The sequence below is a fragment of the Phyllostomus discolor genome, chromosome 2, assembly GCF_004126475.2.
Source record: "Phyllostomus discolor isolate MPI-MPIP mPhyDis1 chromosome 2, mPhyDis1.pri.v3, whole genome shotgun sequence".
Taxonomy (NCBI): Eukaryota; Metazoa; Chordata; class Mammalia; order Chiroptera; family Phyllostomidae; genus Phyllostomus; species Phyllostomus discolor.
The window spans coordinates 154574797-154640960 of NC_040904.2; the positions used below are offsets into that span (position 1 = coordinate 154574797).

Genomic DNA, 66164 nt, shown 5'->3' on the forward strand with positions numbered 1-66164 from the left:
AGCACAAAAGGGATACAATGACTTTTTGCTATTGCATATGTCCTCTTGTGCTTCATATTCAGAAAAGCCCACACAACCACATTCTCTGTTTTATTATAAAAATGTATACCCCTCATAGTAAAAGCCCTGTCTAAACCTATAGCTTTGGTTTCAGAATGGCAATCCAATTAGCTCAAATTAGCATTGACTGCATCAGCACTGTGCCCGCAAGCACGACTGTGGTCTTCCAGAGACAGGATAAAGATGCCGAGTCTGTTCTCACGATGGTGAGAGAAGGGGAGTGAGGGGTGAGCCTTCCATTTGGCCACATGACAACTTCATGCAGCAGTTTAAAAATGAACTATCTGTTGGGGTAAAAGGGGTCAAGCTGGCTTTGGGAAACACGGTCACAGGACTGTCAGGATGTGGAGAAAGTTCCCTCTAGTCAGGAGGGAGTGCAGTGAACAGTTCCCTGGTCTTGCTTGGCAGAACCTATGTAGCCAATGCACCTGTGTACAAAGAGCATTAACCCCGCCTATTGCCCTGGAGGAAATGTGGCTGAGTCGTGCTGAATACTGGCAGTATTTACCTTGAGTATCTGAAGTGCAACTTCACCTCTCTGAGGCTCAGTTCCCTTCTGCATAGTGGCCATAACAGGTCTGTCTCTGACCTGCTGGGACGTGGGGAGGATTGGGTGAAAGAGAGCTAGAAAGCAGTGGGGCCTTCTCCAGAGAAAGGCAGTGTTCAAGTAACAAGGTATTCAAAGTATTCCAATCCAAAAAAAAGCACAAAATTCAAGTAACAGAGTTGCAGGGGGTATGTCACGGCTTTTGAGCAGAGGCCTGGCTGCGTCTGCAGTGGTGAGCTGGGCGGTAAACGAGCTGCACAGCAGAGGAGACGGGACAAGCTGCGCATGGAGCCCATCACGTTATCCCCCACTGGGGCCCCACACGCCATTAAGAGGAAAAAATGAACCTTGGGGAAAGCTCAGTGGAATGAGGAAGCTGTTTCGAGCAGCTGCTAAGTGCATACCCCATTTGTGTTCTCTGCATAAGATCTTCAAGTCAGTGATCACACCTACATTTCCAGGGAAAGAGGTTTTCTTCCTTTTGCACGTAGAAATAGAAAGTGAGGGAAAGGCTATCTAGATTTTTCTCCTGCACTTTAGCATAAGGATAAAAAATAATTTGAGACTGGCTAGAAGAAACGACTGAAGGAAAACACACATACAAACATCCCCCCAACAGGGCATGGAGAGGAAAATTGGGAAGTTTTTTTGCAACTAACTACTTACTTTCTTTTCACAGTTTCTGTCTAGCAAAGTAGTGGTGCATGCTTGAGTGTGATAACACCCAAAAGACTGGAAGTTTTGGGGACCCCGAAGGCCCTCGAAACAGGAAGAAGGAAGAAGGGTTAACAGTCTAGATACACAAGTCTTTTCTAAACAGTTGACGATGAAAAATTGGAAAAACTTCACATTTTAAAACCACAATATTTATTTTGCCACAAGAATCCACCATATCAGTTACCAGTGGATAGGAAAATTCCCTACTCTACTCCCATGATAAAACTTCCAATTCCCGTTTGTATGAATGCGGTTCATCTCTGAAGCTAACTATTCGTTTTCACTGGACAACTGAAAACCTCCTGCAGCCATGTACCTGAAACCCTCGTACCACCGTGAAAAGCTGAATCTCAATAAAGCATTTCTGGGAATCATCGTTTCTTAGTGCTGCTGTTTCCGCCACCGGGTTTGCTGAAGCTCCGGCTCATGTGAGGGAAGTGCAGGGTTGGGGTTCGTTCTGTGGGACCATACAACCCCAAACTCCTGGCAGTGGCTGACTTCCGCAGCGGCTTGACGCTGGGGAAGGGGTTGAAGATGGGAGTCTTCGGGTGGCTGCCTTGTGGAGCTCTGCTGGTGGCTTTGTTTTCTCCAGGGATATCAGGCTGCTCCGGGAAGTGCTGCAGGCAGGGCGGGTGTCCCTGGGGCTCGGCGGCGGTGGCAGCAGCAGCAGCAGCCCCTGGGTTCAGTTCCAAGGCTCCTAATTTCACCTGGACCGCAGACACATCAGTGTCTCCAAACACCGGCTCCGGAGACTGCCCTTCGACAGTCCTTGCTGTGCTGACTTCTGCGCCGCCACCTCCTCTTCCTGCGGTCACTGCACAACTGGAAGAAAACGCCTCTGCTGCCCCCAGGCGGTTAGCCTTGCAGCCCTCATTCTGTTCTTCTATCAGCCCAACGGTGTCCCCGCAGCCTGGCTGACTCTTGGTCCTTGTCATGTTCTTCTTGTGGACTCGGATGTGAGTTCGCCATGGAGAGTTCAGCTTCGACCTAAGGTCTTCGTAGGGGATAGGAGACAGTTTGCCTCCTGAGTGACCAGGGATGTGAATGACAGCATTCCTGGCGGCTCTGTTTGACATTTTCATCTTCTTCCCTAAAAGAAGGTGGTTTATAACTGGAGAGTTGTTTACCTGAGACGGGAGAATGCTGGTCACTGGTCCTTTGTCTGAAAGAAGCATTGAAAGGGTGTGTGAAACGTTCCCCAGAGAAGCAAAACACACACCTCCCATAACCAGAATCACACAGAGATCATCCGCATACCCTCTCCCCAAAATTCCCCAGGTACTGGCGGAGTCATGTGACTGAAGGCAGCAAAAACTGAATTCCAACCCAGAGCCTGGGGCACCTATTCCCTCCTCTTCAAAGAGGCAGAGTCCAGGGGCTGAGGGTGCAAGAAGGAACTGGACTGTGACCCCTCATGACTCATCAGAGCCCTGATGATGTTCCCAGGAGATTTTGTCTCTGAGAAGCAACCTCAGAGGTCTTCTATCCAGAAAATTTTGAATATGTTTTAAAAGTAATAAGTCAAACACTACAACCATATGGATTATCGGCAGTTGGTTTCTGAGAGGTAGGAAAAGAATGCACTGCGTATTATGAAGCGAGAGACAGCAGAATGAGAGCAGTGATGAGAAGTTGGGGAAAATGTAGCAAAATTGCAGCTATCGAATGTCTGGTCCCAGGGATAAGAAAGCAGTGAGCCCTCCATGGACTTGGAAAGCCAGTCGAAAACTGGAAATCTTCAAAAGCTTTGTTCTCCTGAAGGGCACTGTTGGCAGGATTGTTGCCCTCCTCCTAAGGCCATGACGGGCCCCTACACAGTGAAGCTTAAACACACTTGGCCCCAGAGACAACAGCAGCAAGCAGAAGGAGCAGGGAGAAGGTTCTGCCCTCTCTGAGTAACCTTCCCTCCAACATCCACATCGCCCCGCTGAGCTTCCTTCTGTACTTCTCCACTATTGTCTTCTACCTCTGGTCACACACCAACCCTCAGTGAAAGAGCTGACAACCGTCTCCTCTCACCCCGTGTCCCACCACCTCCTTCGGTGACTACTGTCTCAGTGACCCAGCCTCATAGCTTCTCAGCCTCCCCAGTTCCATCCTAAACCTTATCACCTAGATCTACATGACACGGAAAACACTCAACTCTGATATTCTCCTCTTTGCTCTTCCAGCTCTCAGACTCTCATTTGAACTCTGCCGGGTGCTGGACTTCAATTCCTTGATTCTTGATCCTTGGAACTTGAGACTTTGTTTCCTTCATCCTTCCATCCTCTAGGGACTTCTTGTCTAGCTTTGGCCCACTGAAACCCCCACCCTGGTGGCTGCATGGCTGCTCATTTGGATGCTGCCTCCCCAGCGACCACACGTTCTGGCATCCCTCTCCCTCTGTCACACATGCCTGGCAAAACCCCAACCTGGATCCCCAATCCACGTTCTCTTTTCCAAAAGGGAGCTGCTAAAAGCTACAGGGCGAGAAAAATCACATGGCCACGTAGATTGATAGCCCTTTAAATTCAGAGCTTCCTATTTAGTTAGGTCCTTGATGCTGCTGAATGATCTTTTTCTCTCACTCTGCCATTCCTTTCAACAGCCCATCCAAATCTCCATTATTCTCTTTAAGCTCCTACTCAACCCTCAACTTACTCCCAAGAAAAGAACTTTTGCTCCAATTTCTCCATGAAAACAGAAGCTATCAGGTCTGAACAACCTCAACTTCCTGCCCTCTGTAAACTTCAACCAGCTTCCTTGCCACCTTCCTGTAAGTCTCAGAAGAGATGGTCTGTTTCATCTAGCTCAAGTTCAGTTTCCACCTGTGCTGCTAATCCTGTCCCATCCCACCTCCTCTAACACCTTTCAACTCACTGTGTGGTCCCCACCCAGCAGTGGTGACATCACCTAATGGCTTGTTGAAAATGCATAACCTCAGCCCCACCCTAAATCTACCAAAACAGGCTCTTCATTTTAACAGATTCTGAAGTGATTCCTATGTACAGGGAAGTTTGAGAAACAATGCTCTAGAATAATCTCTCCCTAAAAATGACCAAATAAACCATGATCTAGAGCAGGGGCTGGCAAACTTTTACCATAAAGGACCAGATTATAAATATTTTAGCCACTGTAGTATAAAACCCGTCATAAACAACATGTAAACAATGGTCATGCCTGTATTCCAATAAAACTTTATTTACAAAAACAGGCAGCAAGCAGCGTTTGGCCTGTAGACCACAGTTTGCTGACTCCTGACTAGAGAACCAAGCATTGAGCCAATTTAGCATCCAATGGTGACCGTTCACTATGTCACCGAAAGACTTACACAGTACAATTGAAAAGGGACTACACAAAGGATTAGAACACAAGGATTCTAGCGCTGGCCTGGCCACTCGCTATAGCTACACAGTCCTGGACAACTGCTAAGCCTTCCTGAATCACCCTTCCTCACCTTTTAAAAGGATGTGGGAGTACCTGTCCTTGCCTCCCTCACAGATTTGCTTTAAGGACCAAATGAGGACATGTACGTGCCAATGCTTTGTAAATTAAAGTGCTGTAGCTGTCAGTTTATTTTGTGGTTGCTTTCTTAATGATTCAGGATAAAGTACGCATCTTTAAGAAGCTGCCCTCCATCCCTGAGAAGTGGGACATAAAATCAGTTTTTGTGCAAGATCAGTCACATGCTCACAAGCCTCTTAAAGACATGTCCGATTTATATTTTGGGCAATTCTGAACAGGTATCATTTTCATTAGAATTTCACTTAGAACAAGACAAATCAATTCCAAAATCAGCATATATGAAACAACAAAGCAGATTGTTCACTGGAATTTTTGGAATTAAAAAGCAAAAAGAAGCTTGACAATCCTTGGAAAAGAGCATTTCCAGCTGCATTACAACCATCCTCAGCGAAGTCCTGAGACACTGCTCGCCCCGCAGCGAGGCGTAGTGATGGCTTTCTCCTTTTTCCGGGACCACAACATCTGTTACATTACCTCCTGGGAGACTAATGGATAGCTTAATTTCCTGATGTGCAGATCACTAAATGCTGTTTTCAAATGCCTGGAATTTCAGAGGCAATAGCTCCCAAACATCTCAAGTCCAAGGATTGTTTGGCTTTAATACCATTCTAATCATTTATAAAACCCATCTCCACAAGCACACACAGCAAAGATGTGTTTAATACCATCCATTGCCTGGTCCTTGGGACCTAAAAAGAACCCATGGTCTTCTTCTTCTTCGAAGCCTGATAAAATAAAATTAAAAGTGAGATGCTAAACCTGCTATCACCTCGTGCCAGCTGCCTTTGTGGATGCTGAGCTGCAGGGAGTGGTAATCCCGAGGCCATCCTAGGAATATCTGTTCTTCCTTTCGCAAGCTGAACACAGAGTTGAAATGGGTTCAAAGAATCACATTACCTGCTCTGATGTACACCTGATGCACCTGCTGCTGCTGCTTCTTTTTAATCCGAGAATACTGCCGCTTCAGCGCACTGATGTCTGTGGTCATGCGCTCCATCATCATACTGTTAAAGGCTGCGTGGTATTCGCTTCGACAGGAATTAATTGCTCCTGGGCTCAGCTCCGCAATGTTATTAGATCTCAGACTCTGCTCTTCATTTGGTTCTGTGCTCGAGGGAGGAGACGAGGAGACTGTGTCAGTGGAGGAGAACGGAACTAAAGGGGAACAGATTGCACTATAACCCAAAGTTGCATCATAATCTCCAGAAAATTCTAAACCACATAAAAAAATGTACACTAGAAATTGTCTAGTGCTTGTTTTAATTTAGTCCTGGAAGTATTTCTGCATTTTCTTATTAGCCTAACTGTGGGTCTGAAATAAGCAGTGTGGGCTCACTGTTTGATTTTATTACCATTTTCTTCATTATATAGACATAAGATTGTTTCTAGGAAAAAAATCACTGTTCTTTTCTTAAATGCCCTTGGAAAAATATTACTCTGGATGTCAAGTCATTGTTCAGGTTTCCATATAAATGCAGGAAGATTTATAAGGGATTGATAGTTTATAGAGTTTAATCTGTCATTAAAAGTGAGTTTTTAAGTTAAAAGCATCAACACATTCTATGAAATTATCAAAACTTCAAGACACTCTACCACTAGAAGTGAATGTTTTTATTCATTTAACACAACTTCCTGACCATATACTGTGTGTGTTACGCCTGGTGTGGTTTCTGTTCCTGTGACGCCTACGACTAGCGGATTTGCCCCTGAAATAAAACTGAGGTAGCGTGTAAGCAAGAGAAACGAGAGCTGTGTGAAAGGGCGCTCACAGGCTGCACAGGCTGCACAGGCAGGGGGCACCCGAGACTGCTCTGGCCCAGTGTGTGAAACTGGCCTGAGGCCCGGCTCAAAGAGAAAGATTATCAGGGATTCCAACTATTCTAATAACCGCTGAAAGTATTATTCAGAAGGCTAAACATCTGATAAGTTTACTCCCTTTTTTTTTTTTTGCTGAAAACACTTGTGCAAAGAGAAGAAAATTAAAAGGGGACCAGCACATCTGAACTTAAGTAAAACCAACTAAAAGACTGATGATGACAGTTCGGAGAAAGTGATCGTGTCGTCCTGCAGCACAGAACTCGTTCTGCAGCACAGAACTCCACAGAAAGAAGGACAGGGGAAATGGGGCGCAGGCTCAGGCTTCAGAAATGCAGGCTCAAAAATTTTAGAGTTAAAATCTACATCAATCCCATGGCTAGAAACCAAAAGCTGAAATCCAGGCAACAAGAGAGAGGGTGGACGGCACTAGGAAATCAGTAGGGCTCTTGTTGGGTTCACATTTTTAAAAGCCTTTTAAAAAGATGAGAGGAAAGTACTTACCGAGGACATGCACACAAGAGTATGAACGCAAACCACAAAACAGGTTAAAATGCAAAACAAGCTAAGGCTTAGGGAAAACACCTAACACAAAAAGATGAAGATAAAGGAGACAAAGAAAAAGTTGAAGAAAAAGACAGCAATAATGACAGCAACGAAGCAGAAGAGGAGGAGGAATTAAAACGAAGAAAGAAGATGGAGACAGAAAAAGACAGCAATGATGGCAATGATGACAATGATGAAGAAGCGGAGCAAAGGGAGGAGGAAAAAGAAGATGAAGATGAAGAAGAAAACTCCTAAGGAACGAAAATGAGAAGACAGCCCCATGACTTTGAGAAGGTAGTATAAAGTTAGCAGGTGATGGACAAGGCAAAGGTATCTGACATCTGTTTTATTTCTGTCCCCTTTTTAGCAAGGAGAATGGTCTACACACTGAAGACCTAAAATAAATTTCCCAAGGGAAGAACTGCCACTCAAGATGGGAAAGAACACAGTAACAGACCATCAAACTGCTGCAAAAGAGTTCGTTACCAACAATGTCTAGACCACAGGACATCTGTTCTGTGGGAGAAAAAAACAAAGATAACCTGGCATTTGATTCAGAGCACCACATTTCACAGGGGGCACTACCAAACTGCAGGACATTTAGAAGTGAGTTTATAGAATATTAACAGTTCTAAAAGTCATATCTTATGAGAAATGCTTAAAGAAAGTCTAAACTTGGGCTGTGGAAAAAGGTTTTGGGGACATTATGGCTGTCCTCAAAGATCTGAAAAGCAATCCAGCCGAAAGGGAAGTAGACTCATTCTGTTTTGTTCCAAAAACACAAACTGTTAATAGAACTGGAGGTGGAGGTTATCTCTTTGCAACTGGAAACCATAGGCTAAGTGGAGAAATCTAACAGGATGTTTTATGAGACAATGAATTTCTTGTCACTCAAATCCAAGCACAGGCCACCACAATGTTTTAGATTCAGAGGGTATTTCTATACTGCAAGAGAAACCAGTCTAGAGTGAATTCAATTAAACTCAAACAGAATACAGTAAGCATCTATTATATTCTAGGTTCTCCCCTAAGGAGCTGGGCATGCAAAGTTGAATCAGATGAGTGGGGCAAACTCACCATAAAAAATAACTGTATTCTGCATGCAACATACAACACAGAGAAATCCTACTAAATGATAAAGTGACAGAAAAGATTCTTTTAATAAAGACCTTTAATACAGGTAACCAGTTCAGGACACAATAGGAATTTATAGCACACAAGAATAACATCCCTGCTAGAGTGAACTAACACACTGCGACCATCTAAATAGACAGCCACCCTTTACCTTTAACTTGCTTTTGGTACTTCTGAAGTTCAGGTGCCAGGAGCCCACTGAAAGGTCCAAGACACCCCACAGCATTAGCAATAGCATCTTCATCATCTGGGTCATTCTCTTCATCACTGTCTCTGACCTTCCCATGTCGTCTTGGAAAACATAAAGAAAAATAAATATTCAAAGAAAATACTGGCATTAAAAAAAATAAGTCACATAGTCATGTGGTTTAAATGACATATATAATTTGTATATGTAAAAAATCTCTCTCTCATTGCTATCCAACTTCTGCCCAGCTGCCCCACCTAATACCCACATGTGAATACCACTAGCTTCTTACTTATTCTTCAGCTTCTTTATGCATGGGGAAAATATGACTATATAGTCTTACTTTTCTCCTTTTTTGTATAAATATTGTTAGCATGCTGTATACACCCATCTACACCTTGCTTTTGTTCACCTGAGAACTCTCTCCATATGTGTAGAGACCTTCCTCATCCATTCTTGTTCAGCTGTACTGTACTGTATGTTTGTGGCTCATTTTAGGGAACCACACACTCACGATGCACACTTGAGTGGTTTCGATATTACACCATTATAAACAAGGCTGCAATCAATAACCTATACATGCTGTGTTTTGCATGTGTACAACTATATCTGTGGAATAATTCATAAAGGCAGAATTGCTGGGTCAAAGAATATATGCATTACTAATTTTGGCAAATACTGCCAAATTGCCTGCCACAAATCCCGTAGTAACTAACTTCTCACCAGCAATGTCTTCGTTTCCCTATCACCTTATCAAGAGAGTGCACATCAACCTTTTGAATTTTTGTTAAGCTGATCAATAAAATAACAGAATCTCAATTGAGTTACATGCTAAATTTCTCTTAGTACAAGTGATGCTGCTTTTTACATAAACTACCTAGTCTCATCATTTTTCAGTTAGGTGGAACATTATCTATGAGAGAGCTCAGTTACAAATATTTTACTGTCTGCTTTGGATATTCTATTTTGTTCTGTTTTGTTTTCAGTCACACAGAAAATTATTTTTTAAGTACTTAATTTTTTTCCTTTATTTTTTTTATTTTGAGTCCACTATTAAGACCTTCCCAGTTCTGAAGAACTAAAGACATTCTTCCACATTTTCTTCTGCTAATTTTATTTCATTTTTTCTTTTTTATCTTTATTGTATTTTTTCCATTACCATTTAGTCCCCTTATGTGCCCCTCCCCCCAGCAATCACCACACTGTTGTCCACGTCCACGAGTCCTTTTTCCTTTTTGCTCAGTCCCTCCACCCGCTAACCTCCCCCACCATGAGCTGTCATCTGGTCTCCATCTGAGTCTGTCTCTGTTCTGCTTGTTACTTCAGTTTGTTCATTAGATTCCACATATGAGTGAAATCATATGGTATTTATCTTTCTCTGACTGGCTTATTTCACTTAGCATAACATTTTCCAGGTCCATCCATACTGTCACAAAGGGTAAAATTTTCTTTTTTATGGCCAAGTAGTATTCCATTGTGTAAATATCCCATAGTTGTTTTATCCACTCATCTACTGATGGACACATGGGCTGCTTCCATATCTTGATGATTGTAAATAACACTGCAATGAACATGGGGGTGCTTATATTCTTTCAAATTAGTGTTTTGGGTTCCTTAGGACACATTCCCAGAAATGGGATCATTGGGTGAAAAGATAGATCCATTTTTAATTTTTTGAGGTATCTCTATACTGCTTTCTATAGTGACTGCACCAGTTTGCATTCCCAACAACAGGGCAAAAGGGTTCCCATTTTTCCACATCCTCACCAGCACTTGTTTGTTAATTTATTGATGATAGCCATTCTGACAGGTGAGAGATGGTATCTCATTGTGGCTTAATTTGCATTTCTCTAATGATTAGTGGCACTGAGCATCTTTTCATGTCTATTAGTCATCTGTATGTCCTCTTTGGAGAAGTGTCTATTCAGGTTCTTTGCCCATTTTTCAATTGGGTTGTTTTCTTGGTTTTGAGTTTTGTCAGTATTTTATAAATTTTGGATATTAACCCCTTATCAGATGTATTGGCAAATATGTTCTCCCATTCTGTGGGCTGCCTTTTTATTTTGCTGATGATTTCCTTGGCTGTGCAAAAACTTTTTAGTTTGATGTAGTCCCATGTGTTTATTTTTTTCTTTTGTTTCCCTTGCCTTGGGAGATATAATCAATAGAAAATTGCTACGAGCAATGTCCTAGATTTTGCTGCCTACGTTTTCTTCTAGGATTTTTATGGTTTTGGGTCTAATACTTAAGTCTTCGATACATTTTGAATTTATTCTTGTATAGATGGTGGTCTGGTTTCATTTTTCTACACACATCTGTCCAATATTCCCAACACTATGTATTGAATAAACTATCTTTAGCCCATTGTATGCGCTTGCTTCCTCTGTCAAATATAAATTGACCATAAAGATGTGGGTTTATTTCTGGGTTCTCTGTTCTGTTCCATTAATTTACATGTCCATTTTTATGCCAGTACCAGGCTGTTTTGATTACTATGGCCTTAAACAGTATCGTCTGACATTAGATAGTATGATTCTTCCAACTTTGTTCTTCTTTCTCAGGATTGCTGTTGCTATGTGGGGCCTTTTGTGGTTCCATATAAATTTTTGAAATATTGGTTCTAGTTCTTTGAAATACATCACTGGAATATTATAGGAATTGTGTTGAATGTATAGATTGTTTGGAGTAGTATGGACATTTTAATAATGTTAATTCTTCCTATCCATGAACACAGTATGTGTTTCCAGTTATTTGTATCCTCTTCAATTTCTCTCTTCAGTGTCTTATAATTTTCCATACACAGGTCTTTTATATCCTTGGTTATGTTTATTCCTAGGTATTTTATTCTTTTTGAAACAATTATGAATAGGATTGTTTTCTTAATTTTTCTTTCCCTTAGTTTGTTATTGACATATAAAAATGCAACTGATTTCTGGTTATTAATTTTGTATCCTGCTACTTTGCTGAATTCATTTATCATTTCTAATAGTTTCTTGGTGGAGTCTTTGAGGTTATCTATGTACAGTATCATGTTATCTGCAAATAAAAACAGTTTTATTTCTTCCTTTCCAATTTGGATGCTTTTATTTCTTCTTCTTGTCTCATTGCCGTGGCTAAGACTCCCAATACTATATTGAATAAGAATGGTGAAAGTGGGTATATCCATTTCATGTTATCCAAAATATTTAAGGTCTTCTCACTTTTTAAATTTTTTTGCTTTTGCTGCTCTGCCTGATTGTTTTTTCTACCTTGTCTTCCAAATCACTGATTTGATCCTCTGTTCATCTAACCTATTGTTTATTCCTTCTGCTGTACTATTTATTTCAGGTATTGCATTCTTTATTTTGACTGGTCCTTTTCATGGTTTCTATGTCTTTTTCCATGCTGTTGAGAATCCTTATAATCATTACTATAAACTCTCTATATGATAAATTGCTTGCCTTCACTTCAACTAGTTCTTCTAGAGGATTCTCTTGTTCTTTCATTTGGTGTCTATTTCTTTGTCTTCCCTATTTGGCTGCTTCTTTGTATTTTCCAACTTAGCTGTTAAACCAATCAAGCTGTGATCAGCTTAAGCACCACATTTTGGGGCAGAATAATTCCTGCGCACAGGACTATTGCTTCTCCTCAGGCCGATGCCACTTGGAGAGGAGTGCTCTCTGCCTGAGAGAGACGGCTTCTGCAGTATGGGGAATGAGTCAGCACAAAGATCCTGGTGGCTGTTCCTTCAGTTCTCTCCCCAGAGCCACCAAGCCCAGACTCTCCTCAACTGTCTCTAGTCCCTTGTGTCCTCGCTTTGCCAGAGCCCAGAGTAAGTGGCTGCAAACGAAATTTTGTGTGTTGGCCCTTTAAAAGGCTCTCTGAGTCTCTAGCCATCTTTCACTGGCAGAGAGAAACATTGCTGCTTTTCATTGCTGGATGTTATCTGGGTTCCTTTATGGCTCTGGTGCTGTAGGCTGGGGGGCCCAGCTTGGGATTTAGACCCCACATTTCTCAAGGGGAACCCCCTAGCTGCTGAAATATCTGGAACTTCAGCTGCTGCCTATCAGAGCCCAGCCAGCCCTCTTGCGCCTCCTCCGCACTCCCTGCCAGCCTAGCTGTGGTGAAGTGGTTTCTTCTGTCTGTCTGTGGTTGTCAGGCTCTCTCCAGCTAGTGCTCAGTTCATTATTCAGAATGATTTCTCTACAACTTAACTGTAATTCCAGACTGGTCCTGGGAGGAGGTTCATGTGGTTTTCACCTACTCCTCTGCCATCTTGGAACTTTGTATGTTCATTTTTTTCCATTTAGTTCTTTCATCTATATAAAATGTATCCTGATATATGATGTGAAAGAAGACTCTAATTTATTTCTTTCCAGATTAGGTCTCATTAACACCATTTACTAAATAATATATCTTTTCACTATTGATTTGATATGCCAAGTTTTCATATTCTAAATTCCTATATGTATATTTGTCAATTTCTGGTCTTTACAGTAATTTAAATTAGCTCATCTGTTTCTTTATGTACCAGTTCTACACTATTTTAATTATTGGGATTTTTAATATTTGATATTTTAAAATAAGTTGCAGGGTTGTTAAATGTGCTTCAATTTACATTCTAATTTTCCTTAGAAAGTATACTTTTAAAAATCACTCTCTTGAGTTTAAATCAACACCTTAAAAACATACAGGTTTTAAGTACCAAACTACTTTGAATATATTTCTAAGGCATAACAACTATTAAGTTACAATAATAAATTAAGGTATTAAGTCTTCTATTATGAAAACAAGAGGGGAAAAAAAGTGACTTTACCCAGAAATGGAGGTGGGTTTAACTGTAGCTGGGAATGGTGTAATGTTGTAGGTGTATTTTTCCCTCAACTCTGCCAACTGTGGGAAAGGGAATGGAGCCATCGAATAAACAGTCTGAAAAACAAAAGCAAAAACGCCAAGCCTGAAATGGAGGGCTTAAATAGCTCTTATCAATCCTGGAAAGACATTACAATTTCAGTGTGAAAAGGGGAAATACTGCTTCCTACACAGAGAGTGGAAAGATTGTACTTTCTTATCTGTTTTAGGAGAAACACAGAGAATACTGATAAACACAATAATGAGTTCTCAAATCGACCCGGGTGGGACTGGGCATTTCAGCTGGTGAGCACGGGTGGGCAAATGGGGCAGTGTGACTTCTTGCTGCCCGTTTCCGGGGTGGCTGATTCAGAAACCCACAGCTCCCTTCTTTAATAAAGAACCCATCGATGTTCTTCATATAGAGCACTTGTTTTTCAAAGTTTTGTTTGATCACTTTTACAGAGATTTAATGTCAGCCTGCTGGATAAAATTAAATCTCGTGGTTGATCCGGTGATCAACAGCACATTTTCTCCAAAAACACCACCTTTTCAAATGTCTGTAAATTGGTGCTAGGTGAAAATTGTTAGCTGTTATTTTTTTTTAAGTGACAGTGTAAAGCACAGGCTGTTAAACATCTATAAATAAAAATGAGAAAAACACCTGCACTTCCTCTAGAATTTCACAATTATATGTCATTCTATCAGCAGGAAGAAAGTAATCTTATTTGCTCTCTTAATTTTATTAAAATTTAATTGCTCCAAAATTATATTTTTTCTTCAATCCTTACAGTTCTTTTTTTTAAGATTTGTCCCTTTTCCCTTTTTATTTTTAAAATATTTTATTGTTTATACTATTACAATCATCCCAATTCCCCCCCCCCCCTTAGCGTTCTCTCACCCAGGCCCCTCCCCTGCTCCCTCAGGCAACCCCCACACCATTGTCCATGTCCACAGGTCATGTATGTATGTTCTTTGGCTAATCCTTCTTTTTCTTTCGTCCAGTCCCCACCTTCTCCCTCTAATAGCATCTGCTTTAAAACTATGAAAGTACTTCTTTTTTTTAATTGTTGTTGAAGAACAGTTGTCCCTATTTTCCCACCACCATTGTCCCCTGCCCCACCCTGTTGGGAGATCAGGACAGCTACACGCAAAAGAATGAAACTCGACCACCAACTTACACCATACACAAAAATAAACTCAAGATGGATAAAAGACTTAAATATAAGTCATGACACCATAAAAGTCCTAGAGGAGAACATAAGCAGGAAAGCCTCAGATATTCCACACAGCAATATTTTCACTGATATGTCCCCTAGAGCAAGGGACATAAAGGAAAGAATAAACAAATGGGACTACATCAATCCTGAAGGTTCTCATTCATCAGAAAACATATGTTTATCACACTAACTTTCATTTCTCCCAGGAAGCTTTTAAATACCCTGACATTTTCCAGGGGAATATTTTAAAATGGTATTTTTCATTCCAGCAGGAGAGTGTTCCTAAAGACTTAGAGGAGACATTGAATGTTTGCATGGGTACATATGGAGAGGAGGCTTCTGAAAGGGGCTCGACCGTGCTGCTGGTTTACTTCATAGACCAGAGCCACCTCTGGGACCACCCGCTGCAGTTTGATTCTAAACAGCCTGCACACTGACTGTCCCCAAACAGATATAAAGTATCCACTTATAAATCTTACTGTACCATCCCAAGATTCTGAACAAGTAAGTGTTGGCTAAAATTCCTTCCCTTCAATTTTCCATTGCTCACTTTGTGGAGCTAACCAGCTTATAGGAAACACAAGAGTCAGCTCTAAGCCGACTCTTTATACACTCCATATTTGACTATACCCTAAAGGCTGAGAAGCAATACACATTTACTGACAGTGAACTGTTCCCCCATGGAAAGAAGCAGAAGGCATTTTTGTGGTTCCCACTAGTCTGAAATTGGCTGGTTCCCAACCTCTCTGGGCCTTATTTTCCTCACCCCAAAAATGAAGGGTATGGAAGTTGGGATTGTGATTTCCTTGAAAAGGAGAGGGAGGGGAAGGGATGAGAGGGGATGGGGAGGGGAGGGGAGAGGAGGGGGTGGTCAGATCATAGAGGAACATATGAGGGTGTTCAAGTGTTTGTTAATGTTTTATTTCTTAAGTTGGGTGGTAGGTACGTGAGTTTTGCTACTTTATTTTTAATGCATTTCAGTATGCCCAAAATACTTCATAGAAGTTCATTAATAACAGGGTCAGAGTGAAGTCCCACATTCTTTGCTCTCACAGAGGATGCCAACAGCTCATCATCACCCAAGAAGCTGCCTTATTGCCAATACAGAATTCTGTTCTTCTTGCTCGTATGACCTGCCTTAGCTCCACATACCCTTTGGAGGGAAATGGAGAGATGGGAAGTCCTCTCCTCAGTGCCCCACCTGGAAGTCCAGGGCACCGCACCTCAGCCCAGGCCTTAGCCCAGCAGCATCAGCCTCTGACCAGCACACGCCAAATGTCGTCCCACCGCTGAATCAGGAGTTGGCCTGCCTCTCCCTCACAGGACCTTTTCCTTCAACATTTTGGAAACTTGCTTCAGACATTTAAGAAGCCTGTGCCATTTGGATTCAAGTTTAAAAAATGAAATCATTAATGCTAGAAATTCTAAAATTCCTTCCAAATGAAGTAAGATATCTCACAGAAGGTAGTTAGTAGGGCAACTAGTTAAAAATTCACTGTATTTTACTTTTGCCAGTCTTATAAAAAATTATCAGAACATTCCCTTGTATAGCCTCACGAAGGGCGTTTATGAGAAAGAAATGGAGCTTTTCCCAAGTTCACGTGTCCCACGGGCCCAACTGCTGGTCTCTCCTCACGGCCACAGCCCGAGAGCAAAGTACAAACTCTGGCAGCCAGAGTCATGGCAGGCAAGCATTTAGAAAGTTTCTGCCCCTCTTTGACCATGTGTTGGTTGAAAGGTGTGCTGCAGAAACTGTAACCAAAGGAGGCATTATGCTTCCAGGAAAATCTCAAGGAAAAGTACTGCAAGCAACTGTAGTAGCTGTTGGATGGGGCTCCAAAGGAAGGGGTGGGGAGATTCAACCAGTTAGCGTGCAAGTTGAAGATAAAGTTCTTCCAGAATATGGAGGAACCAAAGTAGTTCTAGAGGACAAGGATTATTTCTTATTTAGAGATGGTGACATTCTTGGAAAGTTTATAGACTGAAATAAACCACTATTGAAATGGCATCATGGGACGCAGCCCATTCCACTGAAGTACTGAAGTCTTTCGTCACGTAAATAATTTTCATGTGTCTTCTATGATAAACTAATGATATCCAAAGTAATGACATGCAGTGTCTTTTAAAATTTAGTTTCACTGTACTGATATAAAAATTTCCAAATAAAAATATATAAATAAATGGAAAGAGAGAAAGAGAGAGAGAAAGGAGGGAGGGTGGGAGGGAGGGGGGAAGGGAAGGGAAGGGAGGATGGAAGGAAGGAAGGGAGGGAGGGAGGGAAAGGGAGGGAGGGAAAGGGAGGGAGGGAAGGAGGAATGGAAAATACCCTCTGCCCCTACTTCATCCATCCTGCCTCAGGGGAGATGGCCTGGGTTCTTAGCAAGCTCCTTCAAAGACCACTCAGCTAAAGACATCCGACTAGAAGAAAATTGGCTCCATTAAGCTTTCAATTTCTACATCTGCATTTTTTTCTCCATCTTCTACTTTTAGTGAGTCCTTCAAAGATGAAATCAGCACGCCTGAAAAATGTTGACAGTGCTCCTTTGCATATATTCACTCACCTCCTTGAAAGTCCCACTTGTCTGAAGACGTGTTTATCACATGAATGTACGTTTCCCTGGCCCAACACCAACTGCTCAAGATACCTGAGTAGCTCCAGGTTTTCAACTTTGTAAGTCAGGGATTTACAATGAATTCCAAGAAAAAAACTTTACTCATAATCATAAAGCCAAAATACTTTTATGGTACACTAATAGAACCTTGGGGTTAGAAAAGAATTTAAACATAATTTAGTTCAATTCCCCCCCCCCCAGCAGGGATTCCCAAAGCATCTCCAACAGATGGTCATAAAGGCACTGCTTAAATGCTTCCGGCACACACTGTTTTGCAGGGCAGACGGTTTCAATTTTTGAAAGCACTAATTAATCAAACATTATCTTCTATTGAACAAGCATACACATCCTTATAATTTCCACCCCATCACTAATGGAAAATCATCAACAGTCCAAGGGCAGACCCACCTTGTGGTACATGAGAGCTGCCCCAGGAAACAGTAAATTATCGACAAGACTTTGGCTTCGGTTTTTCCAAGCACCTGCCAACCTTCTAATAATTAGATCTAACTAACTTTTCTTCTGGTTTTCTTTTTCTCACCCAAGAACACATTTAGAGAGAGGGGTCGAGAGGGAGATAGACATTGATGTGAGACAGAAACATCTATCAGTTGCACCCAACTGGGGACCAAACTCACAACCCAGGCATGTATCCTCACCAAGAATGGAACCCGAGACTTTTGGGTTCATAGGATGATGCTTCAACAAACAGAGCCACACTGGCCAGGGTCTAACTAACTTTTCTTTACATTGTCCTCAAAGCATTCATTAGAGAATTTATCAAAAGTTGTATTGAGCCCTGGCTGGCGGGGTGGCTCCGCTGGTTGGAGCATCATCACACACACCTAAAGGTTGTGGGTTTGACCCCCGGCAGATGCTTCTCTCTCACATCAATGTTTCTCTTTCTCTCTCTTTCTCCCCACCCCAAAATCAATAAACACATCCTTGGGTGAGGATTGAAAAAAAAAGTCGTACTGAAATCCATCTATGCTATGTCACTGGCACTCCCCCAATCTCTCTTTCCAACACTATCTATATTTTGGGGGGAGAGAGGAATATTTATAATTTGTATCTAACAAATTAGTTGTATCTAAAATATTAACATAACTATTAAAAGAACTCATACCCCTCAGTAATAAGAGAAACAACCCAATTTTAAAAGAGAGTAAAAGATTTGGACGCACTTCACAAAAGTAGATATTTGTATAGCCAATAAGCACATCAAAAGATGCGCATCATCCTTAGTCATAAGAGAAAGGTAAGTTTAAACCTCAATTTTAAAAAAAGTCACTACTAATTTTAAAAAGTGATATAATTTACAGGGGGAAAAAGATTATTATAGATGATGTTGTGTCTGTTACTTGCAACGGAAAGAAATGGGGAAGACCAACAGGGAGAATCCTTGCGTTCACTGACCGTACACACGGCCCACATTTCTCATCTGGAGCCACTTCAGGTTTGCTGACAGACTGCAGGTCCCCCATGACTGCATCACAGCCATTGTTAATTTTTTTCGAAGAGTGAATACATAAAAACAGTGGCTTGAAATGACATTCCATATTTCTCTACTTAATACTCGAGGATGCCAAAGGAAACCAACAAGCCTGTTTACTATCCAAACTACCAACACACACTCACATAGACACTTATATTTACTATCCAAACTACCAACACACACTCACATAGACACTTATATTTACTATCTAAACTACTAACACACATCCACATAGACACTTATATTTAGGCAGCACTGAAAACAAGTTATATTTCTTTTTTATTATTGACATGCTTCTACAAGAAATATAAAAACATAAGTTGTACAAAAGTAGGCTCAGTTTATCATCACCCAGATGTTTTCTTTGCTACTAAAAGGGAATCTAACCAATCAAGCCACAGCCCACATCTTCCCTCTAGGGTTCTCTTAAAGCAGAGTAGTTCTCTTTTCTCCTAATACCTAAGGTTGGACATTCCTAGAGGTCAAGGATGGCAGATGTATCTCAACGTATCTCATCCTGGCAATGTTTGAACTTTAAGTGAAATAAAATGTTGCTTTATTCTTCTGAAGAGGATTTCGGTTCTTAGAAAGGCATTTTTTTAATAAGGTGGAATAGCAAGTAGGATGGTGGGGAACTATCACTGGGCCAAGAGCTGGGGTCTTGGATCCAGTCCTGGGTCTGCCACTAGACAACCTAGGAAACTGGCAAGACACTTGCTCTCTGAATCTTAGTTTCCTCTCTGTGAAGTGGCAGAATTAGGTTAATCTGTAAGATTCTTTTAAGTCAGAGTCTCTCTAGGTATTTTTTAAAAGCCATGAGCATCAGAACCACCCCTGGAGCAAACACCTGAATTTGAATGCACTCCTGAGATGTGTCTTATACACAGGCAAGTTTGAAAACTCCTGCCTCAAGTTCAAATGTTGTATGATTCTGCACATCCACTGTGCAACCAGGTGTATTCTTAGAACTATACTAGGTGTTATGGCGATACAGAGTAATATGAGGCCCCTGTCATTAAGGAACTTGCTACTTCATTAGAGGGATAAAATTAATGCATTTGAAATACACCAAACAACACCAAATAATCTGTAACAGCTATAAACCAATTGGTGGAAACCATAAATACCAAAGGCGTTTGAAGGAGGCATCATTAACTAGAGCTGAGGTAATAGAGGCTGTGCAGGGGTCAGGGAGAAGAGTCTGAGTAGGAGCCAGGGGTGGGGCAGATGGGATTTTCAGTGTCAGAGGGAAGCACAAGCCCTCTCACAGGAGGGGTCTGGACTAAGAGGGGCTGCGGGGGAGGGGAGGTAATAGAGCTGTGACCAGTGCAATAGGTTCCACTTGTGAAGAAGTGGGGAATACCTGAGAGTAGGGGCGTAACGGGGCAGCCAAAGTGCACCTCCAATGCAGCCTGTCTGAAAGCTACTTCATCTTGCACCCCCAATAAACCTACCCTCTTCTTCCCAAGCCAGAAATAGGCAGGTTGCCCTTGTCTTCTCCATTTCTTTCTCCCTCACACCATATGCATCTTCTGTGGCCAAGTCCTCTCAATGTCACCTTCTAAGCATGGTCTCTGGTTCACTTTTGTTTCTTCCCTTCACTGCTCCCCACAGGCCTCCTGCTACCAAACCTGACCCCGCCACATTCCTTTTCACAGAGCTGCCATGTAGTCGACATGAGAAACAACTCAGACCACTTCCCTCCTCTCCTTAAAACCTGAAGGTCCACAACTCTTCTTCTTCTCTTTCCAAAGGCTCCACAGAAGCCCTAGAGCTCCAGCAAGCACATTGCACAACACTGACCTAAAAGATCAAGGCCACACTCCTTACCATGGGTTGTAGTCTTCCACAACCACCTCTGCACACCAAACTCCTTGTAGTTCCCTCACACACCATAAAAGTTTACACTGTTGTGCCTTTGCTCACCCTGCCCCCTCTCTAAACAGGAACTGCCTCTCTGCTCTGCACCACTGCTTCCAACACATACATACACACGTGTGCATGTGTGCATATGCACATATATGCACACACAAATATACCTGACCAACTGCTGTTAGTTTTCAAAGATAAAATCAGACATTAATTTCCTCAAGGAAGACTTTTGACATATAGAGATGTTCAGTAAATATTTGCAGAAGTTAATATAGAACCTCAGAAACAAGGCTGAAGCATTTTATTTACTCTAGTTAATAACAAGGAGGCAATGAACGTTTTATGAATAACAATGAAATGGCCCAAGCAGCAAGTGTAGGCTATTATTTTGGAAGCAAAATACTGATTGTATTGGAGCAGAGGGAATCTGGAAGGAGGGGCATCATCTATGAATGCTGTTTAACTCAGCAAACATTTACTGAAAAAAGAGAAGGTAGAAAATTAATCACAGACTTTCAACAGATGTTGGCTTACTGAATTAATAAATGAATTGAGCACCTCTAGGAAAAGGCAAAGTGCTATGTATTCTTAACAAAACACAGTCCCTGTCCTCAAGGAACTTAAACTACCACTGAGGAAATAGGATACAAGGTGTGCTTGACCCTATCCTCGAATCAAGGCAGAGATGAATGTTTTCAAGGGAGGTAAAAAGAAAAGGGCACGGTGACTCACAGAAATGGGGGGTGATTTTAGTTGAGACTGTCAGAGAATGCTTAGTAAAGTAGATGGCATCTGAACAGGAGCTTCTACAAGGAGGCAGGCCTTAAATATGTAAAGGTAGAAGAGAAAGACTGAGCAGAGAGAGAAAAGGTATAGAGGAGGCATATCCCCAGGAATCTCTAGAAGCAGGGGAGACAGCTGACTTGACTAGAACAGGTCAAGGCTACAAAAGGGAGGAATAGGAACTATAGCTGAAAAGACAGGTCAATGACAGGTAGTTGAAAGCCCTGGATGATAAACTAAGAAATCCATGCTTTGTTATATAGGCAGTGAGCAGCCACTTAAGTTTCATGAGTGAGGCAGAAGGGATGATATCTCGGAGTCCTGCTTTGAGCACAGGAACCTGTAGGATGTAAAATAAAACGCCGAGCATGGACTTGGCATGCAGAGCGATGCTCAATAAAAGGTGCTTCCCTCTGAGAGAGAGTGAGTGGTAAGCAACGGGGCTGTGAGAAGAGTGGAAATCAAGCAAAGGTGTCAGGGTCAGAACACTTGCCCATCTGAGATGGGCGGGAAGGGAGAAAAGAGGAGAGAGTGCAAAGAAATGTTGAACTAGAAAATAATGAATGTTCAGAAAGGTTTTATCAAGTGGTCAACATTCTCAATAGATCAGGCATCTGTATGCTCAACACGAGGAAATCTAAGGAGGAGTGGAGGCGCCGGGATGGGAACAAAGGGATGGAAGCTCCACGCTTGTCAAGTCCTTAATCAGGGCTGGAGTGTCTGGTCTCTAACCCGGGCCCTGGCACCCAAAAATGACTTCAGGCATGGAGCCGAACATAAAAAGTAAACGTTGAAAGTAAGAAAAAGGAGAGAGAAATCAGAGAACAAAGAAACTGAGGTCCAAGGACAACCTTGGAAAGGCCTACCCTTGGAAAGGTCAGGGGGCAAGAGGAAGACCACTGAACAGTGGTCAGAAGCAGTGGAGTTAAGGTAAAATCATGTTATAAAACCTAATGGGAGAGAGAGTGTTAACAAATCTGCTCTTTTCTGTTCTCATTGTGGATTTGAATGACATGGTAAATATTATACTGGGATAGAATATCATGCTAGAAAATAACAAAACCCTTCAAGTCTTTCAGATGGAAATTTATGATTCATATATAATGTGAGTTGAAAATGTGGGCGAAACAAACCAAAATGCTGATTATAACAATCTCCTTTTTATTCTCAATAATTTCTCCCCCCAAATAATTACTTCACCCCATAAGACTCCCCTTAAAAATACTAAGAATCAGATTGAAAATAAGCACCTAGTGATTTCGGGTGGTTTTTTTTTCAGTTTTTTAAAATTTATTTTTGTATTTCACTTTGTGATTTCTAAACAAGTTTGACTGAAAGCTACAACAAATATTTATTATTCATTTCTTCCTCTTGTGACATAGTTAAGATTCTTATCAAATTACATATAGACTCTTGGTCAACTGAAAAACTAAATCCGAGGGCTGACCACATACATTTCCCAAGACAGTTGCTCCAGCATTGCTTGTTCCCACAATACCCAGGGTTCCCCAAGCCAAGGTAAGGCCATGCTGCCCACTCACCTGCATGAGTTCATGGCTTTCCAGAAGATCATTCTCTAGCATCTCCTGGGTAAGGCGCCCCATGGTGCTGTAGAATTCATCTGCTGTTTCACAACATTCTATCTGCCTAGTAGCAAAAAGGACAAAACAAGGAATTGTTTAGAACACCCATGCTGTCTATCAGCTACGTGCTCCAGCTACGACAGGATACAAGGTCTGTCCAGAAGGTATCCAGTCATGCAATATGAAAGAGGCCTTATTGAAGAAAATACAAGATACAAGGAACAGTGTACATAGGACAATGATGCCTCAGTCCCCTTCCAAGTAGGCACCTTGGGACCACACACATTTCTCCCAATCACCATCAGCTGCCCCATTGTATTTTTCTGAATCTCACTGAATCTCATTGATAGTTTTGGGAAAAGCCAGAAGTCACAGGGCACCAAGTATGGGCTGTAGGGGGACTGAGTCAACTGGGTGACTTGAGGTATCACCAAAAAACTGCACAAAATGTGAGGCATGAGCAGGAGCATTGTTATGATGAAGCTGCCAATCACCAGTTGCCCATAGCAGCTGCCTTCTGAATCATCAAAATAATTTCCACAGAGGAATGTTCAAGCTTAATGCAAAATCTGATGCAGATTCATTGCTCTACTCAATCATTTTGAATGCCATAGCCACACAGTACACATGCTCACTCAACAGCATCTACCTCCCCCACTGACTAGTACAGTGAAGTCATCATTGTGCACACATGCACATTCCAGTCCACTCCCCGTGGCTGCCAGGTTATATCAACATCCCACACACCATTCTCATTATATTAACAATGGCTAGACTTTTTCCGGACAGACCTCATCATATGTTGCCTCTTACCATCACATCAATCACATTAGCAATCAACAAAAATCAAAGTCCTGGGACACACTCACAGGACTACTATATATAAAGAAAAGATATAAAATATCAAAGGCAACTCAGAGGTATTTATTACAGAATAAGTTCCCATCTTTCCAACATGGCTGCCCAGCCTCACAGCCCTACCAGTGGCAACTTTATTGCTTCCATGTGATTCATTTTACATATCAGAATACCCACCGCTGATGAAAATCATAACCATGAAATTAGGTATGAAGAACTATTATCCCCAGTAGGAAATCTGTTGTTCTTAATCTACAAACTGTGGTATCATTGACAGACTGAAACCAAACCACAGTAGAAATAAAAGATGAGAAATACTAGAACTTTATCTGCATATTTCATCAGTCTGCAGGATGTTTTCACAGGCAGAATTTTTCCAGTTCTTCTCAGGACACCGCTGCTAGCTGGAGATTACACACTGTGTCTTGCATTAGGTTCTACATGTAAAGAAAAAATCTGTCACCTGGCAACTTGTGAGGCAGGGTAGGCTTTAATCCCTTTTGAGGGGAGAAAAAAAGAAGTAGTCCAAAACAAGGAGCATTGTGTATTCATCTGCTATGATGTCCTTTATACAGTGGGGTGACTCTATTTGCCCAGCAACTACAAGAGATATACTATGATGTATGCTAATATTAGCAGATTTTCATAGAGCCATCCCCCCCAAAAAAGATACTGGAAGAGATTCAGGCTCTGAAGTGCTGTTCAAATCTCACTGCCTCACTCATGTGCACTCATGTAAATAAATAAATGAGATAAACTATTGAAGTGTTATTAAAAAAATGCAGAGTGGTTAAGTTTACCCCCAGCGGGGTGAGGAAAGAAATAATGCTTAAGATGAGTTTAGAAAAATATTCTCCAGGTTGACAAGGAAGAAAAAGCATTCCAAAGACATGGATGCAGCAGACGCCAGCAGGCCCCACCCAGGGATCTGCAAGGATGGGGCAGGGCTGGGGGTGAACGGCCTGCAGGGCCAAAGGGAGCCACTGAAAGCTGAGGGAAAGAGCTGTAGAAAGAGAACCACAAGGATTCACTTGCCAGCTGATCCCCTTCAAAGCAAGAATCGCTGAAAGGCTCTTAACAGGGAGTGTGGGCACAGATGTGCCCTTGGCCAGGTCGGCCTGGAGGTGGTATGGCAAGTGGATGTGACAGGTAAACCACGGAAGATACACCAAGATAAGCCAGGCACAAGGGAACCAGGCAGCAAGCCAAAGTGGTAGGGTCAGAGGAGAAAGGACACATCAAAGAGATGCCAGTGAAGGTGAGCCAATGGTCCACGACTCACATATTCCCAAAGTACCCTTGGTGTGTGAGAGGAAGACAGCCAGGTTGTGGAAGCAAGGGGAAAGGAGAGGTCCCATGGATGACCATGTCCAAGGCCCATGTTACTCTGGTACACATAACTGGAGATTGCCTCTGTGCTGTTTATGATTTTTCCAAGGGAGTTTGTGGGGAAGATCACAGGCACTGAAGTCTGACAGATCCAGGGTTAAGTTCCACCTACTTTACAAGGTTATGGGCAAAATGAAGACAATGTGTTTAAACTGCTGAACATAATGATGGCACTACAGGCACTTGATGTTGGTTGGCTTAACAAGTTGAATGCTCAAAATGTGTAGAATTATAATCAACACTGTGAAACATTTAAAATTCTACCAGTCTGATTCATATATCCCCTGAACTGCATAAACATTAGCCATTTATTATCAGTATATTCACATTATTAAAATCACAGATTCTACAGCCAAGATATCTGGGTTCAAAATCAGGCCATTACACTTATAACTGGGTGACTTTGGGCAATTAACTTCTCTGTACCTCAGTTCCCATATCTGTAAAATGGGGATAATAACAGTACCTAACTCATAGGATGATGGTGAGCACCAAATGAGTTAATTTTACTGTAGAGTGCTTAGAGCAACGCTTGTCCACTGAAAGCACTCAATGAATATCGAATTTGAAAGCATAGCTACTATTATTTCAACCATGTGACAACCCTGGGATGAGCATACAAATAAACTCTCATCCTATAGCCCTGACCGGTATGGCTCAGTTGGTTGGAGCATCATCTGTAGCCCAAAGGTTACGGGTTCAATTCCCGGTCAGGGCACATACCTAGGCTGCAGGTTCCATCCCTGTCTGGGTACAGGCGATCCCTGGTCAGGGCACATATGGGAAGCAACCAATCGCTGCTTCTCTCTCACATCAATGTTTATCTCTCTCCCTTCCTCTCTCCCTTCATCTCTCTCTAAAACCAATGGAAATAAAAAAATGTCCTCACTGAGGATTAAAATAAGTCTGATCCCACAGATAATGAATAGATGGGGATAAAACCAGAATCACCTCTTTTCCTACTGCCACATAATTAAGAACTAACACAGGGAGACTATAACTAAGTCTGCATACAGTAAATGCTTTACTATTTTAATCCTATGAGCTAATTATTCAGTAACTGCACTATCACATCCAGAGAAACTATCAAACTCAAAGAACTTACAAGATATAGAGTAGGTTGGAAATACGTGACTGCAGACAGAGGTAGATATTTAGAGAAAATGAAAAAGATGAGTGAATAGCACACCAAATCCCCCACTAATGGATTTATTTGCCTACTGAAAAGCAACATACAATAAAACAAAGGCACAGGAGCTGTGTGATGTTTAAAAATACTTACACTCATGATTTTTTTAAATCCCTGAATTGATAGTTGGTGGATCTTTCTTACAAAAATTTTTTTAAAATGTTGCAAGTCTCCCAGGAAACAACTTATAAATAAGAAGGCTAGTTAAAAGGTTTTTGAAACAAAATACTGCCAGTGATTTATTAGTTTTCTGACATGTTGTCTACGATAAGTACCCACTCAAGTCATTCACAGGTCTAAGAGAGAACTATTAAAAACCTCTGTATCTTAAGTCAACTATAACTATTGCATCCTAACATTTCTTCTGTTACTCAAAAGGCAGAATTTTAATATAACAGTCATAATATATTCAAGGTGGATGAAAATACCCTAGTCTTTTTCAGCCCTGCTACTAGGAAAGAATGTAAGTAAAATCTACTTAATAGTAATAGATTCCTACATAGTGTTATTTCTTCAAGAAAGGAAAGAAGTTCCATATGTTCTACTGACCATGTACCAGGCACCATGCTGGACACCTGATATATAGTATCTCCTTTAACTTTATCACAGCCCTGAAAGGCAGAACAAAATAAATAATAGACTCAAACGTAATCCAAATTGTGCTGTTAACCAACAAATCCACCTACTCCTTTCCAGATTTCACAGTTCCTGTTGCACCTAAGTCTCCCTGTTCCCAACGAGTGTTCAGCAAGATGCTGACCTAGTATAAACCAGACAGGACAAGCACTGAGGAAGAGGAGAATGACAGGCCTGAAAAAAATCCACCCCCTTCTCTAAAAGAGATTTCATCAAGAATGTGCCAGCTGAGATCCCAGAAGGCTAAAGCAATTGCACAAATTTCACAGCTTTCTCTTTTCCTCACTTAAATATCGATGCTTTACACGTGGGAGCACAAACACTGCTTGAGGCCCCCAACACCACAGAACAGAAGAAGGGGAAATTCACTTACTCTCCCAATTTTGCCCAGATAGCCAGCGATACTCTTAGGATGATTTCTGAGCCTTCAAAAAAGATGGAGTCCCAGATCTTTAAAACAGTGTGGTTGGGGAGGCACGTAGCAAAGAGGGTCAGAAACCACTGCATCGTGAAGACATTCGTAAGCGGGGGCTCATATCCACCTGAAACAAAACAAACACTACATTTCATCAGAATCAACAGTTTGCAAGATATAAAAATAACCTCTCTCAAGTCTTCCATGTCCACCCAAATGCTACATTTCCTGACTGATATGTTTATATCACTAAATTTCTGGTTCTTTTCTCTTTTTTCCTTCCTTTTTCTAGAAGCACAGAGGTGTGCTTAACAAAAATCTCAATAATGTTAACTTCACAAATTCTTTATGATATTTCAGAAACCTTATCCTAAAGCTTCATTTGGTTCTACCTATTATGGGATGGTCAAAATTAAGAAGAATGTTTTCCTAACCTAAAATGAGATAAAAAGAAAACTCTCTTAAAAGCAAACACAAATTTTCAAAATATTCTAAAACCCACTATTATTCAAATGTTGCTCATAAAAATAAAATTGCTCATAAGGAATTACTTGTCTAGTTAAATTATACGTAGTGCTCAGACCACAATGGAATTAAACTAGAAATCAATTACAGAAAGATAGCTGGAAAACCCCCAAATATGTAGAGATTAAACCACATGAAATTGTAAAGTATATTGAACTGAACCATACACAGTTTAAGTTTCTGAACTCACTGAAAAACACAAGGCTCCCTTTCATTTCCTGTGATGGCATAATTATGTATTTTAATGAAATAAAACTTAGATATTTGGACTGATCTTCCCTCTAAATTATAGTCAGAGTGTGCATTTACCCAAGTATAAACAAAAAGAGATATGTTCTCCTGCATTCGTTTTCTTCCTTCTTAGCTATGAACAAAGGGAATATCTTTTTTTCAGAGACTAGAATCTGAGGTCACCCCTTGCAGGCAAATGCAGAGCATTTAGGGAAAAACATGGACCCCCATAAATTGTGTCTGACTATGAGATAGGCAAGGTTGGTCTATCTGGAAGCCTTATGAAATCCACACACAGGTGCATAATTGCACTGCATAGCCCAATTAAATAAGATCATTATTCAAATGATTTAGAAGGAAATGCTTAGAGACACCCAGGTGGCACAAAATTTCCAGTGTAATTTTAATCACAGGATAGGTCCTCAAAATCATTTAAAATTTTCCTAGATTTAAATGTGTGGTCATCAACTGTCAACCACCTACAGGAAACACCACACACTTCTGACTCTTCTTTGTGGCATCCTGAGCACAGCCAAGGAAGTGCTCGCAATGGGTATAATTACGGCACTAGTTCAGGTGGCTGGGAAAGCCGGGTGAGGCCTGCTGGACAGCAGTGACTCCCAGGGATGCGGCAGAGACGTCTCCATCGCCACCCTACTCAACCCCGTGCCTTCTTCCTTCAGGGTTCAGATTCTCCCTGGGGACCCAAAAGAACCTTCTCCAAAAAGAACTGGTCAGCTCATCTCAAGTAAATCTACATTCCCTTAGCATGAATCAATAAGAGGAACATTAAATATTTCAAGTCAAATTATCTCCTACGACTTTATGAAAATACATATTCCACTCTTCCAAAACCTCAATGCTTCAGGAAAAACCACAGTTTGTACTCAATGGTACCTGTAGCACAATTTTAAAGAGTGCCTGGTTTAGTGTCAGCTTAGAGAAGCTTAACCAGATGCCCAGCATGTACACCACCCTTCACCTAAAAAACAATACATTATTTTAGTTGTTGATCTGGTTCCGGTGAAATATTAGGTTCTTGACCAGCTTCCTAACTATGATCATTCAAAGATTAGACATGTGGCCCAATGTTGTGGCTTTTGTGTGTGTGTGGTTTTGTTTCTGTTCTCTAAAGATCTATTTCATTGCATCAAACTCTCACCAACAGAAATATCCAAAAAGATGAGTTTCCATTCACTGTTTAGGCTCACGTGTACAGTGGAATCAGAGAAGTAAAATTTTTTCCAAGGTATAGTAGCATTAAATCATCACTACCTCCACTCTCCTTGTTTGCAGTTCTCTGAAGAGTATCCAGGTGCTGAGATAATTCAGGGAGCTTCAGTCTCAAGAGGTCTCTGAAGACCGCCATATCCACAGACAATGCCCAGAGATTATTGACAAAATAGCTTTCAGGGAGTACCTTATCGATAAGGTAAATCATAATCTGAAGAAAAAGATAAACAAGACTGCTTCAAAAAAACTGGCATCCTAACATACCCTAAACAGAAAGAACATATTCAAATGGATAAAATGTAGTTAGCCAAAGCACTCTGTCTTTTAAATGTGTCAGTACCAAATGTTCTGGATTTTCAAGGCTCATCTCCACTCTGGATAAAGAGCAGGTGGCATACTTATCTAAGTAATTCATAAGTGTCTAAGTAAAATGGTTACTAAGAAAAAATAGTTAATAAGTGCAAAAAAGCAAGGAAAATGGTTTACCTACATTTAATCAACTTTATATTTCCCCAATCATTACAACTTGCAGACGCCAAAATAACTCTTGGAAAAACACCGACACTCACTGTTTTCTTTTCCTTTGCATCAGAAGTGTTTCTTCATAAACCCAACCTTCCTCTGCTTATTAAATGTCCAACCAGATTCCTAAATGATGGTAATGTCATCTCATTCCACAAAGTTTGCTTTCGTAGAGGCAGAAATATTAATATTCAGTCTCTCAGTTTTATCTAATCCATCTTTTTATGTGACTTTTTAGTGTCTCAAGCATCACTGAGTCCTTTCACGATTTGATTAACATTGTATCCCCTTCCCCAAACCTCCCCATCCCAACCCTTAACCTGAATTATTTATTCCAGCTTTTCAACAAAACAGTCCTCATTTTAGAGTCATACAAATTATATCTGAAAAAGTGACCAAAGCTGATAGATTAAGAAAACAAAATTGTTCCTTAATGAAAAATGTTTTAACGCCATGTATTTGATTTGTCACTGCCTCCCTCCTGAACCCCTGCCTGTCCAATGAACAATCAACTTTGAAGCTGTTTCCTTAAATACATGAATGGAAAAGAGTGAGAGGCTGAATACAGATGTAGACCATGTCGGGCTGGATTTATAATTATTTCCATCATGATGTGTATAGAACCAGGAGGAATTTTCCTTAGTTTTCCATATCACATTAGTCAGTGACTGAGAATATCACTAAGGCATTCGCCAGTCAGAAAAGAATGGGGAGGTGGGGCACAGGAGGGGGCACACTTGAATACAAAGACTAAGTGTACACCTTCTCCGCCACCAAGCGCTGCAATCAACAGCAGTGTGAGGATTCAGACATGAATGAGCAGCCCCACATTGCCCCGAGCAAATAAAGCAGAGACCATTCTTCTCACATGAAATGCTTCATTCCCCCTAAAGTCCATTTCTGGTGACTTGCTGGATCACATTCAGACCTGTATCCCTAAACGGCTGGTGTCCCACTTCAAAGTGTTTCCAGAATTTTTTCTTACTAATAAAGACCCTAGGCATCAAAGATTAAAAGATAATAAATATAACTCACTTCTATAAACTTTCTCCAAGCAAACAGCTTCCATCATAGACATTCATTCTCAGGCTGCCTCCTCTATCCCTCACCCCAGATATCCAGATATGAGAGAATAAAGCAACCTAATAAGACCCAACCAGAATTAAGCATATCTGGTGGAGGAGGTAGCTGCTTCTAACATGACCCGAGTGATCCCCACCTTCTGACAGTCATACCCCTGTATGAACCCTTCCCCTTGAGTGTCAGCTGGATTGAGTGGCTGGCTCCTAATGAACAGAATATGTCAAAAATGATGAAATGTGACTTTTGATATTATGCTAATTTCATCCCTTCTGCCTTGCTCACTCTTTTTGTCTCCCTTGCTCACTGAGGGAGACCAACCCCAATGCTGTACAATGGAGGGCCCCACATGGCAAGCAACTAAACATGCCTGCAAGGAACTGAGGCCCTCGGTCCAAGGACCTGTGAGGAATTAAGTCTTGCTAACAGCCACATGAATGAACTTGGAAATGAATGTCCCCAATCAGTCAAGCTTTCAGATGAGACCACAGCCCCTGCCAATGGTTTGAATGCCACTGTAATGTGACTCTGAGCCAGCTGAGCTGGGCCTGGATTCCTCACTCAAAGAAACTGTGAAGCCATATATGTTTTCTGTTTTGAGCAGCTAATTTGTTATGCAACAATAAGTAATTAATAGAATTAATATTTAACTTGCTTTAAAATTATAATATCTTATAAGTGAAGCTACAAACATCATCATTCTCTTCACATCTGGAAGCTACCCTGGCTGTAACCTGGGGGACACAGTGTCACAGGTAATCACCAAGGTGAGGCAACCGCCTTGGAGAGAAGTGGGCATCAGGGAGGAGAAATTGTAGTTCCAATACTGCACTCTCTAAAGAATTTCAGTTGCCATCTTCGGAGCCTGACACTTACTTTCAGAGCATCCCCTTCGTTGCCCTCCACCACTTCCAGAATCAGTGCAGCCAGGATGTTAAAGCCTTGGCAGTACCCAACGTTCTTGTTCCATCGTGCATAGGCCAACAGGACCCGCTTCAGCACAACCCTGTCCTGCTCCGCCTCCTGGCCACAGTAAGAGCTGCACCCTGTGCGGTGAAGGTCCTAGAACAAGAGGGAAACAGTATTTTAAAAAATGACTCCAAACCCTGGCTGGTGTAGCTCAGTGGATTGAGCATGGGCTGGGAACCAAAGTGTCCCAGGTTCAATTCCCAGCCAGGGTACATTCCTGGGTTGCAGGCCATAACCCCCAGCAACTGCACATTGATGTTTCTCTCTCTCTCTTTCTCTCTCTCTCTCTCTTTCTCCCCCTCCCTCCCTTCCCTCTCTAGAAATAAATAAATAAAATCTTAAAAAAAAAATGACTCCTTATACTCTCTCTCTCAAAAAAAAGCTAGTTATTTATTTTCCTCAGCCTTAAGTAGATTATCAATATGGATTGTAGTTTTTTAGAATGCACATGCAACTTACACATGTGGCCCAAATCAAAATTTTTTCTATTTTCTTTTTCCTAATTTTTTCTAATATGCCAAGACATTTTCAAGAGGAATTAGTCAGGCAGATTTCCTACTTAAAGTATTTCCAGAATTAACAGGGACTCAGAATTAATAAAAATTACATTATAATTCCATATAAATTGACAGTTTATTTTAATAATATGTCTCAGATAAAACAAGTCATTTCAACACACGTATGATAGGCGCCAACAATATTTCTTTCTACAAAAAATGGTATAATGTTTATTTAGCAATCAAAATTCACAATAGTATTAAGGAGCAAAATCAAAATAGCAAAAAATGCAACCTGTATTGTAGAGAGACAGAAAAGTCATTCTGTCCAAAACAGAAAAATTGTTTTGTCCAAATTGTTTTATAAATTTGTGTAAAACTGACAAAAATTTAAGTTCGTCAGGGCAATATCTATAACTGTATTACCAAACAGAGACTATGATCTTCAGGGGCTGAAGACATTTTCCTGACATAATTGCCAGTCGATGATAAAATTCACATCAATGATAAAATAAAAGGTCCTCTTAATAACATGGTTGTTATAAAATGTGCATTGCCTTAATTTATACTTTAAATGGAAAATATTTCAAATATGCAATATTTCATCTCTGAGAAACACATTCTACAATTCTAAATAAATAGCTGAAATATGAAAATACCAAGATTTTTCAAGCATACAGTATAAAATGCCATAATTTTTTTATCATTTGTCTGAAACAGACCAAGTTACATCAGAAATTAGCTCCTTTTAGTTAGCACTTCCTCCTAAAAAAATAAATCTTCAAATCTGCCAAAACATTAGACATCTTACGATGGCCAAAATTTAGATGAAACAACTTTCCTTGTAAGACCTCTGTTTAGAGTCACTGTAATGTACTCATGAAATCAAAAACCATGTACTAGAGGCTTATATAAGAGAATAATAATATTGAGATCAAATGGAATATTCATCCTTGGCTTTTGGCACCAGGCGCTAATGAACTGTAATAATCCAGATAAGCAAACCACAGCTGCCTCCACAGCTGGCTTGAACTCTTGACCCACCAGTCGATCTAATTATATTCATAAATTGACAAGAGATTATCAAAGAACCTAATAAGAGCCCAATTATTCTAATATGGAATATGCTCAACTTTAAGTTTCTCAGTGACTTTTATGTAAAAATACAGTTAACAGCACTGACCAATGCTAAAAAAAAAAAGATTTTCAATCTCCTGTCATATGAGCAAGACAAACAAGATGACTATGAATGGAAACACTTTACTCTTACTGGCAACATACCAATTTCTGAAGACAAGGTATAGTCAAAGTTCCCCCATTAAAAAGGTATTACTAATGAAATGAAGAAGCAAAAAATATACAGACATTCAGACCACAAGGCTTGATCCTCTATCCAGGAAACATCTGGCTCTTAGATTCTTCCTTCTAAGTCAGGACAATAGGCCAAGGTCAGGGGCATTACCTTGACTATCTGAATTCCCATTGAGTCATCATCAGGATTACTCCTTTCGTTGAAAGTGAAGCGCATCGTTTTGTCCCAATCAATGGCTATACTATGCAAATAATGATCTGCCAAGGTCAACCAAACCTAAAATAGTAATAAAGAAGAATGTTAGAGTAAAATACATAATTTAACCTTTATTAGAAATAATTATTGCATCCAACAGAAAATGGGAACATGCCCTGGCTGGCGTGGCTCAGTGGATTGAGCATGGGCTGCTAACCAAAGGGTTGCCAGTTGGATTCCCAGTCAGGGCACATGCCTGGGTTGCTTGTCCCCAGACCAGGTCCCCAGTAGCGGGTACACAAGAGGCAACCACACACTGATGTTTCTCTCCCTTTCTTTCTCCTTCCCTTGCTCTCTAAAAATAAATAAATAAAATCTTTAAAAAAAAAGAAAGAAAATGGGAACTGTTCCTAGCTCACATGTAGAAATCCAGAAGAGTCCCATTGAAATGTGTACTGTACTGAATTAAACCACATAGGGCCTTTCATGTATTCTTTCAATTCATAGTTATTGAGTTCCCACTATGTTCCAAGCAATGATCCTAATATTAGGGATACGGTTAATTTTTTTTAATTGTATTTCAGTTCATTGAATTAGCTGTATTATGTGTTGAACATGAACATGTAGAACATGTTCTATACTTGGGCAATAGCCACCTGGTCATTCACAGAGAATGGGCCTGTTCTTACCATGAAGTGGTCTCATCCCTCTCACACACACACACAAATGAGCTCCCACAATGAATAACTTCTTAAAAAGAGTCACTGGGTATTTTTACTCCTTTCATTATCTTATCCTAAAAAGCTGTTTCTTCAAGATGTATTTCATAATACCATTTTTAATGTATATTTTTAGGAACCCTCAATGTTCAAATTCTAGGAGTATTAGACTAGGTTTATAAATGGATATAATAAGAGAACACTTCAAGTTTTGGTATTTGAGCCTCATTTAGCAGGAATATCACTTATACACATCTCCAGTCGGACTTCTCTCCTAAGCATCAGAATCATACGTCTAAATGCCCACTTGACAACTTCAACTTAGGTATCTAATAGGCATCTCAACCTTAACAGACCCGAGCCAATCATTCAATCCCCCACCAAGTTAACTATACATGCATACAAACAAACACATGCATCTGCTCCTCCCATCTGAGTAAATAGTAACTGTTCCCTTCTAGTAAGTAGCTCAGGTCAAAACTGTGAAGTCACTGTTCACATCCCTGTTACCTCATATTCAATCCAATAGGAATTCATGTCAACTCAGCCTTGAAAATATATCTAGAATATAACCCCTTCTCTCCATCTCTGCTACCACAACCCTGATCCATCTCTTGTCTAAATTATTGCAAGCCTTCTACTGGTCACCCACTTCTGTCCTTGTCCCTCATATTCTCAAGTTAGTAGCCAGAGCGTTCCATTTAAAATATAAGCTGTATCATTTAACTCCCCTGCTCAAAACTACCCAGTGCTTCTCACACCAGGCAAAGTCCTACTACTATCTATAGTCTGCCATCCTCCTAACCCCACTGCATTACCTCTATGACCCTCTCTCCTATTGCTTTCCCCTTTTGCACTGTGCTTCAGCCACCCCATCCTCTTGCATTTGCCTGTATATTCCTGAGATGCTCCCACCTGAGTGTTCTCTGGAGTACTCTTCCCCCAGGGTAGCTGCAGGGCCCACTGCTCACCTCCTGCAAGGGCCTATTGAAATGTCACTTTGCTATTTAAAATTCCACCTCCATATCCCCATTTCCCCACACTTTCATTTATTTCTCTGCTTTATTTTTATCCATGGTAATTATTACCATCTGACATATCTGATACTTTATTCATTGTAGGCTCCAAAAGGACAAACATTTTGGTCTGTTTTTTTTTTTCCCATTGCTGTACCTCAGTACTAAGACACTACCTGGCATAGAATAGACAATCAATCAAAATTATTGAATGAATGAATAATGAAAAGAGACATGTTTCAAACTACTAAATCTAGAATATCATTTCTGACATTCCAGAGACTTTAAAGAGGGACAGAGTGATGATCCTTTTGTATTTTAGCCCTACAAACCCTCCTTACCTTCCTCCTCCATTCCTTTGGGATTCCTGTTGATAGTCTGGCAACCGCCTTGAGAGCATCGTACCACTAGGAACAAAGAAGAAAGATTGGCAGAGTGATGATATTGACCTGTGTAGGCACTTCAACCTTTTTTCCATCTTGACATCTGTAGAGTATAAAATTGGTACAGCACACTGGGGTAGCAGTCAAAGCTTCTTTCAGCCATATGTCACTGGTCTGAGGACCATGACTGCCCCAAGCCCCACCTGGGCCACTGTTAACACACCTGTGATTCATCTGCAGTATACTCAGTAATTGGGAAGCATTGGTTCAGAAACCAAAACATTTTTATGGATTCAGAATAATAGATGTTTAGTTTTAGAAATTTTTTTTCACATACCATTAATAGAAAGTACAAAATTTTTCAGGGAAATTTTTCTCATGCTTACAACATTAATAGATAGTACAAAATAGCCCTGGCTGGTGTGGCTCAATGGACTAAGCACTGGCATGCAAACCAAAGGGTCGCTGGTTCAATTCCCAGTCAGGGCGCATGCCTGGGTTGCAGGCCAGGTCCCCAGTAGGGGACGAGTGAGAAGCAACCACACACTGATGTTTCTCATCCTCTCTTTCACCTTCCCTTCCCCTCTTTCTAAAAGTAAATAAATAAAATCTTTTAAAAAAAGAAAGTACAAATAGAAAGCATAAACTCAAGCCACTTGTAGCTTCATAGGCTATCTTATCTATATTTTAAAAAACTGACTTGTCTTCTTATGCTCATCAAAGTTTTTCCACTTTGAGAATATATCTCAAGGAGCTCCAGTGGTACAATTGGTTAGTGTGTAGTACTTATGAGACTATATCTCAGTATATATCTTGTAGATACCCCAAAATAAGAGTGTTATTGAAACCAAAAACAAAGTTACCTGCTGAAAACCATTTTGACCTAAAGATGGCTCAAGAGTGAACTTCAACTTTGTGTCAACTCCTAAAATAAAAACACATAACTGTTATTTGGGGAGGAAATAAACTATATCAAAAATAAAAGTAAAAATTAACCTGATTCTACTGAATCATAATGAAATTTTTAAAATTACTTTAACTAAATTTTAATCAATTTTATTAAAGAAAAACAATACTAGTTATTAAAATAGAAAAATATCTTATGGCAACAGAATGGAGCTTTTCACGAAAGATGGTGGTTTCCACAGCTGTCTGGAATAGTGCCAAACTAAAAAAAAAAAAAATCCTCACAGGCTTGGAGTCATAGAAACCTCCATTCAACGTTGGTTCCTTAAGTCAAATGATGTAACCTGTCTCAGTCTTCATTCTTTATCTTTAAAACTAGCATAATAAAGTCTATCTCAGTAGATAGTTGTGATGATTAAGTGTAAATCACCTACCATGGTACAATTAATATTTATGAAACTTAGGAAGAGAATTCTCTGCTTACAGAACTTATTTTCTAGGACACTTGAGTGGATTAAGGCTATTAGGGGAATTTCAGTGGAATAACAAAAGTTATAAAAATAGTGTAATTGCCTTCCCACTTATGGAATCCTTAATGATTCTATTTAGAGATTTTCATATGTTTTTAAATTCTGTTTTGATGGACTTAGTTATTGGAAATAAAATTCTGTATGTTTAATTATAAACTACAAGCTAAAAATATAACTGAATTCGAATGCTAAGTTATCTAAAACTTTAGATAAACTTCTTTGTTTCAAATCCCAAATCAATAGAAGCAAATAAACAGGAGACTATATAAAGACTATATGCTTAATATTTATATTGGAATTTTATTCAGAATTCCACATTAGATATTCTTTTGTTACTGAGGTGAAATTAAATACAATTTTACTCCCACTTAAATTCTGGTTTTAAAATAGTACAATCAAATCTAAAAATGCTATATATTTTTTCCTGCAATTATAAAATCAGTGAAATTACATTTTAAGTCACTTTTTAAAAGATTATTTAAAATTTAAGGATCAAGATATACCAAATGTTAGCAATACCATTCAGTTTTACAATTTATAATTGTCATTTACGATGACATTTTTACTTCTAAGATGTTGATTGCATATTAGGCATATTGAAAATCTCTTCATAACTACTTAGGGTGGGTACATGGATAGGCACAATTTTCAAAATATGCAAAATTATAATAATAAAGTGAACGTGTCTTTTTAAAAACATATACAGACTCAAGAAACTGGAAAGAAAGGTGTCTGCTTTGCCCAAGCCCTTGAGAGTATACAGATGCCCTTCTTGGAGTCCTGGAAGAGTACTCTGAATATGTGAGTTGATCCTACATTTCTAAAGTCAAGCTGTGGTAGAGACTCCCAAGATATTTATTTCCAAAGCTCCAGGTTCAAAACCATATTCTGCCTAGGCATGTAACATTGTCTTCCCGAATATGTATTAAGTATCCCCACGGATTCTCATCTCTCTGAGCTGGTCTAAACGAAGCCAGGGCCTCAGCGCTGAGCCGTGACACAATGGCCACAAGAGCGCCTCCAGCTGGAGTGCAGGGTTGAAGGCACAAGCAAACAAACCTGGTTGTGAGGTTGCTGTCCAGACCCCGGGTGCTGAACGCAGGAGCGCACAGTCGTGACATTTGCGTTATTCTAACAAAGACCAGGAATTCAGTTCCGCGCTCAATTATTTCTACCGACCTAAAAGCCCCAAATTCCCTGTATGTATTACCGAATGTGCTCCGGTGTTGTTTTCACAGCTCCTGCCGGGCGTCCTGCCGATTGCCCTGCGGCGCTGAAACCCAGCTGGATTGGTTAGTCAAAACCACAACTATTTTCTCATGATTAGAAATGAGTCACAGGACTGAACTAGAATTGATCATTCGCCGCCTGTGTGCGAAAGCTGAAATCAGGTCATTTTCACCTCTCCCTGGAACTAGATAAGGGCGGGGAGAAGGTTTATGTTTAATCTGATGATCACGGCTGTTCCGGGTTCAGAAATACAAAACACTTCTAACGTGGGAAGGAGATTTTTTTTAAGGGTAAAGTAAGACGGTGAATAAATACTACAGTCTCTTTAACTAGACACTTCCTTGAGGAGAAAAACAAAGGAACCACGAGGTTCGAAAACGCAGCCACGCGTTCCACCCTTTAGGGATCAGCGCCTTGGCAGCGTCCCCCTGCAGCCTCAGGACAGCGGGTCCCCGGAGGCGCTGGGGAGGCTGGGGGTGTGGGAGGTCGAACTCGCCAGGGCACCCAGCTGGTGCCACTCCAGGAACAGGTGAGCGCTAAGCACCGGTGCGAGTACGGCCGGCTCCCTCTGCGCCCAGGCTACCGCGCCAGGGCCGGGCTCATAAAACCCCGGGGAGGGATGCCGGAGGGTGGAGCAGACGCAGAGTTACGCAGCCTAGAGAAGCAGGGATGTGTAAACACAGGCTGAGAGGGAAAAAGGGCCTAGCTTAGCACGGCCAGGTGCGCTCCTGGACTTTATCTGTAAGAAAGGATCTCTAGGCTGCGGAACTGTTTCCGGCCCGCTCCACACCCGGACACACATTAGAGGCTCCAGGCGAGCGGACCCGCCACTCACCAAAGAGAACGAACACTAGCAAAAGGCACCCGATTTTTCCTTCGCAGCTACTGCCTTCCTTCCTCTCAGACCCAAAGTATCAAACCTGCGCCTTTCTCTGCCTCGCACACCTCTTTCAAGGTCTGGCTTCTTGTGAGACTGGTGCACAATTGGTTGCGCAGCCTCTGATGGCCACGGCAGGCACCAGCACTTCCCCAGCTCCAGACACAAGCAGGGCTGGACCACGCACAGGCCCCCGGGGTTGGGGGCCCGCTGGCAGGCGGCGGAGCCGCGAGTCCTCCGTGCCTTGGAAGGCCGCTGCCTCCGCCCAGGCCCTGGTCTGCGATCGGCCCTCCCAGGCTGGCCCAGTCCCACCCGCGCCAAACCTCAGTGCCCAGCACCGGGGGCCGAGCACGCTCGCCGGCCTAGGTGCAGTACAGCTGAGGCAGAGGCTGGAACAGCCCCACTCCGAGGGCGCCGCACTACTTTCCAGCGCCCGGTCTGCAGCTCCCGGTCCTCACCCGGCTCCAGAGTGCAGAGCAGCCGGGGAGCGGTCCGGGAAATGCAGCTGCGCTTCTTGAGCACGTTGCTCAGGATGGTGCCCACGCCGCCACCGCTGCCGCCGCTGCCGCCGCCGCCGCCGCCACCCTGCCGCTTCAGGCATCTCCCGCCGCGCCTCAAGGAGCCGGTTAGTTTCTCCTGCCGCATCCGGGAGCGCCCGGGCTCCGGTGCAGCCACCGTCCGCCTAGATACCCCCTGTCCCACTGGTGTAGAGGCTTCCCGGGGGGCCTCTGAGAGTCCGCTCAGTTGAGGGCCGCTTGGGAACAACGACAATGTGGCCAGCGCTCGGGGGTCGAGGGGACCTGCAAGTCCCCGCAGGAGCTGGAACTGCCAAGCGCGGGCGGCCAGCGGGCATCTGCACTGCGGAGTTGCACGGCTGAGGCAGGAGAGGGCTTGGGGCGGGGAGAAGGGCGGGAGCGAGCGAGCTAGCTAGCTAGCACGCCGGAGACGAAGGCGGCGCTCCAGCCCCCAATCCCGGCATCACCGTGCGAAGGCGGGGCAGCTCTAGCTCCCAAGCGCCTATCCTGCTCTCAGCACTTATCCTGCTCCCAGCGCTCATCCCGCTTCCAGCACAGGGACCCAGGAGCAGCAGAGCTGCAAAGCCCAGAACCCGGAGCAGGCAGGTGAGCAATTGAGCTCGGGAACCAGAAGCAGTTACGAAGATTTCTGCGCTACTTGCAAGGTCTGGGAGGGGATGAGGGAGACACCGAAGGGAGCTAGTCTCAGATGCGGAACACCAGTGAGATGCAAATGCCCACTTCATCTGAGCAGCACAGCGGAAGGGGCAGGCAGCCAGCGTCTGGCACGTGGCAAAGCCCAAGCTCCACCCCAAATTGTGTTGAATTCTTTCCTGGCAGTTTGAGAGGCATGGCGAGCACATAAAAATATAGTAATAATTCTGGTAGTGTACCTTGGAGGTGTGCTCTTCAAGAAAAAAGAAGTGCCATCACCAAGCCCTTATTATATGAGAAATTATAAAGGGGCTTATCTAAGAAAAGAAGATCAAAAATATGAACAGTAAAATGACAAACTCACAACTGTCAACAACTGAACCTAAAAACACAAAAACAAAAAGAAACTAAGCAAAGAACTAGAACAGGAACAGATTCACAGAAATGGAGATCACATGGAGGGTTATCAGTAGGGGAGTGAGAGGGGGAGAGAGGGGCAAAAGGTACAGAGAATAAGTAGCATAGATTGTAGGTAGAAAATAGACAGGGGGGTTAAGAGTAGTACAACACATGCTTCAGAAGCCAAAGAACTTCTATATGTGACCCATGGACATGAACTAAGGGGCCAGGGGATGTGGGTGGGAGGGAGTGTGCAGGGTGAAGGGGAATAAAGGGGGGAAATAGGACAATTGTAATAGCATAATCAATAAAATATATTTAAAAAAAGTGAAAATTCCCAAATTGAAATGCAAAGGAAAAAAAAGAAATGTTCCCAATTAAAAGCAATTTTTAAAAAGATTTTATTTATTTTTAGAGAGGGAAAGGAGGGAGAAAGAGAGAGAGAAAGAAACATCAATGTGCGGTTCCTGGGGGCCAAAAGCCGTTTTTTAAAGTGCTTCCTCATCTCTCCATCTACAGATCTGATTCAGTAGTTCAGAACTATTTGCTATCATTACTGTTTTTTAAAAAACTCATTCCCAAACTATGTCATTCACCAGTGGAATATTAATCATAAAAATGAATGAAGAATAAGGAAGAAAGGCTGTGGGGCAGAATAAAGATATTTGTGTTTACTAACATTTAGAAAAGGAACACTAGGTGGATAAGCCAAAAACTAAAGGCTATTTATGTGGGATACATCTGATGAGGAATTAGTATCAAAATTTATAAAGAACTCAAACAACTCAAGACCAAAAAAAACAAACAATGCAACTTAAAAATGGGCAGAGGACCCGAATAGACACTTCTCCAAAGACATACAAATGGCCAACAAATATATGAAAAGATGCTCAATGTCACTAATCATCATAGAAATGCAAATTAAAACCACAATGAGACACCTCCTCACACCTGTCAGAATGGCTATCATCCATAACTCAACAAACAACAACTTTGGCGAGGATGTGGAGAAAGGGAACACTAGTGCACTGTTGGTGGGAATGCAAACTGGTGCAGACACTGTGGAAAACAGTACAGAGTTTCCTTAAAAAATTAAAAATGGAACTGCCTTATGACTCAGGGATTCTATTTGGTGGTATATACATAGAGAAAGCCAAAACACTAATTTGAAAGAATATATACACCCCTGTGTCCATTGCAGCACTGTTTAGAACAGCCAAGATATGCAAGCAACCCAAGTTCCCGTCAATAGATGAGTGGATTAAAAAAGTTGTGGTACATATATACAATGGAATACTACTCTGCTATAAAAAAGAATGAAATCTTACCATTTGCAACATTATGAATGGACCTAGAGAGTATTGTGCAAGGTGAAATAAGCCAGACAGAGCAAAACAAATGCCATGTGATTTCACTTGTATTTAGAATCTAAAGAACAAAATAAATGAACAAAGTATTATAGAAACAGACTCATAGATACAGAGAACAGACTGGTGGTAGCCATATGGGAGGGAAGTTGAGGGACTGAGTGAAAAAGGTGAAGGAATTAAGAAATACAGATTGGTAGTTACAAATAATCACATGAATGTAGAGTACAGCATAAGGAATACAGTCAATAATATTGTAATGACTATGTATGGTGCCAGGTAGGTACTCGAAATATTGGGGACCACTTTGTAAAGTATATGATTAACCACTATGCTGTACACCTGAAACTAACACAAAATAATGTTGAGTGTAAACTGTAACTGAAGAATAAAATTTAACAAAAAAGAATAAGTATGTGGGAGAAAATAGTGTAGAAGAGAAAGGAATGAAGACTGAGGCTTCTCCAAATGTGTCTTACATAGTTTTGACTCGTTATATTAATAATGTCAATAAATTAAATAAAAAGAAAACCCTAAAAATTGGAAATGAATGGAAACAAATGAACTTAATGGAATATCTCTTTGATGGCATAAAAACAGAAAAAAATAAATAAGTTGCTTTAGAATACAATATTCTGATGAAATATGAATGGTGATTCCAAAGCAAATAGTGCTACAACAAAATCTTACATTTTATTCAGTAGCTTTATTGTCACTGGTAATGTTGGTATTATTATTTAAATTCTTATATATACTATAAATAAAGCAAATACATAATTATGGTAATGTCAAAAGGAACCAAGATGTTTTCAGTGTAACAAAATACAAGCACACCAAAACAAACAAACAAACAAAAAAACCTTTTCTTAAATCCTGTAATAGTATACTTAAGTTGGAAATACTAGTATGAACTAATCTTTTTTCTTTTCCAAAATACATATGTATCCATGGAAGAGGTTTAGAAGTAAGGACAACCCAGCAGCTACAAACACACCCAGCTCCCAGGTTGTGGTCTCTAAAAACAAGTCTCCACTAAAAGGAACCCAGGGCTCCTTTGAGGTATCACTGATCCCAGACCTGGGCCAGGAAAAGTACAAGATGAGCCTGAAATACCCTGATGAGCTCAGAGAGGACCAGCGCGCTCCAACACTAATGGGATCATCTCCAAAGGGCACAGGAGCCCCATGAACAGGCTTCTCTTGGCCAAAGTTAGAACAATTTTAGCATCAAAAATAATGGCTGTTATTGATTGAAAAGTGTTGAATATTTTAAGAGTGTATTCCTAATGATACTCTGGAAGAGCTGAAAAAAGAAGTCATTCTTATGATTTTGGCACACTTAGTTTGTAATCAGTACATTCTGGGCTTTGTGACGTGCCCCCAGAATTTGAGGACAATGTCAGAAATGGTACAGCTCTAAGCATGAAATATATATTTCATATATAAGCATCTTAGAGTAAGATTAGTCATCTGTAAAAATAAACCAGGAGGATAGGGACATGTAAACTAGTCTGTTATGACTGCCTGAGGCACAGATGCTTTGAAAAAGGCAGAGTACTCTGCCTCATCACTTTAGAAGATGAAGTCATTGTTTTACTTGGTCATGTTTAACTGCGGCTTAGGTTTCACACCACGCTCACACAGAGAAATCTATCCTTCATCAGCTTGATGATTTTATAGTTTTGGTACATTTGTTTTCCTTTAGCTTTCTCTTAGTTTTAAGAAAATGGCCATTCACTTTTCTAGTCCATCTCACCTATGCTGAGAACAAAAATAGAAATCTGATGTTTGGCTTTGGCCAATTTTTTCAAGGGCACAACAGGCCCCTGGGGTGAAGAGGGTGATGAACGCCCAGAATCAAAGGGAGAAAACTGGGAGGAGGAGGGAACTCCAGGAGAACAAGCTGGTGTCTGCGTGTACAGTCTCGTCTTCCCAAGCACTCATCTGCTCAAATCTTAGAGGGTTTTGTGTTCTATTTTAACAAGAGAGTCTATTCATGCTCAGTTTGCCGCACTGGGCCAGCAGGAAAGACAGCCTTGCCAGCCAAGAGAAGGAGAGATGCCCTCTGCTCTACAACCTTGACTCTGGAGTGCAATGAAGGACATCCAGCTCCCAGGGCTGGCTGGCATATGCCACTCAAACCATCTGGTCCCTCTGGCTTAGACTCCATGCTCATGCAAACTTTTGACCATCATTTTGATTCCCATAGAGACACATTTTGCCACAGAGGAAAGACCATACTAACCAGTTAACAGCAGTCAACACCCCTGAGTTCACTCAACTCTCAGTGAGCTGAAGAAATCAAATCCCTGGACAGCCCAGGATGAAAAGTCTTAGACTCCAGACACTCAGACACATGACTGACAATATGGCCTCTCCAATTCTTCTTCACTTACATTTTTCACCACTGGTGACAGGGCTTGTTTATTTTCTAGATGAAAATTCAATTTCACCTCAGATTTATTACAAGAATAACTGACTGTTTTTTTCTTTTAAATACATATATATAAATACATACTTTCTTAAAAACTTCCCACTCTAAACTACACAGAAGTTAAAACCAGAAAAAAAAATTTTTTTCTGAGAGTTTCTACTGGCACCCTGACTGGTGTGGCTCAGTGGGTTTGGTGGCGTCCTGCAAACTGAACGTCACTGGTTCGATTCCCTGTCAGGGCACATGCCTGGATTGTGGGCTAGGCTGCTGCCAGTTGAAGGTGTCCAAGAAGCAACCAATCAATGTTTCTCTCACACACGGATGTTTCTCTCCCTCTCTTTCTCTCTCCCTTTCCCTGTCTCTAAAAACTAAACAAATGAAAGTCTTTTTAAAAATACTTTTTAAATAAAACAAAAAGAGTTTCTACTGACAGCTCCACCTCCTGGGAGCATGCCTGCACCTTTCCTTTCTGCTCTGCATTACCCCCAGGTGTGTTACCTTCACGTTTCTCTTTCCTAAGCTCCATGGGCCCCCCTTTCGCCTCTGTAACTTGTTTCCTGAGCCCACACCCAGCTGGCTCACTTTTCCTACCTCTGAGACTTTCTAAATCATCCTCTTATTAAAAAAGAAAGAAAGAATTCCTACTATTATAGCAATAACTAGCCAGGGAATTAAATAATATTATTTTGTTTACATTGGAGAGGAAAACCAAGACTGCCAACTTTTATAGCAAACAGATAATTAAGTGAGCACTAAAATACAATGCTCTAAAAGCAGCCATGGCACAAGCCTACAATTATATTTATTTATTGTATGACTCATGGTTTCTTATTCATGTCTGGAACATTGTTTTTCAAAAAGCAGAAGATGTCATCTGAAGCCAACTCGCAGAGGGAACAATGCCGGCACAGACTTTGCTGGAGGATTGCTCCTGGTGAGGTTCCCCCCCAAGCCAACTTACCACCACTCTTCACTAATCAAGTGATTTTTTTCCTAATCAAATAATATCAGTGCATTCACATTTGGGCAAATCACTTTGGCATGGTCCCAAACAACTATGAATTTGGGGGAAAGGAGGCTCAAGGAAAACTTCACATTGGATGCATTTCTGTCATTTGGGTTGCTAAAGACAACAAGTGCTTAGAGAAAATGCCCTGACCTGCCTGAGCCCAGTCCCCAGGGAACATCGCAAGCTCCCAGGCAGAAACAGGAAGAGGGAATCTTGGGCCCTACGTGCTGGGAGTGGGGCTTCCCTGAAAGCCAACTAGTCCTTTCCTGGGAAAAGGGTTTAGAAGAAGCCAGAAGAGAAAGAAAGTCCCACATAAGAAATAACAGCTATGTCCCAAGGGCTTCCAGAAGGGAATCAGGCCTGAGACTTTTGCGATTTCCTAATGCTGCTATTTTTGTTTAACCGTAAAATCTTAAAATAAAAAGGGCCTACGTGCTTATCTTCAGGGACACAGCAGAACTAGTGGTGACAATTACCAAGAGAAAATGTCCCGAAGCCTGCTGGGAGGAGAGAAAAGCACAGGGACCTGGCCTGCTCCGGAAAGTGGGCCTGGAGCTCATCCTTCCGCTGCAGCTCCCTGACAGTCAGCTGTTCACAGCACTGAGTCTCAGGGTCAGAAGGGGTCTGACCAGGCACCAGGTCTAGACCTGTCTGTCTCCCGTTGGACGGGGGATCGGTAGATCTTTGTGCACCTGCTAACAGAAAGGGGAGAGTGGTCTGGTGGCATAAAGCCCACTATTCTCCTCTCTGCTCTCCCCACAACATCTGAAGATCTGTGAGCAAATACTGAAAGCCACTGTAACTGTGGCCAGCACCATAAGAAGTTAACATTCTCCTCAGCCCTCAAAGTAGGACCTTAATAAGCAGTTCTTCCAACTCATTATCCAGGACAAAGCCCACACACTATGAGCTCATGGTGACAAGCATCATAACCATTTTCCCCTCATGAAAGAGACAGAGTCAGGGCAGCAGAAAGAAATTGCGGGGGAAGGAAAAAAAAAACCTTACAATTATCTGATGCATCGCATTATGTACATGGGACATTTTATTTTCTTATTGTATGGTTTTCTCTTCTAAGTCATAAAAATCTATTTCTCTATTTAAATGCTGGCTTCCTTGAAAACAATCAGATGTGCCTTTTGTATGTTGTTCATCTCAGAGAAAGGATGCTGTCAAGCATGGAACACAGAGGCTTTGAAATTCCAACACCAAAGCCTGCTCAGCACCTTCTTCTACCTCCGGACAGTCCCTGTTCACACTCTCTCAGGGCCATGCCCTTCAATCAGATATTTTCAAAAATAAAATTCCCCCCAACCACACTCAAATATTTTGGGTGGAGTATTTTAAGAATAACCAGCTTTATATACAGACCAGAAATTTTTCAGGTTAAAAAATTATATAATTTTTAAAAATATTTTTTATTTATTTTTAGACAGAGGGGGAGAGAGGGAGAAAGAGAGGGTGAGAAACATTAATGTGTGGTTGCCTCTTGTGTGCCCCCAACTGGGGACCTGGCCCACAACCTAGGCATATGCCCTGACTGGGAATCGAACCAGCGATCCTTTGGTTCGCAGGTCGGCACTCAATCAACTGAGCCACACCAGCCAGGGCTAAAAACTTATATAATTTAATTCACACCTGGAGTGAAAGTGTCACTTTAGAGTACCACACCAGAAATGTACTTAAAGCCCTACAGCCAGATCCATGTAACCTGAAACTCGTAGATACGGTAACTCAAGATTTTAGAAATCATCATATTAGTCTTCTTCACTTGTTATTTTCTGTAAAGTATTTTCTTGCCTCAAAAAAACTGAAATTGATTCAATATAAAGACAGCTTTATATTTCTTTTATTTATTTATTCATTCATCGACTGCTGCAGAAAAGGCATTGTGCTATGTATGGCCAAATAAAAGTGGGAATTCAGTACATTCTCTACCCTCAAGAAGCTTACCGTGTACTGAGGGTGAGACAAGTGGGCAGTGACAGGACAGTGTGAGAGTATATGTATACTATACTCGCCATTCATATACTATGTGAGCCCTTGGAGGGATACCATTATCTCTACCTCCTCCTGAGTATTGTCTATCCCAATTATTTCCCTGGGCTTCATTTCACTGAACTACTAAATTTCACCTGAAAGCAGGCCAAGGACAAATCTCTGCGTGCTTCTTGTACTTTTAGTACTTACAATCACACTTTACTTGCACATGAGGAGTGAGTGTAACTGGAGGACCCATCACTTGAAGATAAAATCAGTGTTTAACTTGGTCATGATGAACTGCTTAGCTTAGATTTCCCAACCTTTTACTCCAAGCTATTCTAAGATTCTTTTTGACCCAGTTGATAGGACAGATTTCTCATAACTATCGGTGCAGATTGGTTTGGCTTAGAAATATACAAATCTTCCAGGAAAAAATCCAGCCACTGTTAATACAATGAGAACAGTTTGCACGACATCAATGTAACCTGGCAGCCATGGGAGTGGACTGGAATGCGCATGTGTGAACAACGACAACTTCACTGTACTAGTCAGTGGGGGCAGGAGATGCTGTTGAGTGAGCATGTGTACTGTGTGGCTGCATTCAAAATGACTGAGCAAGAGGAGAAATGAATCTGCATCAAATTTTGCCTTTAGCTTGAACATTGCTCTGGAATAGGAAACCATTCAGATGGTTGAGAAGGCCACCGCTATGGGCAACTGGTGATTGGCAGCTTCATTACAACAATGCTCCTGCTCACGTATCACATCTCATTCAGAGTTTTTTGGTGACACATCAAATTGCCCAGGTGACACAGCCCCCCTGTAGATCAGATTTGTTGCCCTGTGACTTCTGGCTTTTCCCAAAACCAAAATCACCTTTGAAAAGGAGGAGATTTCAGACTGTCAGTGAGATTCAGGAAAATACAACAGGGCAGCTGATGGCAATTGGGAGAACTGTGTGAGGCCCCAAGGTGCCTACTTTGAAAGGGACAGAGGTGCCATTGTCCCATGTATAATGTTTCTTGTATTTTGTGTCTTCTTCAGTAAATGTGTCTATTTTTCATACGACATAGCTGGATACTTTCTGGACAGGCCTCAATTCCTGGAGAAGAAGAGTGATCCTGCCTAATTTTGATGGTGAGAAAAGAGAAGCATCAGGAACAGGAACGAGATTAGAATCCACATTAATATTAGCTTGGGTAGCCTGGGAGAGATCTCTCAGCTGGGTTCCTTCAGAAGAGAAGACAGAATGTAGGGATTGATGAGGGAATGTGTGAAAATATGCAGTCACTATACCTAATAAGGCCCTCCATCAGGCAATGTGGTGTGTCAAAAAGTGCTGGCTACGGAGGCAGGCCCCCAAGGTTAGAACTGCAGCAAGCATACTTATTACTCTATCTCCTTGGGCAAGTTACTTAATTTCTGGGTTTCAGATTCCTCTTCTTTAGAATGAACAATATAGTTTTTGAGTTATTGTGAGCAATAAATGACATAATGCTAATTAAGACTCGAGCACAATACTGGTACAAAAGAGGCTCTCGATACATTTATTTTTGGGTGTCCTCCTTTTCTTAATATTTGTTGTTACTGTATAAGATAAAGGTTAAGATGGCCCTGTTAGCAGTCTACCCAGAAGACAGCCCAGCAGAGGACCCAGGATCTGACCCACAGGGAGAGTCTGACTGGCCAAAACACCCCCCTGAGGTCCTCACCAGACACTCTTCTTTTATTTCTTACCCTGGTGTCCTCAGTCACTGGGAGGAATATGGAGGCTAGCTCCAGGTCTACTCCAAAGGGCTAAATCAGAGCAGCTGAATAGGAGTTACAGAGAGGTAGATAGTAGCAAAATTTAGGAATGCACCACCACAGCTGGTATGACTCAGTGGATTGAGTGCCAGCCTGATAACCAAAAGGTCATTGGTTCGATTCCCAGCCAGGGCACATGACTGGGTTGCGGGCCAGGTCCCTGGTTGGGGGCGTGCAAGAGGCAGCCAATCTATGTTTCTCTCGCACATTCATGTTTCTCTCCCTTTCATTCTCTCTTCCTTCCCCTCTCTCTAAAAATAAATAAATAAAATCTTAAGAGTACAGTATAATAAAACATATAACCTTAGGAGATCTTAAATGTCCTGTTCTTTGGAATTCTCAGGTGAAGGCTGAGAGCCCCACAGTCAGGAGTGCGGTGAAAGGACATTTGAAATGAGGTGAGGTTCACCTATCAGCACCAGTAAAATGCCTCCAACACTGATTCTCTGGGGCTAATTTAACTGATATTCAGAGTCTATTACTCTGGAAGAATTCCTCACTCCAATAAACATGTTGAGTAACTATAATACTTGGAGAATACCGTTTGCCTTGTTATATTTTCAGGTAAACTGAAGTTAAACAAAAAAGAACTTTAATTCTTAAGAACTTTTAAATGTACCATTATACTTTTTTGACTTTGAAAGTATATTCTGAACAAATTGAATTTTTATGTATTTATTAAGAATCTTAGCCCAGGCTGGTGTGGCTCAGTTGATCGGGAGTTGTCCCACAAAGGGAAAAGTTGCTGGTTTGATTCCTATTCAGGGCACATGCCTAGGCTGTGAGTTCATTCCCCATTTGGGGCACAAATGAGAGGCAACCAATCAATATTTCTCTCTTACATCAATGTTTCTCTGCCCCGTTTCTCCTTCCCTTTCCCTCTCTCGAGTAAATTAAATTTTAAAAACAATCTTACATTATCTTCACATCATTATTCTCACTGTGTAAAACTCCAAGCCAGGAAATAAAAAGGAATTTCAAATCATGTTAGAAACTACATTAAAAGGAAAATGTATGTTTCCTAAATTGCATGGGTGACAGATACTTAGGGTAAGAGAAATTTTATGGTACATTAGGCAATACAGGCCTCAACGTTTTAAAGGGTAGCATCTCTGGTGAATTACATTCACTTTTATCTTTACCTACATAAAGATACAGGAGTCCACCAGTGTGCCTTTGGGAATGGTCATATGGGTGTTCTAGTTTCTGAAAGTCAACCTCGAGTTTTGGTAACAGATTCCTAAGGTCACAGAAAGCTCTTAATAAATACACTTTCTATGTGTTCCTTCTCCTCTAGAAACAATATAAGTGTGGCCTAGTATTCTCAGGTACTTAATATAGCAATGCTGGCACTTTTAATTACCACTGTCTTTAGTCCCAGCTTACCAGAATGTCACTGGCAGTACGTCAGTCTGGCCTCATGCCAGTATCAATCAGCTATGCCAGCTCCTTGGGAGAGAATAGATTATGTCTTTTAAAAGTTACCTCTGATTTCTCTAAATTTTAAACTCTCCTAATACTTAAAAATTAAGTCCCGTTTCTGGTCAAGATGGCAGCATAGACAGACATGGCTAAACTCATCCCACAATACATTGCAATTACAACCAAAATATAGAACACCCATCACGCAGAACTATCAGAGGTCAACTTGAATAGAAGTCTGAAAACTACAGAATGAAAAAAACAACACCCCTCCAGACTGGTAAGAAGAGTGCACATGTGAACTGACTAGTCCCACATCCACGTGTGGTAGATAAAAATTTGGGAGGGGTATCTTGGGGACAAAGAGTCCCAGCCCCACACCAGGCCCTCCAGCCCAGAGATCCAGTGTTGGGAAGATGAGTCCCCACAACTTCTGGCTGTAAAAACCAGTGGGGATTGAGTCAGTGGAAGAAACTTTTGGAGTTTTAGATAGTTCCCCTCAAAGAACTCACTCACAAACTTACTCAGACCCACTCTCTCTAAACTCCAGCACTGAGGTAACAGCTTGAAAGGCACCAGTGGCATTTAGGAGGAGGCTGAAATGTCTGGCATCAAGATAAGCAGAGGCCACAGAGGCCACTGTCCCTGTTTTGAACCTTCCACCCACAGAGCCTAAAAGCTGTTGTCATATCTGAGACTCCATCAACTTAACACTGTTTTCCTTGGCCTGGAGATCCCCTGAGACTTCATTCCACCCAACATGACCACCCAAGCTGCCGTTCCGTATGAGTGGCTGGTCTTGGCTCATGCTGCATAACTTCCTAAATCCTCTCAAACAAGCAACAGCTGGCCTCAGTGAGCCCCGGGCCCAGCACTAGCACCAGCCAGCCTAGATTCACAGCTTGGCTTCACCTGGGAATCTCCAAGCCCCGCACAAGTAGCGGCCATCTCAGATTGCTTTATAGCTCAAGCAGAGTGGCCTCAGGAAGAACATAATTGGGGACTGACCTTGTCCTATACCACCTGGGAAACCCCAGAGCTTGCGCACCCAGTGGACAACTGCAGACCATGTCGGAGCACAGCTACCCTGCCCCTATACAGCTGATCCTCCACAGAGGGCAGAAGTTGGTGGTCAGTGGTCACAGGTAGTCCTTGCAGATGACTGGCTGGGGTAAATCCCTCCCACTGACCTGCCAAAAGCAATCAAGACCCAACTACAATAGGAGGGTGTACTCAGCACACATGAAAGGCACATCTTAAGTGCTCAGCTTGGATGATAGGGGAGGCTGTGCCACTGGACCCTACAGGACACCTACTAAGGCACAGAGTCAAAGCAGCTCTACCTAATACATAGAAACAAACACAGGAAGGCTGCCAAAACAAGGAGACAAAGAAAAATACCCCAAATGAAAGAATGATCAAAACTCCAGAAAAAGAACTAAGTAAAATACAGATAAGCAATCTATCAGGTGCAGAGTTCTAAACACTGGTTATAGGGATTCTCAAGGAACTTACAGAGGACCTCAACAGCATAGAAAAGATCCAGTCAGAAATAAAGGATACACTCATTGAAATAAAGTACAATTCACAGGGAAACAACAGTAGAGTAGATGAAGCTGAGAATCTGATCAATGATTTGGAACATACGGAAGCAACAACCAATGGATCAGAACAAGCAGAAAAAAGAATCCGTAAAAATGAGGGGAGGATAAGCAGCCTCTGGGACAACTTCAGGAGGTCCAACATTTGCATGATAGGGGTGCCAGAAGGGGAAGAGAAAGAGCAAGAAATTGGAAATCTATTTGAAAAAATAATGAAAGAAAACTTCCCTAATTTGGTGAAGGAAACAGACATGCAAGTCCTTGAAGCACAGAGTCCCAAACAAGCTGGATGCAAAGAGGCCCACTCCAAGACATATCATAATTAACATGCCAAAGGTTAAAGATAAAGAGAGAATCTGCCCTGGCTGGCGTAGCTCAGTGGATTGAGCGTGGGCTGCGAACCAGGCATCACAGGTTCAATTCCCAGTCAGGGCACATGCCTGGGTTGCAGGCCATGGCCCACAGCAACCACACATTGATGTTTCTCTCTCTCTCTCTCTCTCTCCCTCCCTCCCTTCCCTCTCTAAAAATAAATAAATAAATAAAATCTTTAAAAAATAAATAAATAAATAAAAATAAACATGAGTTATAGTTTGGGTTTGTTTTGTTTTACTATTTTAAATAATACTACAATAAATCTGTGTGCACTCCAAGTAAAAAAAAAGTCCCACAGCATACAGGGCCTGATACATAGTAGGCACTCAGTAAATGTGGTTTTTAACTGCATCTATGACACAAAGAATATCAGACTGGGATCCTGCTGACCAGACATTTAAAAATGGTACCTGCCTCAACACCTGTTCCATGTACCACCTTCCTCCCATTCCCACATCTGATTCATCCCATCCATACTGTTGAATTATTTACAGGCAACCTTTTCCTCTCAATAAATCATAAACTCCTCTGAGCACAGAGACTAAGTCTTATTCATTGTTATATCTCTCCCCTCCCCTGCCTGCAGCTAATGTGGAGCTCTATACGCATTGGACATTCAGCACATGACATTAAAAATAAATAACATCATCTCCCTCCCTCCCGCATCTCTAAAAATAAATAAACACTAAAAAAAGTCTAAATGTGGATGAATAGTCAGATTTGTGACATTAAATGTTAAGCCCTGGTGTAGCTCAGTAGATTGAGCACTGGCCTACAAACCAAAGGGTTGCCAGTTAGATGGCCAGTCAGGGCACATGCCTGGTTTAAAAAATTAAAAAAAAAAAAACAAGTAACATCATAACCTCATCATGTCAAGAAGAGAGCCACACCTTACCACTCAACAAAAAAGGGCTTTTAATTCAACTACAAGAGAGATGAGCAGATGTGTTTATAAACAGTTATTTTAACTAACATTTGTGCAATGTACAAAATAAATCCACACATTCTAGAATAGTTTTCCTGGCAAGTTTCCAAAATATATGAGGATCAAATATCACATATTTGCTCTACTTGTCAGGTAAGAGATACTCTTGAAATTCTAGATACAATGGCAGTCAGCATAGCATAGTAGCTAAATCTCAGACTCTAGAAACAGCTGCAGGATTTGAAACCCAGCTCCACCACGTTAGCTATGATAACTAGGGTAAGTTAACTGTGTCAGCTTCCTCATTCATAAATGGGACGACCAAAGTACCTACTTCACAGGGATTATTCTAAGGATCAAATGACACAGATAACGCACTTACCGCACTGTCTGGTCCAGTTCCCTCCATACAGACATAGTTCCCTTTATTATGCTTTGCTTTATTGTGCTTCACAGATGTTGCATTTTTTTTTTTTTTTTACAAATTGAAGGTATGACCCTTTACCAGGAAAAAGATTACAATCCACTTATTGTGATGGTCTGGAACCCAACCCATAATATCTCCAAGGCATGCTTGTATAGATATTACCTGTTATATCATTTATAGTATTAAAATCACTTAGACTATGTTTTAAAGGGAAGACATTTAACACCATCATAGGTTACAAACAATGCTACCTGGTCACGCCAGCTTTTATGCTCTTCAATTATGCTACCAACCATTTTGGCATAGAGATTTTTGTGCAAAACCAGTCTAAGAAGCCCAGAAAGAGGAACATTCATTTAAATTGACAAGTTGCTCACATTTTTTCATCATCTTGATTTTTTTCAACATGTTACTTGGAGAGAATTTGCTTCAATAAAGATAAATTAGTCCTTCCCTGCTCCTCATAAATTAATAAAACCCCTGCATTAATTACCTGACAGAACTTTGCTTTGTGAGATCACCACAAGCATGAAATGAGTGTCTCACAGCAGAGTTTAAGTAAGCAATTTTATTCTCAATCTTTCTATTGCTCCAATATTATAGATTTTTAAATAATGCATAAAGTATTCTAAAATTGGATTCAATCACTTTATTTTAAAGAGTTCCCCAAATGTAGCCCATCCCTTATTAGAGAGTTCTGGTCTTTCAATATATTTTCATTATTTGCAATATAAGTAAGTTTTATGGTGTATTCTACATTCTTCCATGTAGTAACACCAATTCTTCAAAGCTGGAGGTTGCAAATTCTTCCTAGAAGGAGAAACAGCTTGTCCATAGAAATCATTTTTATATGTTCATCAATGGCCAGGACTGTATTTTCTCACAGAGATGCACAACAAAAGAAGCAGGCACAGGAGGAGAACAATGACTGGGAACAACAATGACCATGCACCAACTGTCTAGTGGGATCAGTCCCCAGGCCAGGTGCTCTCATTACCTCATCTTGTTTAAACCCAACAAGGTAAATACTGTTTTCCAAGCAAGGGGGAGTAAAAGGAGAGTGCACACATATATCATCAGAGTAATTTTTAACTAGACACAGGGGGAAATGGCAAAGAGAAAATACAGTCAAATACAAAGCTAATTCTGAGTGGCGGGAATATGGGAATTTATTGTATTTTTCCACGTACTTCTCCAATTTTTTAATTCACAAAGGTCGGAAACAAGGAATGAATGAATGAACAAACGAGCAAACAAACAAACCAAAAGGTTAAGTAACTTTCCCAACTTCATACAACTAATAAGCAGTGGAGCTGGGATCTGAGCCCAGGTGTCTCACTCTAAAGCCACACTCTCTCCACTAAGTCGAGAAAATGCAACCAGATATTTTTTATCTGAACAGGATCAAAAGCATTTGGGAAGCTCTGAATGGAGACTTGTTCACAGCCCCATTTATGTTACCAAGTAAATGAAAGGTCCATCATTTCCTCAAATTATATGTATTTTCCCCTTGTTATTTACACATTAAAACAAACAAGATAATAAATGGCTTCAGTGAGGTCAGCTCAGCACAGCCAGTGAACAAAAAAATTCCATAATGCCACAGCAAACAAGTTCAGTTCTCAGGTGAGGACTACAGAAGACCAGCTATCATCTTACATGGCCCGTGGCAGGGCATACAGGTGTTCAGTAGGGCCCACAGAGAGATGGGGTTTGGTGCAGACTTCATGGGGCATGTCTTTCTGCATCAACCCACCCTGTAACATACCCAGGAAAAATCTGGCCACCTTGAAGTTCCCCAAGAAACTACAGCTACGGTTTGTTTCTAAACATAATGTGCCAAATGTAAAATGGGAAAGAGGAAGCTGCTGGTTCATTAGCTGAGAAACCAAAAAACCAAAGACCCTCTGCATAGAGAGAAGACATTAAATGATACGAACACAGGGGATAATCAGTTCTGAATAATTTTTGTGCCATTGTTGTGTGCCCTCTTGTGCAGGAAGCTGCTACCGTATTTAATATCTCAGGGTTAGGATAACTTTAAGATGATTAAAAACCAAATTGCCCGAACTTTTAAAAATGTATTTGCAAAAAAATGAAATTAAAAATAATGAAATAAAATTAAAAATAAAAACATGTTTGCAAACCCTTGCTCAATATCACAAGCAGTAAAATAATCTCATTAACCACGTACTGATGTGGCAGCGTCGGCGCAGGCGCAGGGAGTCAGTGCCGCGGATGCTCCCTCGCCACATGTCCGACATTCGCATCACAAAGTTTGGTGTATGACTTGACTGGAAACAAACTTTAGTCAGAGAAATGTCGCAAATGCTTCCACCCTCGTGCCTGACCTCATCCAGGCAAACCGGAACTACAGGGAGGGGTGCTACAGGCAGCACACTTACCTACGGCTGGCTCTTCCGTGAGGGAAACACTGGGGCAGGGCAGTTTCCCTAGCTCACCAGTGATGCAGGTGAACCTTCTAGCTCCTAGGCCTCTGGCTTCTTAGCAGTAGAACAGTTGAGCTCTAAAATAGGTCACTAGAGCCTAAAGGAAAAGACCGTCAGGGAGAAATTCCAAGGGGAAGAAAGGCCAAAGAACATTTAAGAACAACACTGTCTAAGGCTCAATTCAATGGTCAGACATTTATTTCCCTCCAGGCTGCAGCTTTGCTCCACCGGGCCTCGGTGCCTCGTGCCAGTGATGCTTCGGGGAACGACAGAGAAGGAACGGCTGAGAGTGAAGTGAAGGAAGGACTGAGAGAGAGAGCATGTGACAACTGACTGCTCTCCGCACCCCCGCCCCATCCACTAACAAGGGCTGTTGGGAGTGGGGGCTGCATTGTGCTGTTGGTTGTCTAGGAGGTCACGTTTCATTTCTTCAAGGCTTTGCAATCATGGGAGATGGATAGGGCAGGGGGAAAGGACAAGGAGGGGCTTCGTGGTGGACAGACACTGGGAGGGCTGCTGCCAGTGAATCCTCCTTTCTCCGATGGGAATAGCTGAAAAAGTGCAAGACAAAGACTGGAGGGTAGGAGAAAGCGAAGAAAGAAAAGGGAAGGGAAGATGTCCTATCACGAGATCCCAAACACTATATGAGGTACAGAAGCAGGTCTTCACACTGGCCCTGCAGCATTACTGATCCAAAAGCACAAACAAGGGGGTGGGCATGCATCTCAGGGGCAGAGGGAAGCCTTAGGGGCAGATTGGAGTGAGGAAAACAAGTCACAAGATCAAAGCTGAAGAGACTGGAACAGGACAGAAAGTAGGTGGATGGAGAAAAATAATCCAAGATGAAGACAGTGAAGAACTCGGTATGAAAGGCATGATTTTTGGTGGCACTGTATGGAAGGCACCAGGGAGGCCTGGCCTGGTTGGAAAAGTCAGAGCCACCCTGCATGCCCAGCAGCAGCAACAGCAGTGTTCAAAATAGCCAAGGGGTAGAGGCAGTCCACCCGTCCATTGACGGATAAATGGGCAAACAAAATGTGGTGTGTACACGCACTGGGATATTATGCAGCCTTAAAAGGGAAGAATGTTCTGATACATCTGACAACATGAATGAACCTTGAAGACATCATGCTGAGCAAAATAAGCCAGTCACAAAAGGCCACGCACTGAATGAACAGAGGTTGCCAGGGGCTGGAGAGAGGGAAGAATGGGGAGTCAGTGCTCAGTGGGTGCAGAGTTTCAGCTGTATGAGGCTAAAAGAGCTCTAAAGATTGTACAACATGTATGTACTTAATACCACTGAACTATACACTTAAAATTAGTACAATGGCAAAGTTTATGTGGATGTTACTACAATAAAAAAACAAGAGCTACCCCTTTAAAAACAAAAAAACCAGAGCTTTCAAGATCAGCAATTGGTGTCACTTTTGAATGTCTCTTGTATAGCAGTGTCTTCCAAGACATAGTTCATCTTTCAGCAAACATTCTCCAGCACCTACTCTGTGTGAGCAAGGAGCTAGATGCTAGGACTACGGAGACTAGCCAGGCACAGTCCAGGGTAAGCCGCAGGCCAGGACACAGAGCAGAACAATGCCACGTGGCCAGGATGACCCTGAAAAAACTGAGTGCCTCATTCAGAGTAGGTGGCCAAAAGTACTTTCCAGAACAGCATCAACTCTGAAAATCATTTTTGTGGATGGTGATGTACACAGCTGGGCAAGGATGCTTTAGCTTTTGATTCATGATTAATTTTTTGAAAGAATGCCCTGAAGAGTGTATGAGCACAAGCACAGAATAGGGAGTTGAGAGGAAATGCACTAAGTCCCCATGTGGCCATGCACATTGGAGGTGTGTGTGTGTGTGTGTGTGTGTTAAAATACATGTAACAAAATTTACAAAATTAACAGTTTTTTTTCAACTGTACAGTTCAGTAGTATTAAGTGCATTAAACTGTTGTGCAACCATCTCCAGAATTCCTTTCATCTTATCAAACAAAAACTCTCTACCCATTAAAGAAAAATTCCCCAGTCTTCCCTCCCCGCAATCCCTGGCAACCACCACTCTGCCGTCTGTCTCCATGAATCTCACCCCTCTAAGTGTGTCGTGTATGTGAAATCACACAGGAGTTGTCTTTCTGTGACTGGACTATCTCACTCAGCAACTGGCCTCTAGCTTCACCCATGTTGCAGCATGTGTCAGAATCTCCTGCCTTTTAAGGCTGAATAATAGTCCACTATACGCATGCACCACATTCTGTTGATCCATTCAGCTGTGAGGGACACTGGGTTGCTTCTGCCCTTCAGCTATTGTGAATAATGCTGCTATAAACATTGGTGTACAAATATCTTTTCAAGACCCTGCCTTGAATTCATTGGGGTATACACCCAGGAATAGAATTGCTAGATCATATGGTAATTCTATTTTTTATTTTTGAGAAACTGTCATACTATTTTCCTTAGTAGCAGCATTATTTTACTTTCCCACCAACAGTGTGCAAGGTCTTTGATCTTTTCCACATTCTGGCCAACACTTTTCATTTTGTTTGTTTCCTTCTTCACAGCAGTTCATCCTAAAGGGTGTGTGGTGGTTGCAAACATCTTATTTAACCTTTCTGAGCCTGGATTTCCTCGTCTGTGGAATGAGTGCATTGGACTAGATGATCCCCAAGGATCTCAAATGTCATCATTCTATGAATTGAGAGGAGAATTAGGTTGATTTACTGGAAAAACACAAGTCATTTAATCAGTCTGAAGCTCACATTCCCTAACTATATTCACAGCACTGACACATGCTCTAGATATGGTTTCAAGGAAAACACAGACTGAAATTCAAGCGCGAGGAGCATTAACTTAATGGGAAAGTTTCAGAGAGCCCAGTCCCAGCCATCCATGGAGAGGACATGGATACCACTGGATACTGGAGCCAGCTGGTCCACACAGGTGCAACAAATTTTACATTTCAAACCGTCCCTCACTGGAGGGGTTGGCTGTTAGCAATGACTATATATAATATGACACTGGCTCATTATTCAACTTTCACTCACATAAAAGGATAAAATTGCAAGTAAAAATATGGTCATCCTGGGATGGCAGAGAGAAATGGTCATTTCCCAGGTAATGTTATGTTATCTGATGTAGATGAATCCCCTCATCCATATAGTGACTAAAACTTTGAAAAAGGAAATGCATTTTTCTCAATAGGACTTCTAACCAAGATGGAGGCATAGATAGACACACTGTGCCTCCTCTCACAACCAAAAGAAGGACAACAACAAATTTAAAAACTAAAAGCAACCAGAGCTGACAGAAAATTGAACTGTATGGAAGCCTGACAACCAAGGAGTTAAAGAAGAAACACTCAGTGAGACACCCTAAAGAAGCATCACCAGTAAGTCCCTGGGAAGAACACCATGTTTACAAACAGGAAAACGAAGGCAAACAGGATCATTTGCAGAAAAACCAGTAGTACTAAAACAGAATCCAGGACTCCTGAACTCACAGCCCAACACTGTTTGCAAACTTAGCTCTTCCTCTCAAAGGGAGGATTATTATTGTCACATCTCTCCAAGAACACAAAAGTCTATTAATATGGATGTGTAAAGACAGTTCGGCTACACAAAAGTCCATGTCTTTTGTAGACGGGCTGCAGAGTTGTGGGCCTTGGTGTGGGAATCAAACATGAGAAGCCTCTTTCATGTTCCTCTAAGAATCATCTGTAATTACGTATGGTGATGGATATTGGCTAGACTTATTGTGGCAACCATTTTGCAATACATAGAAACATCACCTGAAACGAATATAGTATTATATGTTAATTATATCTCAAAAAATCACCACCCAACACCAGAACACCACGAACCTCAACACCAGAACACCATGAACCTCCTCCCATTACAAGGGTTAAGGGTTGAGTCACTTACACCTTCAGGGGAGATCTTAGGAGAATTAGGACAAAAAAAGTTCAAAGAGGGCAGTCCATGTGAGCTAAAAGAGATTTGCCCCCAAAGAGTCAATATGTATGCAGAAAACAAGGAAATTACCTTGTAGCCTTTTTCCACTAGTTTTTAAATGCATTACATAACTGATTCCAGAAACTGTGTCATCTGACAAATCAGAAAACTGCTGTATATGAGACACAGGCAGGAAGAAGTGAGTACAAGGCCCAAATCAGAGAAAACAGCAAGCCTGCCCTCTGCTGGTCATCCTGGGTAGTGGCACCTAAACGTGAGAAGAAAACCGTTTCTGTCTTCCACCTTCAGCTGGAGAAACTAAACATAAAAAAAAGAAGCCAAAAACAAAAAAAACAAGGCACCCAGCTACAGTACCTTTCATGCATGTCAAAAACCCTTCTAGGAGAGACTTCAGGCTAGACCACAAACTTTGATGTTGCCTTAGTGATCACATCCTGAGTGAACACACCTTTTGCAAATGGTGTTAAAAAGGTAATATTGGCCCTGACCACTGTGGTTCCACTGGTTGGGTGTCATCATGCAAAGTAGGCAGGGTGTCGCCAGTTCAATTCCGGGTCAAGGCACATGCCTGGGTTGCGGCCGAGCCCCTAGTCAGGGCACATGAGAGAGGTAACTACTAGCTATTTCTCTACCTCTTTCTCCCTCCCTTCCCCCTGTCTAAGAATAAATAAATAAAACCTTTAAAAAAAAAAAGGTAATATTAGACAGAATCAAAAAAGAGCCCTTTCTAAAAGGCTGGGCATGGGCCACCATATGCATTCACGAGAAACTATTATTTTCCAACAAAAGATACCATAATATATTTCTATACAGAGTTCATTACAAATACCTACTTGTTCATGCCATCAAAAAAAAGATGTTACATTATTGCTCCAAGGTATATAATCCACTGAAAGTGAAAACTATGACAAAAATGCCAAGGAGCATGTAGGAAAAATCCTCCTGTGATTTGGGGAGGGAGATAGGGTCAGCTGCATGTTTGGGATTGGGTAGATACAATTGCACAATGCTGTTAAGGAGATATTCTATAAAGATAACACAACTGAATTATCTGTCTTTGCTATTCTCCTGCTGTCTGATACATACATTTTCAAATAATTTTTCAGACTTTCTTTCTAACTAGAATGATACAACCTAATATTCTCTACTCACTCCACCCCCCATGTAGAAGTAACACTGTATTAACACTATCACTTAATAAATGTGTACTTGCCCAATGGCCAAACTCTCACATGGCCTTCAGTGTAGCTAGGAAGGCAGTTCCCATACACTAGTCTCCTGTGTTCAAAGGGCATTGTACTTTGGACTAATTCTGAGGTTTCCTGTAGCTCCAAAAATCTAAGATGATATCACAAAATTCCTGCACATTTACTAACTAAAAAGTTCCAATCTCAGCAGTCCTGATGCTGTTCCTCTCTAAGAAATCCTTTTCCCACCTCTCAGAGTGGTAATTCCAAATATGTGCTGTTGTTCACAATCTCTGAGCCTATGCTAGCCTGTGTCACTTTCCTCACCGAGTCACCTGCCTCACATGTGCACACACACAGAGTAACTTTGATCCAACCTCAGTTTAGCTACCTGCCCAGCTGTCCATCCATCCATCCCACAGTCAATGAGCCTGACTATAATGCCAAGTACCTATTGCAATAGACACTAAAAATAAAAAGATAAATGATTTAGCCCTTTCCCCAGAGGATCTATATCCAATGGTATAAAGAGGCAAATTACCATAATAAAAAAGGAAACAAATGTAAGAAAATGTTATTGGTGCCCTTATAGAAATCAGGACAGGAAATGTGGGCTTCAGAGGGAGAAGAAGTTCATCATTTCCTCTATACAACGAAGGAAGAACAAGCTTGGTCCTCACACCATCTCATCACCAAAAACCCTTGGAAAGAATATCACATCCTTGCTGCATAAACCAAATGTAATGAGGCTTCTGTCTCCACCACTTGACTGAAACAGAAATTCCTCTCCCATTATTTTAAAATGGCAAAAATCCAATGCCCTTTTCAATTCTTTTCCTATTTGACTTCTCTGCAGTAATTATAGATGCATGTGCATGTGCTTTATATAGTCTTGAGAATTGTTCTATAGAAGCAAAAACCACACCTCCTTGAAACTCTCCTCGGTCCTGCAGCAGCTTCTTCAGCACTGCCTTCCTTTGTGGTTCGTGGCTGGACTGTCTTCCTCTGCCCTTTCCTCCCTAGCAGGCCTGTGTGGTTCTCCTGAGCCAGGAGCTCAGCCACAAGCACTTCCTGGTCCCTCCCACACCTTACCCAAGCCCTCAACTCTCCTCAGATTCCTCCTCCTCCCATATCCGGGTCTCAGTCCAACCCAATCTCCCTCCTAAATATCTCGTTGTCTTCTCTCCATTCCCAGAGCTCCTTGACACAGTGCCTACCAATTCTACAGGTTTACTGCATCAGCTGCCTCCTGATAAATCTCACACTCACCCTCCCCAGCCTGCTGACAAAATGACCTTTGAAACATGCAAATCCAACTGTGCCACTCCAGTGCTCAGCGATGGTGCTGCAGGACACAATGCGAACCCCAGCCTCAGCTTCTGCCACTTCCCTCTGGCCTCCAGTGTTACATCCGGTAATGCTAGACAACTAAAGGTGTCCTTAAAACCTGATGCTCTCACAGCCTCTGCACCACTGTCTCTGCCTGGAATGTTTTCCCAGCCCTCCTTCCTTCATTACAATCATTCAATCATTTCAATCATTCTTCTAATCCTGGTTCTTCTTTCAAATGCTTCCTGATGCTTCAAGGAGGATTTTGCTGGTTCTTGCCTTTGCTCCTATTGCCCTTGGGACACAGAGGCAGTTACCTACTTTGATATAGAACATGTGTCCAAAAAACATGATCGCATGCCATCTTCTCAAATGAAACACAGAAAGAATCAGCAATCTCCTTGCATATTGTTGAAGAAGAGTAAGCTATCCTTTCCCAAAGAGCTAATAAATTATAAAATCCATAATTACAATTATCCAATATCTCCTCCTTAAATTGTTCCATCCCAGTGATTTTTCTTTTTCTTTTTAATTTTAACTTTATTGATTTTTAGAGGTGGGGAAAAAGGAAGAGAGAGACAGAGAGAGAAACAATGATTTGTTGTTCCACTTATTTATGCATTTATTGGCTGATTCTTGTATGTGCCCTGACAGGGGATCAAACCTGCAACCTTGGCACATTGGGACGATGCTCTAACCAACTGAGCTACCCAGCCAAGGCCCACTGATTTCTTTTTAATGTGATGAGCCCTAATAACCTTCACAGTTGCTTCAAAAAGGCAACCATGCAAATGCTGTTGGAAAAGGCAGGCTCTAAACCTCCCACAGCAGTAATAGCAGCAATAACAGTAAATCTATAGCCAGGCACACTTCTAAGCGTGTTTTACACTTTAACTCACTTCTCACAATGACCTATGAGGTGGGTACTATCATCTCACCCCTTTTTCTACTGATGAGAAAACTGAAGCACAGGGGTGTTAAAGTACTTGCACAAAAAAAAAATCTCACCTTTAAAAAGTGTACGAACCAGGATTTCAAGCTCTGACAACACACAGAACGTAAATTTAACCGTTCTTGGGAAAGCTTAAAAGAGAAAGAGAGCTCCCCCTGCTGGCTATACACAGAATTTTCTTTCGTCATAACTGAGAGCAAGGGCACCAAGGTGGGAATGGGGGTTGGTTCTTGCCTGAGTCACCAACCTGCTGTGTGAGTTTCAGCCTGGCTGTTTACTCTTCCACGTGTCAACCTGCTCGGCCACAGGTTGGGAGTAAGCAGAAATCAGGTTTAAGTTCTCTTCTACCTCTAAATTATGACTTTGAGATTCATATTTTTCCCATAAAAACCAGTTTTCTTCATAATGAGGTAGCAAGAAACATCTGTTTTTTTCAAAGCCACAAAAATCTCTCAGAAGTTGGAGGTTCAAACGCTATTACTGTACTTTCAAATGGTACACAAATTTTACAGTATGCATAAGAATGACTATGACAAAAATGGGGAAAAACTCAGTTACAAGATGCTAAAGAGTTTTAAGATAATCAGAGGAAACTATTGCTAAAACACATTGTAAGCGATTATAATCCAGTTTCTTTCACCAAGTCAAATTCTTACTAAGTTACTTCAGGGCACACAAAGCTGCTAATTATATATCAAAGCATACTTAAATCTGTTATCAATATTAACAAATTTGTGACAACATTCACAATTCTGCAACCAAGGTCCAAGTTTAAGGTAATTCTATCTTAATCTAAATGCTAACCTCTCTATATGTCAAGCACATCTCAATAAAGCTGGAAAAACTGCTAATTTCTTTTCATCTATCAAAACAAATGAATGTATGTAAAAGAATATGCACATCTGGGTTAAGAAGTAAAACTGGAGAAAAAAAATGCATCTAATTTTGGTCCCCACCAAAACCACACTAAAAATACAGGAAAGAGATTTTTGTTTATCATCACCCACAAAGACCAGGGGGGAAAAAGAAGCAGAGACACCAGCAATAGAATTTTGAAGCTGAAAAAGCATACGGACAAGTAGAAATTGACTTCGCAGACCTGAGAAAGCCAAATCCCCAATCGTCACAGAAAAGCTAACATCCAACCTCTATCACACCACAGTCAGCAAGCAACTCAGACACAGGCAGCCTTGAGGAGGCTTCACAAGGAGAACTCGGAGATAGCTGTGGAAAAGCCGTCAGCTCCCAAGATCCTCTCCTCTGCTTCCTGAGTTTGGGCAATCACCTACTCTTCTCCCATTCCTGCCAAAGAGTAAAGATCTCATTTTTGAAGATAGGTAAAACAGAGTTGCTGCAAAACCAGCTTACCTAAAACAGAGGCATTCAGTGACCAATGTGCACTGAAGTCTGAGACCCCGGGTCTCAGCCCCGCAGGCCTTCACCGTCCAAGCAGGAGGACAAAACACCCTTTCCTGAGGAATCAGACCAGTCCCAGAAGGAACACCAGATGCTATGCACCTGGGGACTTTATAACAAAGGGCCCATCCAGGTGACTCTTCAGTGAAGATTAAAGTCAGTAAGTCCCACCAGGGAGTTTAGAGTTCAAGTTGTTATTTTAGACTCCCACCAGAAATTATGAGCAGATGGCCAAGGATTACTAGATAGCTGAGGAAAGAGTTTAAATATAAGAGCAGTTTTCAAAGTTTCTTTCCTCCCCCATCATCTATTTCCTCTAACTTC

At 41.5% G+C, this 66164-nt stretch overlaps 2 protein-coding genes across 3 annotated transcripts; one reads left to right on the forward strand and one right to left on the reverse strand.

Moving 5' to 3' along the window:
- Positions 1 to 332: 332 nt before the first annotated feature.
- Positions 333 to 40537, reverse strand: LOC114513173 (TBC1 domain family member 30). Of its 2 annotated transcripts, XM_036018718.1 has the most exons (13): positions 40079 to 40537; positions 36941 to 37002; positions 36036 to 36101; positions 33915 to 34040; positions 31863 to 32048; positions 29427 to 29595; positions 27354 to 27522; positions 22867 to 22972; positions 13309 to 13421; positions 8478 to 8617; positions 5729 to 5935; positions 5497 to 5556; positions 333 to 2486 (listed from the first exon to the last, which is right to left on the reverse strand). In XM_036018718.1, exons 1-13 carry the CDS (start codon positions 40263 to 40265, stop codon positions 1696 to 1698), a joined length of 2382 nt encoding a protein of 793 aa, XP_035874611.1. In that variant the 5' UTR covers positions 40266 to 40537; the 3' UTR covers positions 333 to 1695. The 2 variants fall into 2 exon arrangements, with proteins under 2 accessions (XP_035874611.1, XP_028388155.1); XM_028532354.2 differs by lacking the exon at positions 5497 to 5556 and having other exon boundaries at positions 40079 to 40535.
- On the forward strand, positions 14944 to 16744 carry LOC118499037 (10 kDa heat shock protein, mitochondrial-like). The gene has a single exon (XM_036018719.1). The coding sequence runs from the start codon at positions 16132 to 16134 to the stop codon at positions 16546 to 16548; it is 417 nt and encodes a 138-aa protein (XP_035874612.1). The 5' UTR covers positions 14944 to 16131; the 3' UTR covers positions 16549 to 16744.
- Positions 40538 to 66164: the final 25627 nt, after the last annotated feature.

Excerpts from the sequence above, each read along its gene's own strand:
- LOC114513173 (XM_036018718.1), bottom strand. The coding sequence starts at position 40,265 with ATGCGGCAGGAGAAACTAACCGGCTCCTTGAGGCGCGGCGGGAGATGC. Across the intron at positions 27,523-29,426 it reads TGCAAACAAGGAGAGTGGAG|GTGGATATGAGCCCCCGCTT; the intron begins GTAGTGATGATT and ends GTTTTGTTTCAG. Across the intron at positions 22,973-27,353 it reads ATCTGGGCAAAATTGGGAGA|GCAGATAGAATGTTGTGAAA; the intron begins GTAAGTGAATTT and ends TTTTGCTACTAG.
- LOC118499037 (XM_036018719.1), top strand. The coding sequence starts at position 16,132 with ATGAGAAAGAAATGGAGCTTTTCCCAAGTTCACGTGTCCCACGGGCCC.